Genomic DNA, 71,314 nt, shown 5'->3' on the forward strand with positions numbered 1-71,314 from the left:
AAAGATTAATTACAAAAAGGGGGGGTGGGAGAGTGGTACATTGTGGTCAATATTTTTCTCAATTTGGATGACTATTAGTAACCATTCTATATGAATGTGAGGTGCCATGATTACTCAAGAACAGCTGGAGGAATAGCCCCTTGCTACGTGACTGAATGGGAGACAAAAGTGCACCCGTGGGCGACAGGAACTCAAACCAAAATTGACACTCCGGATCAGGGGAAGGTAACTAAGAAGTGTGAGCAGTGCCACCCTGAGTGTTTTAACAGGGGCTTCACATGTGTTATCGTGTAATCCTTTTTTTTTTTTTTTTTTTTTTGAGACAGAGTCTTGCTCTGTCACCCGGGCTGGAGTGCAGTGGCCGGATCTCAGCTCACTGCAAGCTCCGCCTCCCGGGTTCACGCCATTCTCCTGCCTCAGCCTCCCGAGTAGCTGGGACTACAGGCGCCCGCCACCTCGCCCGGCTAGTTTTTTGTATTTTTAGTAGAGACGGGGTTTCACCGGGTTAGCCAGGATGGTCTTGATCTCCTGACCTCGTGATCCGCCCGTCTCGGCCTCCCAAAGTGCTGGGATTACAGGCTTGAGCCACTGCGCCCGGCCTATCGTGTAATCCTACATCGACATTTTATAGTTGAAGAAAATCAGCCTTATAATGTCAAGGTAGCTGCCTTGAGTTGGCACAGCCAAGTGTGTAGCCAGAACTCAAGTCTAAGCCTGTCTCACTCCAAGGTCCAGGTTCTTTCTGTTATTCCACATGTATCAAGTCCTGTACTTAGATTCAAAGAATCAACTGCTCATAGACAAGTTAGGAAGTCTTGGTTCAACTGCATTTTCTGTGGGGGAAAATGTTAACAGCTATCAGCGTATGCAATAGTCTTAGATGTGTGTATTGGAGTTGAATGTGAGAGGTAGACATTCTCATGGGAAGGATCCAGACTTTGGAGTCAGGCAACGCAGGCTCAAAACTCAGCTTTGCTACTTATGCTGTGTGACTTTAGGGAAGTTACTCTGCCTTCCTGAGCCTCACAGTCTTCTTATCCATAAAATAGGGATAATAATGCCTACCTCACAGGACCATTGTGAAGATTAAAGTTAATTTATATGCACGGGAACGTTTTGCAAGATAGATCATATGTGAGGCCACAAAATAAATTCCAATAAATATTAAACAATCAGGCTGACTAGGCTGGGAATGATGGTTCACGCCTGTAATTCCAGAACTTTGGGAGGCCAAGGTGGGCAGATCACTTGAGGTCTAGAGTTCAAGACCAGCCTGGCAAACATGGTGAAACTCCATCTGTACTAAAAATACAAAAATTAGCCGGGCGTGGTGGTGTACGTATGTAATCCCAGCTACTCAGGAGGCTGAGGCAGGAGAATCGCTTGAACCCAGGAGGCCACTGCACTCTAGCTTGGGCAACAGAGAAAGACTCCATCTAAAATATGTGTGTATATATATATATATATATATCAGGCTAGCTACGGTGGCTCATGTTTGTAATCCCAACACTTTGGGGGGCAATAGGATTTCTTGAGCCCAGGAGCTCAAGACCAGCCTGGACAACATAGAGTGAGACCCCAGCTCTATGAAAAATCAAAAAAGAAATCGAAACCATACCAAGTATTTTCTCAAACTACAATGAAGTGAAACTAGAAATCAATAACAAAAGGACCCCTGGAAACTATACAAATACATGGAAATTAAATAATACATACTTGAACAATCACTGGGTCAATGAAGAAATTAAAAAGGAAATTAAAAAATCTTGAAACATGAAAATGGAAACACAACAGACCAATCCCCACAGGATGCAGTAAAAGCGATACTAGGAGAGATGTTTATAGCAATAAATGCTTATATCTAAATAGTAGAAAGGTTTCAAATAAACAACCCCATGATGCTCCTCATGGAACCAGAAAAGCAAAAACAAATTGAACCCAAAATTAGTAGAAGCAAAGAAATAATAAAGATCAGGGCAGAACTAAACAAAATAGAGACTAAAAATAGTACCAAAAGATGAAAAAAATGAAAACTTGTGTTTTCTAAAGATAAACAAAACTGACAAATCATTAGCTAGACTAAGAAAAAGAGAACACCCAAATAAATAAAATCAGAAGCCAGGCACTGTGGCACATGCCTATAGTTCCACAACTTTGTAGGCTGAGACACGAAAACGCTTGAGGCCAGGAGTTCGAGGCTACATTGTGTGATGATCGTGCCTGTGAATGGTCACTGCACTCCAGCCTGGGCAACAAAACGAGCCTCCATCTCTTAAAAAAAAAAAAAAAAAATCAGAAATGAAAAGGGAGACATAATTGACACCACAGAAATACAAAGAATCATTAGAAACTATTATGAACATCTATATGCCAAAAAATTGGAAAACCTAGAGGAAATGGATAAATTCCTGAATATACATAAACTACCAAGATTGAGCCAAAAAGAAAACCTGAGGAGACCAATAATAGGTAACAAGATTGCAAGACTGCACCGATCATGCCACTGCATTCAAGCCTGGGTTACAGAGCCACACCCTGTCAAAAAAGGAGAGGGGAGAGGGGTCTTACACAAATTCTTCTCAGATTATTCCAAAATAATTAAAGAGGAAGGAATTCTTCCAAACTCATTCTATGAGGACAGCATTTGATACCTACCTAATATCAAAAACCAGACAAGGACAAAACAGAAAAAAGACAACTACAGGCCAATATCTCTGATGAACATAGATGCAAAAATCCTCAACAAAATATTAGCAAACAGAATCCAACAACACATCATAAAGGTAATAATACACCATGATCATGTGAGATTTATTCCAGGAATGCAAGAATGGTTCAACATTTGCAATTCAATAAACATGATACATCACTTCAGCAGAATAAAGGACAAAAACCATGTGATGATCTCAATAGGTGCAGAAACAGGATTTAATAAAACTCTACATATTCTCATGATAAAAACTCTCAACAAATTAGGTTTAGAAGAAACATACCTCAATACAATAAAGGCCATATATGATAAATCCACAGCTCACATCATACTGAATGAAGAAAAGCTAACACCCTTTCCTCTAACAACTAAAACAAAATAAAGATGTCTATCCTCATCACTTTTATTCAACTAGTACCGGAAGTCCTAGCCAGAGCAGTTAGGCAAGAGAAAGGAACAAAGGGTATCCAAATTGAAAAACAGGAGTCAAATTGTCCCTTTGCAGACAACAGGATTTTACATATAGAAAAATCTAAAAGACTACACACACACACACACACACACACACACGCACACACACACACACAACCTCTTGGAACTGATAGACAAATTGAGTAAAGTTGCGGATACAAAATTGACATACAAAAATCAGTAGTATTTCTATATGCCAATAATTAACTAGCTGAAAAAGAAATCAAGAAAGCAATCTCACTTATAGTAGCTACAGTAAAATAAAATACCTAGAAATAAATTTAACCAAGGAAGTGAAAGATCTCTACAACGAAAACCATAAACACTGCCAAAAGAAATTAGAGACACAAAAAAATGAAGACATCTCATGCTCGTGGATTAGAAGAATTAATATTGTAAAATGAACATACTACCCAAAGCAATCTACAAACCCAGTACAATCTGTATCAAAATACCAACGACTTCTTCACTGAAATAGAAAAACAATCCTGAAATTCATATGGAACCACAAACGACCCTGAATAGCCAAAGCAATCCTGAGCAAAAAAAAAAAAAAAAGAAAGTTGGAGGCATCACACTGACTTCAAAATATACTACAGAGCTATAGTGACCAAAACAGCATGGTATTGGTATAAAAACAGACACATAGACCAATGAAACAGAATAGAAAACCCAGAAATACATCCATGTATTTTCAGCCAACTGATTTTCAACAAAGTTGCCAAAAACATACCCTGGGAAAGGATAGTCTCTTGAATAAATGGTGCTGGGAAAATCAGATATTCATATGCAGAATAATGAAATTAGACCCTCATCTTGCACTATGTATAAAAGTCAACTCAATGGATTACAGACTCAAACATAAGATCCAAAACTACTAGAAGGAAACATAGGGGAAATGCTTCAGGACATTGATCTAGGCAATGATTTTATCCATAAGACTTCAAAAGCATAGGGAACAAAGACAAAAATAGACAAATGGGACTATATAAAATGAAAAAGCTTCTGCACAGTGAAAGAAACAATCAACAGAGTGAAGAGACAACCTGTAAAAAGGGGGAAACGTTTGCAAAGTATTCACCAACAAGGGACTAATATCCAGAATATATAAGAAACTCAAACAACTTGACAGCCAAAAAAAAAAAAAAAAAAAATTAAAAAGTGGGCAAAGGATAAAAAAAAATAGACATTTCTCAGAAGGATACATACAAATGGCCAAACAAATATAGGGAAAAATGCTCAGCATCACTAATCATCAAGGAAATGTAAATCAAAACTGCAATAGGATATAATCTCACCCCAGCTAGAATGGCTGTCATTAAAATGATTAAAAAAAAAAAAAATGCTGGTAAGAAGGCAGAAAAAAGGGAACTCTTTTTTTTTTTTCCCTTTTTTTTTTTTTTTTTGAGACGGAGTCTCGCCCTATCGCCCAGGCTGGAGTGCAGTGGCCGGATCTTAGCTCACTGCAAGCTCCGCCTCCCGGGTTCACGCCATTCTCCTGCCCCAGCCTCCCAAGTAGCTGGGACTACAGGTGCCCACCACCTCGCCCGGCTAGTTTTTTGTATTTTTCAGTAGAGACGGGGTTTCACCGTGTTAGCCAGGATGGTCTCGATCTCCTGACCTCATGATCCACCCATCTCGGCCTCCCAAAGTGCTGGGATTACAGGCTTGAGCCACCGTGCCCGGCCAAAAAGGGAACTCTTATACACTATGGGTGAGAATGCAAATTAGTAAAACCATTATAGAAAACAGTATGAAGGTTCCTTAAAAAACTAAAAATAGATCTACCTACCATACAATCCAGCAATTCCACTACTGAGTATTTATCCAAAGAAAAGAAAATCACTACATCAAAGAGCTATCTGAATCCTCATGTTTATTGAAGCTCTAGTCACAATAGCCAAGATATGGATTCAACCTAAATGGACATCAACAGATGAATGGATAAAGAAAATGTGGTTTATATACACAATGGAATACTATTCAAACATGAAAAATAATGAAATTCTGTTATTCACAGAAACATGATGAGTCTGGAAAGCATTCTATTAAGTGAAATAAGTTCAGGAACAGAAATATAAATGTAGCATGATTACATTCATATGTGGGAGCTTAAAAAATTGAGCTCATAGAAGTAGATAGCTATAGGATTGTGGTTATTAGAGATTTATAACGGTAGGGGGATGGGGAGGATAGGGTGAGGATGGTTAATAGATACAAAGTTACAGCTCGATGGGAGGAATAGGTTCTAGTGTTCTGTAGCACTGTAGGGTGAATATGGCTTACAATAATTTAGTGTGTATCTTTGAATAGTTAGAAGAGAAGATTTTGAATGTTCACAACACAAGAAAATGATAAATATTTGAGGTGATATATATGCTTATTGCCCCGATTTGATCATTACATACATTACATACATTATACCTGTATCAGAACATCACCCCCTGTCCTCAGACTGTGCAGATAAAAAAAACACTCTGTACCCCATAAGTATGTACAATTATTCTGTGTAAACTAAAGATAAAAGGAAAAAATAATGTATGTGCAGGCAAGGAAAAGGTATTTACAATACATGTAACTGACAAAGAACTCATATCCAGCATATATCAAGAACTCCTAAATAAATTTCAAAGAGATAGACAACCCGATTTTAAAAGTAGGCTGAAGACTCAAAGGGATATTTCAAAAAAGAGGATGTGCAAATTGCCAATAAGCATATGATGAGATACTGAACCATATTTGTCATGAGGGAAATGCAAATGAAAACCTTTGAGATACTAGTACCCTTACAGGGGAACGGAGCGGAAGGGAAGGGAGAGAAGGAGAGGGGAGGGAAGGACCGACAATGCCAAGTGTTGACAAGGATGAGGAACTAAAACTCTAGTAGGAGTGTACACTGGAACAACCACTTTGAAAAACTGTCTTGCTGCATCTGCTAAAACCAAACCTATCTGTGACATAGTAATTTCACTTCTAGACATAAACTGAATAGAATTGGAGCTTCTGTCCACCAGAAAATAAGCATACAAATGTTTAGAGTAGCTTTATTATAGCTGCAAACTGAAAACAGTCTGAATGTCCATCAATAGTAGATGAGAAAAATATATTGTGGTATATCCATGTAATGGAATACTACGCAGCAATGAAAAGAATGAACTACTGCTCTCACATACATAATGTGGAACAAGTACACTACTGTTTCTGGCATGGGTGCTGGAAATGTTCTCTATCTTGAGGTGGATGGTGGTCACATAGATGTGTACACATATAAAAATTCATCAAGCTATTTAAGACTTGTGCACTTTAATACATGTAAGTTTAACCTCAATCAAAACAGTAAACTAAAAAATACTATATGTCATGTGTTTGGCATGGAGTGGACACTGAATAAATAGCTGTCAGGATTTGTAGAGAAGAGGAGGCAGCAAGCTCATTGCACTGTGCACTGCTCAGACCATTGTGGAGCCCTGGGTGCAGTGCTGGGAGCCACCCTATTTGAGAGGGTCGCTGACCATGAGAGCATGGCATGACAGTACAATAAGAATAGCAAGGGAGTACTTGGTAAATGAGAGATGGCTGAAGGAAGCAGAGACGATGGTGTCAGGAATAAGACTTCAGAAGAACATAGAGTGTATTCCAATAGTGAATGGCTCTCTGTAGAATGGGAATTAGATTTCTGCTTTGTGGCTCTAAAGCAAAAGCAGTGATTCTCAAAACTGTAGCTGTATCTCAATCCCCTGGAGGGCTTGTTAAAACACAGATTACTGGCAGGCACGGTGGCTCACACCTGTAATCCCAGCACTTTGGGAGGCCAAGTCGGATGGATCACTTGAAGTCAGGAGTTTCAAGACCAGCCTCGCCAACAGGGTGAAAACCCATCTCTACTAAAAATAGAAAAGTTAGCCAGGCGTGGTGGCACACGCCTGTAATCCCAGCTACTCAGGAGGCTGAAGAAGGAGAATCGCTTGAACCCAGGAGGCGGAAGCTGCAGTGAGCCAAGATCACACCACTGCACTCCAGCCTAGGTGATAGAGCTAGACTCTGTCTCAAACAAAAACAAAAACAAAACAGGTTACTGAGCCTCACCCCTAGAGTTTCTAATTCAGCTAGTCTGGGGCAAGACCAAGAGTCTGAATTTCTAACAAGTTCCCCAGACATGCTGCTGCTGGTGGTCCAGGGACACGCTTTGCCAGCCACTGTTCTAGTGCACAAAATGAGGATGGCAGTTTGTGTTGTTGTTAATAATAATAATAACCATGAGAATGTATTGGGAACGTGGTGTACCAGCTCCTGTGTTACATACTGTCTATATTTTCTCACAGTAAGGGAGTTCTTATTCACCCCATTTAAGAAACAAGGAAACCGAGGGTCGGCTTCTCACTGATTTCACAGCCTAGGCTAGATTCTTTGATTCCAAGCCTAGGTGTGCTCGAGCTGAGGCCAGGTGGCTACCTGCAGGGATGCTGTAAGTGGAATCCCATTTCTGAGTGGGAAGTTGCACTAATTTCTTTATTTTATGTATGTATGTATGTATTTATTTATTTTGAGACAGAGTTTTACTCTTGTTGCCCAGGATGGAGTACAATGGTGTGATCTCCGCTCACTGCAACCTCTGCCTCCTGGGTTCAAGTGATTCTCCTGCCTCAGCCTCCTGAGTAGCTGGGATTACAGGCATGTCCCACCACGCCCAGCTAATTTTGTATTTTTAGTAGAGACGGGGTTTCTCCATGTTGGTCAGGCTGGTCTCGAACTCCTGACCTCAGGTGATCTGCCCTCCTCGGCCTCCCAAAGTGCTGGGATTACAGGCGTGAGCCAACACGCCAGGCTGGTTGCACTAATTTCAGGGGGTCCTTCCAACTGTCCTTTAGACTAGCTTCAACTAGCACTTTTAAGCACTAGCACCTAGTAAGCACCAACTAAATGCCAGACACTAGGCGACACCTCTCCAGGGTGTTTATGGCCACTGGTCTAACTCTAAGATGTTTCTGGGTCATCTCACCTCCTCCTGTCCCTCCCTTTCTTGGCACTTGTGTGACCACTCCCTTTACTCTCCAGGCAGGCTAGCACTAAGTAGCTCATCCGGATATTTGGTAAAGGAGGCTCTTTGTATACACACCCACCTCTGCTGTATTTGCATTCATGTGCCTTAGGATGGCTGGGCCATGCAGGTATAGTCCTTGGCACCAAACTATCTGCCATCTGCCCCATGCCAACCTCAGACAGAGCCTTCCAATCCACCCCCACACTCTGGCCAGCAGAACAACCATATAGGGAGTGACAAGACAAAATCCGGAGATGGGGGAGGGTTGGCTTCATGACCCTGAATGGCCAGAGGAACTGCAGGATGTGCTTAATGACCTTGAGCAGGAGACTTCACTCTACTGCTCCTGCCTGGCCTCTGCAGAATCTGCGAAGCAGAAACCAGAAGGCCCTAGGGACAGAGGGCAGCCCCAGGTCACTAAGGGGATCCTGCTAAGCATGAAATCAAGCCCAAGTCCCAGTGACTCCCCACCAGGCTGATGAGAATCAGGCCTCTTCTCTTTATATCTTGTTTAAATATTTAAGGTTTTCAATTCCAACAGAAACAGTAACAAAAACAAAATACACTACATGGGTTTATATACTAAGGAATTTCTGCAGCTGTAGTGCATGTAAAAGGATAGTGGTAAGGGTATCTAAATCTTATTTCATTGTTTGCTTACTTTCTCCTGTGTGTTTCCACGACATAGATTACTTATAGATGGTCCAAGATCTGCAGGTGATTTATTGCTTCTCAACTTCCAGGTATAAAGCATAGGAGTTAGCCGGGTGTGGTGGCTCACGCCTATAATCCCAGCACTTTGGGAGACTGAGATGGGCAGATCACCATGGGCCAACATGGTGAAACCTTGTCTGTACTAAAAATACAAAAATTAGCCAGGTTTGCTGGCGTGCACCTGTAATCCCAGCTACTTGGAAGGCTGAGGCAAGAGAATCACTTTAAACTGGGAGGCAGAGGTTGCAGTGAGCTGAGATTGCGTCACTGCACTCCAGCCTGGGTGACAGAGCAACACTCCATCTCAAATAATAATAATAATAATAATAAATTAAAAATAAAAGAATAAATAAAAGGTCGGGCGCGGTGGCTCATGCCTATAATCCCAGCACTTTGGGAGGCTGAGGCGGGTGGATTATGAGGTCAGGAGATCGAGACCATCCTGGCTAACACAGTGAAACTCCGTCTCTATTAAAAATACAAAAAAATTAGCCACGCATGGTGGTGGGTGCCTGTAGTCCCAGCTACTCAGGAGGCTGAGGCAGGAGAATGATGTGAACCTGGGAAGCGGAGCTTGCAGTGAGCCAAGATCATGCCACTGCACTCCAGCCTGGGCAACAGAGCAAGACTTCATCTCAAAAAAAAAAAACAAAAAAAACCCCACAAAAGCACAAGAGTTCAATGTAGTATAAACGTCTCTCACCAAGGAGTCAGAAATCCAGGTACCCAGTGATGAACCAATCCTGTGGTCCTTGCCTTGGAAGGGCGGCACTAAACAGAGAATGAGCACCAGGATAGATTGGGAGCCCCAAAGAGGGAGCCTAGGAAGGTCAGAAAAAGGCTTCTGGAGAGCCAACCCTTGAGGCAATAAATAGATTTCAGTCTCCAAGAACTTAAGAACCCTTTACTCCCACAGATCCTTTATTCCAATTAATGCAACATTTCCATATTTGGGAGTCTCAGATCACTTTTCATGGCTTGTGAGGGTGGGGGATAATTCCCTTCTAATTTATAAGGGGGGAAATCAGAGAGTAGTTAAAGAAGGATGCAAGGTGTTGCCCTTCAAATTTAAGAGTAACCACAAGGTACCCAACTAAGAACTGACATTTGAATACACAGCACAAAGGAAAGACTGGATAGCCTCTGCCCTTGGGGAACTTGTAACTTGGAGATAGGACATGTAAATGTAAAGCCAAAAGTAATTATATAATTTTTGTGCAAACAATTCACCTCACCAGCTATTTATCCAGGACTTGCTATCTGCAAGGCATTCTTTTATGTGAGGCACATGAGAAGGGGTGGAGTTAGAACACAGGTAAATATGCTACCAGCCCTTAGGAACTCATGATTTAACTGGCTCCTGGAAGGGGCTGGAGGAACAGTCCATGGAATGTAATACCTGGCCCTGTGAAGATGGGGTAGAAGTACAGGAGTAGATGAGAGTCTTGCTGGAAATGAGAATTTAATAGAACTAATTCATCTGGGAAAGATGCTTAGAGGAGGTGGACAGTGTGTGATGCTGGAAAATAGAAGAGACAGAGAAAGGGATGAAGAAAGCAATAATAAGTAAAACCTTTTCACATACAGACTTGTTTTTCAGACCCCGCTCAAAAGTCACCTCTTCCATGAAGCCTTCCCAGGCAGAATTAGAGACACTTATCTCTCCAGGCCCTCAAACCGCCCCATTACAGAACGTACCTCACTGCTGTACAGTGGCCCCCTGTCTCTGTGGGTTCTGCATCTGTAAATTCAACCAACTGCAAATCGAAAATATTTGGGAAAAAAATTCATCTGTACTGAACATGTTCAGACTTTTTTCTTGTCATTATTCCCTAAAAAATACAGTATAACAACTATTTACATAGCATTGACAGTGTATTAAATATTATAAGTAATCCAGAGATTATTTAAAGTCTACAGCAAGGTGCTGTAGTTGGGGAGCGCCATTTAGGGAAATTATGGAAGGATTTCAGGTGTTTGGGCTAGAGAAGCAAAATCACTAGAGCAAGGTCATTTTGGGTGTGAAGGACTTACATGACAGAGCAATTAGATTTGTTCTGTGTGGGGCCGTGGGGAGCAGTTACAGGGCGGAGCATTTCAATTTTGCCTGAGACCCTTTCTACAACCAGAGCTCATCCACACTGCAAGCAGAGCCCCTGGGAATATGCAAAGTCCCCAGCACTAGAGGTGTCAGTCAAGAACAGGACTGGCAAGCATTCAAAGGCAGTTATGGGGAGGGGACAGGGGACTCAGTTGGAGGCTATTCCTTTCAACTCTGAGCTTCTATGGTTCCTGGAGTTCTGTGATAGTGGCAGAGAAGACTCAGTCAAAAACTTGTGGTTATGATTTGTTTAGTGTTCCCCGCCCCCCAGAGGGTAGCTTTTTAGTTTATTATAATTACTGTGCAGGCCTCCCATCATCACTATCAAATAAGTACTTGTCATTACCCACAGAGTGATGAGCCAGAGGGACCCTGGGACTCTCCCCTCTCTGGGGCTCACTATCCAAGGAGGGATGGGGCAGATGCAGGGGTGCCACTGTGAGATGGGACCAGTACCTGCAAGATCAATCGGTTGCCCCACCTCATGCCAAGTTGTCTTGGGGACACCCGCCCACATACCTCCTCAGTCTTTTCAGCCCTGGTCCCCCTGGTGGGCCAGTGGACATGGTGTCATGGCTCCTGTCACTACTAGAACACCTGGGCAGAGGTGACACCGCAGGACCTAACTGTTCTGCCTCTAGGAACCAGATCCTGGCTCCCTTAGGAGCGGGACCACACAAAACCCACCAGGAGCCCGAGGCTACCTGATGAAGGGACAGCCTAGGTCAGCTGCAGGCTCCTGGAAGGACACCCAGTCTAGAGACTAATCAACCCCTACTCACTGCCAAGGCTTTATCCATCGAAGAAAGGATTTTCCCCAGAAGTCTTTTTAATTTTTTTTTTTTTCTAGGAGATTACTTCAGAATTCCTCCCGGGGTTCCTCCAGGACGCGGTCCTTCCCTCTCTGCCCTCCTCCAACTAGTTAAAAGGAGAGAGACAGAGAGTCAGCATAGACCAGCGTCATCCTCCTCCCTCCCGCACCTGGCCAGGGCAGGGATGGGATGAGGCTGGGAAGGGCCTCATCTCAGGCCCTTCCAGGGAGCTTAGTGTGAGGAAGATGTTGAGTTTCTAGGGTTCTCCTTCTAAAGGGCAATGTGATTAACCTCTTGGGGTTCTAATGAAAGCCATGCACGAATACTCTCCCAAAAAGAAATGTATGTACAACAAGATTTTGCCTTCTGTTCTGGGGGAAAAAGGGGTGCCGTTAGACCCTCGAAGTCCATCTGTGAAGCGCCTAGGTTTAAAGAGGTCCGGGTTTCCTCCACTGCCACAGCCCGGGTGCGGGGAGAGGGCCCCTAGCCTCTCTCTGGAGATACAGGATGTCTCGGGCTCTACATCTGCCGGGCTCTAAAATGGGCGCTCGGGCCCCTCGGTCCCTGGGGGCTGCATCCGGAGGCTGGTGGGACTGGTCGAAGGAGAGCGGGCGGGGGGCAGCGCGGCTCCCGGTTGGTCTCCGCAGCCGGGGGAGGGCGAGCATGTGCGCTCGGGTAGGAGGGGGAGGCCGGCGCCTGGCACCGCACGGGGAAGGCGCGGGAGCGGACGCGCTGCCCACCCGCCGCAGACGCGCCCCCGCCGCCGCCCGGGCCCGAGGGCGGGGCCCCTCGCTGGGGCGGCCCCTCCCCGCCCCTCCCTCCCGGCCGCGGGCCTCCCCAGCCCGGCCGGCCCTCCCGCGGGCGGCACTCGGGCACCGGGCTCGCCGGGACCAGAGCCGCGAGCCCGCCAGCCGGCGCCATGGGCTGCGACGGCCGCGTGTCGGGGCTGCTCCGCCGCAACCTGCAGCCCACGCTCACCTACTGGAGCGTCTTCTTCAGCTTCGGCCTGTGCATCGCCTTCCTGGGGCCCACGCTGCTGGACCTGCGCTGCCAGACACACAGCTCGCTGCCCCAGATCTCCTGGGTCTTCTTCTCGCAGCAGCTCTGCCTCCTGCTGGGCAGCGCCCTCGGGGGCGTCTTCAAGAGGACGTGAGTGCCGCACCCGTGCGCCCCCGCCCCGCGGCCCCCGGCACCCACCCTCGCCGGGCCGACCCTTCCCTCCTGCCCTGAGACCCGGCCTCTGCCCCAGCCCCGTGGGGCTGCCCGTCGCCCCCGCCTCCCGGCTGCGACCACCTCTCCCAGCTCCGCCTTGGCGGAAGAGCTGCCTCCCTTCCTCCCTCCCCCGCAGCTCTCCCTGGAAAACTCTCTCCAGAGACTGAAGGTGACTTCTGGCTTATTTATTTGTCATCACTTATCCCTGTGAGAGGATAAAACCAGTTCCCACCTGCTTCCCCCACCCACTGCCCCGTAGGGAGAGGAGTGATAGAGTTTGCAGAGGTGGGGAGGGTGCCCCTCTTACACAGCTCCTCTGGGGTTTATCAGTAGCCCCGGCTGCCGGGGACAGGATTGGCAGTGAGGTGGAAGGATCCTGGGAGGGCCAGCTCTGTGGCGGTGCGGGGTGCTGAAGGTGGCCTGCAGCTTGACTGATTCCCAGGGCCAGGCTCCACTGTAGGCAGCTCCACATCAGCTAACACAGGCTGTCCCTTCCCCCGGGTAGCCACGGAGTTGGTGGGTCCTGTGTAGCCCTCCTCCTGAGGCAGCCAGAACATGGTTCCTGCATTGGCCTCCGAGACACACAGAACCTCACCGTTAAGGCCAGGTTGGGAGGGGCAGGGCACTTTACCCATAGCTTGGTAAGGTGACACTCCAGCCTGGTGCCAAGGTTCCCCTCCACTCCCCACCCACCTCATGCTACTCCTGCTTGGCCTCTGCCCCAGGACAGGGCTCTGGACTCTCCCTGGCACCACCCCCAGAAATCCCCCTTTGATACCATTGCAGCGCCTTATTCTCTCGACTTAAATTGAACAGGGCCACCTCCGGGGGCCCTTGTGGAAAGACAGCAAGATTCACTCTTCCAGTGCAGCATGGAAAACAGAGACCCATAATAGAATAGGGAATAGATGACTTGCAAGCCAGAGGCTGTTGCGTGATTTCCCCAGCCTCCAGCTCCTGGCTGAGTGGTTTCCCAGATCCCATGGACTCAGTCGAGCAAGCAGCCGGCCTGGAGACAAAACCGCAGTTGGGCTATCCCAGAGAAACCCCTGGAGGGGCTGTAATGGGCTGTGCTCACGCCTAGAGGTGTTGGTGAGGGCAGGTGTTTCCATCCATCCACCTCGCTTCCAGAGCTGGTGGAGGGAGCACAGGTGTCGGTACAGATGGACCCCACTTTAAGCCTTAAAAACATGACCAATTTTGGAAGTGATTATCCCCATTTTCCCCAAATCCTCTTGTAAACCAAATTATTCTCCTCTTAAAAAGCAAGTCTCCTTGTGTACACCAGTGTTTCGTGGGTGTGGTACAGGATTGGAATATACAGAAGATTCAGAAAATCTTAAGAAAAAGCTCAAGATTTATTCTGCCTAGAGGTTTAATTAGAAACTAAGGTAAAGTATCTGTGGCTAGCAGAGGTTTTTTGGTTTTAAGTACTTTGACTTACAAAAGCTCCTTTACCTAGAACTTTTAAAGAACATATGTAGTGCAAAGAACACGAAGGGGAATGAGGATAATTTGAAATGACAGGTTGGCAGGGCAGGGTTTGTGAAGCCAGCAGAGATGCACACCCACCCAGCTGGGCCATCTCTTCCTGGGTAGCTTGGTGTCTCCCTCAGCACTGCTTACCCAACAGGGGGCTCTGAACAGGCAGCAGAGAGAACCCTGCAGCAGGAACTGGCTCAGAAGAGAAAAAAAAATCATGGTAACAATGATAACGAACTTTATTCTGCACTTACTGTGTGCCAGGCACTGTTCACAGTACTTCACATGTATCAGCCCATTTAATCTTCACAACCACCTTGCAAAGTAGTACTGTTATCTCCATTTTATGCATAAGGAAGTGGAGGCACAGAGAGGTTAAGAAACTTGGCCCACAGCACATGGTTGTTAAGAAGAGGCCTAGCCAGAATTTGAACACAGGTGTTCTCTCTAAAACAGATACTTAGGCAATGCCTCTTGTTTTGTGAGTAATCAGTGTAAACTCTGCGGATCAGGCACAGGTTTGGGATGAGTAGCCCTGAGGATGCTCATGGGCTGGGTGTTCCTGAGCTCTGACAACTTCTAGGAATGTAATGGTGACCCTCTGGGGCTTCCTGCTGAGATCTTTGGGGGGTGGGGTAGATCCTATCAGTGGTTGAGGTTTGAATTCTGAACCTCAGTCCTCCCACCCCCAAGACAAAATGCCATGAAGAACTCTTGCCTTTGGTTAAGAGAAGAGCAGATATACAGTGGAAACAGAGGGATGTCCGGGGTGGCCTTGAGTGTAGGCGACAGTCTCCCTCCACCTCGCTGACTCTGGGCAGCTCTCATCACAGTCTCCCATCCCCCCCCAACAGAAGCTCCACCAGCCCTGCAACAAAGCTTTAAAGCTGGATTCCGTGGGACCATGTCTCAGTTAAAATGCAATACCCCTGCAAGCAAGTGCTTTGCAGCTTAAGTGATTACCAGCTAGCGCTCTCGCTTGGTTTATACTTGTGAGTGGGGGATTGCTTTAACAAATCTGTGAGAGCCAGCTGTTGCGGGGGAGTGGGGGAAAGTTTAGGATGACACATGGGAGAGGAGAGTTGGGGGCAGTGTCTTTCTCGTGGGTTCCTACTCAGGTCCTGCCTACTGCTGGGCCCAGACTGAGGGCGCAGGCTGAATGGGGCTTGTGGATGCCTCCATAGGGATGTACTTTGGGAGGACTACGTGCGGAAGGTGGAGAGCCTTGGCTATTGGAGTGGGTGCGGGGGAAGACTTGAGCTCAGGGCAGCACCAACTTGCTCACTCTCTCAGAGAAAAACTAAAAGCCGCCTGTTTGGCAAGGGTGTGTAGGTATGTGCTTTGTCAGGCAGGAAAGGGGAAGGGGTATTTAGACTAAAGGTTGGGATTTGTCCTGGTTTCTTGGGGACCTGTCTAACCATCCTAGGCAGTTGGGAGACCCTTTTATCTCAGAGGCATCAGAGTAGGTAAACAACTTTCAGAGCTTCCCCAGGCTTCTCACAGCCTCACCTGGGCCTCTCCCCAGCCCATGCTCTCTTAACAGAGGGTTTGTCAGAGGATTTGTTGAGTTCTTCCTCTCTTTGTCCTGTTCTCTTTCTCTTTTTCTCCCTCAAATTCCTTCTAATCTGCAAGTCCTACCCTGCCCCAGACCTAGCTATGACTCCCTCCTGGCCATTGCATCAAACCCTGTCTTCCATACACTAGTTGTACAGGCCACCCCCGGACATGCTGGCCCCCTCCAGTCCCTGGAACACAGGACAAACCAGCTTCTCCCCCTGAGCTGGGCCCTGGTTGGTCTCCCATCCAGAAAGCCTCTGCCTCTCCCTCCAGCACCTTGTCTACCAATCAGCATGCAACAAACCTGTGCCAAAAGCCTACTGAGTGTCCAGCACCAGACATTGTCCTTGCTTTAAAAATCAGTCTCAACATGGGGCTGTCATATGGTCCCAACTCCCAAGTATGATCCCCAAATAATTGAAAATGTATGTCCACACACTAAACCTGTACGTGAATGTTCATAGCAGCATTATTCATCCCAGTCAAAAAGTAGAAACAAACCAAATGTCCATCAGCGGATGGACGGACAAACAAAAATGTGGTCTATTCAGCCAGGTGTGGTGGTGGATGCCTTGTTGTTCCAGCTACCTGAGAGGCTAAGGTGGGATGCTCGCTTGAGTCCAGGAGTTCAAAGCCAGCCTGGGCAGCATAGTGAGACTCCAGTGTCAAAAGAAAACAAAACAAAAATGTGATGTATTGGCCGGATGCGTTGGCTCACTCCTGTGATCCCAGCACTTTGGAAGGCTGAGGCAGGTAGATCACCTGAGGTCAGGAGTTTAAGACCAGCCTGGCCAACATGGTGAAACCCTGTCTCTACTAAAAAAAAAAAAAAAAAAAAACAACCACACACAAAAGTTAGCTAGGCATGGTGGTGCATGCCTGTAATCCCAGCTACTCGGGAGGTTGTGGCAGGAGAATCGCTGGAACCCAGGAGGCAGAGGTTGCAGTGAGCTGAGATTGTGCCATTACACTCCAGCTTGGGCGACAAGAGTGAAACTATGTCTCAAAAAAAGAAAAAAAAAAGTGGTATATCCATGCAATGGAATATCACTCAGCCATGAAAAGGGATGAGATACTGACACATGCTATACCACAGATGATCTGGAAAACATTGTGCTAAGTGAAAGAAGACTGACACAAGAGATCACATATTATATGATTTTATTTATGTAAAAGTTCAGAATAAGGAAATCTGCAGACACAGAAACTAAATTAGTAGTTGCCTGGGGCTAAGGGTAGGGTATAGAGATGAATGGAGAGTGACTACTAATGAATATAAGATTTCTTTTTTCTTTTTATTTTTTGAGACATAGTCTTGTTCTGTTGCCCAAGCTGAAGTGAGGTGGCGCAATCTCAGTACACTGCAAACTCCGCCTCCCGGGTTCAAGCAATTCTCATGCCTCAGGCCTCCCTAGAAGCTGAGATTACAGGCATGTGCTGCCACACTCAGCTAATTTTTGTATTTTTAGTGGAGACAGGTTTCACCATGTTGGCCAGTCTGGTCTCGAACTCCTGACCTCAAGCAGTCCACCTCCCTTGGCCTCCCAAAGTGCTGGGATTACAGGTGTGAACCACTGCGCCCAGCCTGGATATAAGATCTCTTTTTGGGGTGATAGAAATGCTCTAAAGGTAGATTGTAGTGATGGTTTTACAAGTCCAAATATTCTAAAAACCATTAAATTGTATGCTTAAATATGTGAATTTTATAGTATGTAATTTATATGTCTTTTTTTTATTTTTTATATTTATTTTTTTATTTTTTAAGATGGAGTCTTGCTCTGCCACCCAGGCTGGAGTGCAGTGGCCGGATCTCAGCTCACTGCAAGCTCCGCCTCCCGGGTTTACGCCATTCTCCTGCCTCAGCCTCCCAAGTAGCTGGGACTACAGGCGCCCGCCTCGTCGCCCGGCTAGTTTTTTGTATTTTTAAGTAGAGACAGGGTTTCACTGTATTAGCCAGGATGGTCTCGATCTCCTGACCTCGTGATCCGCCTGTCTCGGCCTCCCAAAGTGCTGGGATTACAGGCTTGAGCCACCGCGCCCGGCCCCTGTCAATTTTTTTAAGTTAAAAAAACCTCAAAGCCATGTTTGGTGGCTCACATCTGTAATTCCAGCACTTTGGGAGGCCAAGGTGGGAGGATCACTTGAGGGCAGGAGTTCAAGACCAGCCTGGGCAACAAAGTGAGACCTTGTCTCTAAAAAAATTTTTACATTAGCTGGGCATGGTGGTGCACACCTGTAGTCCCAGCTACTCAGGAGGCGGAAGTGGGAAGGTCACTTGAGCCTGGAGGTTGAGGCTGCAGTGAGCCATGAATGCACCACTGTGCTCCCATCTGAGCAACAGAGCGAGATCCTATCTCAAAAACCAAAATAAAAATCTCAAAACTTATCCCACCCATTAATTCACTCATTCAACAAATACCTCTTGAGCCGGATCCTGTTTTAAGGGTGAATACAACAGACAAAGTAAAAGTCACTGCACTCATGGAGCCCACACTCTAGAGAATTTTACATTGTGAAATGAAGGCAATCAAGCAGGGTAGCATGGAGAGTGGCACATTTTGGGGGCTACTTAGCTAGGTGCTCAAGGAAGCCCTTTCTGGGGAGGTGATATTAAAGCTGGCTCTTGCGTCACAGGAGAGAGCCAGGCATGCAAAGAAATTGAGGGAGAGGTGTTCCAAGTGAACAGACTGCAAGTTCAAGCTCAACCAACATCTAAGGAGCACGCCCTGTGTGCCCAGCACCAAGGTGGGCCCCAGGGGATGCTGTCATGCACAAGTTACAGCTCCCAGCCTCAGAGTCTAACAGGGTGGTCCTGCTGTAGCTTGGAATCTCCCCAAAGACCAGTTTGTCTGCCCCCCCTTTGGATCTCTCCAGCTTTAACATGGGGTCTTGAACAACTGGGGTATCAGTGTGAAGGCTGGGCTGACCAAGTTTGAGGGGGGCCTTTTTACCCCTGGCCTTACCCTCAGTCTCAGCTGCCCCTTCCCCATCAGCCTGGCCTGAGATAGAGTTACTAGCCTGCCCTAGCTCCCAGGGGGACTCTTGTCACCTGGTTTCTTGTCCTAGGTCCCCAAACCATCTCCTTCTGGGCTGTTGCCCCTTTGGGTGTGGATAGGGGCTAGGGACACTTCCATCTGTGACTCTTCCACAGTTCTGCTCTCTGCACCTCTCCCCTGGTCCTTTGAGGAAGGAGATTATCCAGGCTAGGAGGGGAGAGGCAGGAGGAAGATATCCTGAGCATCCCTGCTGGGCAGAGGGATCACCTGGGACAAAAATGTGAAGAGAATGTCAATGCCATCAGGCCCTACCCAGGGTGGCATGGGGGATGGGTCTCAGCAGCATTCTTCCCCACCCCTGGGGTGGCAGGCAGGAGTGGGCTACCTGGCATCTTACTTCTCAGGACCTTCCCCTGTTTCGGAGCCAACCATTCCCTCCTCTTTTCACAGAACCAGGAGGGCAAGAACAGGTGCCCAAGGCAGAGCCAGGTCAAAGTGATCATGTGTCCCCTGTGGATAAGGCAGAGCATGGGGCTGAAGGGGGGTAGCAGCAGCTCAAGGTCACCCAGCAAGAGGGGCTGGGCAGGGACTCCAGCAGAGCCACAGCTCACCTGGGGAGATCTGGCTCCCCTCCTCTTCCCTCTCCCACTTAGACCTTCTATGTGGAGCCATTAATAAGTAACTTGGTCATTTCTGAGACCTCCTGAAGTAGGTTTTCCAGACTGTCCAGGCTATTTCTTGGGTCTCTCTGGGCCTTGGGGAAAGTGAGGCTCTTTCTCTAATTGGCCTGAATTAACCTGTGAGCCCAGGACCAGGGGAGGGAAGATCAATGCCACTCTGCCACTCTGCTGGCTTTGCCTGGGTTGGGAGCCAAGACTTTGGATCCTGGCTTAGTTCTACTGCTCTCTTTTCCCCTATCTGGGCCTCAGTTTTCTGATCTGTAAAATGAGGGACAGGACTCATGTCATTGCTGCCACCTTAGCTGGGATGCTGCCCAGGGTGGGGAGTTAGTGGGACAGGGGACGAGGGGCAGGGGCAGGGGTACCTCCCTCCAACAGTTCCTGGGCCAGCCTCCCAGGGTCACCTCAAAGGGTACTGCAGCAGGAATAGAGGCAGGCCTGGGAGGGTGGAATCTGGGAGCTGCCACTGGGCTCTGTACCCTGTCAGCTCAGTGTAGTTCTCTGAGCCCAACATTGCTCTCTGAGGAAGTCAGGGCCAGCAGGGAGGCAGTGAGCACCTGGGAGGGATGGCAGGTAGCCAGGGGAAAAATCCCAGAGAGTGAGCAAAGGAGGATGAAATGTCACATCACATGGACTCCTCCTGGCAGCCTCAACCTCATGCAGAGCTTGTTATCCCCATTTTACAGCAGAGGAAAGTGAGGCTCAGAGGGGCTAAGCATAAGTGGCTTGCCCAAGCCACACGACTGGGAAGTGGCCAAGGTGGGCCTAGAACCCAGTATTCTGATTCCAGATCCCACTCCATCCTGGATGCCAAAACTGTTTTGACATGGTTATTCCCTAATTTTTAATGATCCACATTCCTAGAAGGGGCTATTGACCAAGCCATTTAAAACAGGCAATAAGTGTATTTCAGTCTGGCTCTGGGATGTGTCTGGAACTTCCTTTTCCTTGGCAACAGCATATCATTCTAAAGAAATTTGTTCAGGCTGATGTTTGGAATGCCCAGGCACAGCCCTGTGGAAGCATCTGGGGAGGGTGGGCAGCCTGGGATCTGCAGACAAGATTTCCTGTGGTACAGATGTCCCCATTTATTGGGAACAGGTCTCCATCGCCCTAACCTCTAGGCCTATCAAGCTAAAATCACAGCCCATGGAGATGCAGGGAGGGGATTTCCCAGGCGTGGTTCTCTCCAGCCTCCCTTTTCCGTCTTTTCTCTCTTTATTCCTCCCTCCTGCCTGTGGCTGAGCCTGGGACAGACCATGTCCCCAGTGGGCACCTAGTGTCCTTCTCAAGAATGACAGGTGAGATGAGACAAAGAGCAGCAAACAGGACAGAGATGAGACCTGGACAGGGCTTCCTGACCCCTTCCAGTCCTTCCTGACCCCTTCCCCTTTTCCCGATCCCCCACTGTGCACCTGGCACCTTCCTGGCAACCCATCCCTACATGATTCTTTCTCTGCCTCTATCTCTGTCACCCCTATCAGATAAACTAGCAAAACTCCCACATCGGCCTCCCAGCAGTGCCTAGTCCCTTCTACCAGGCCATCCTGTGTGGGGTGGCAAGACAAGCATTCCCCAAGCACTGTGCCAGTCACTAGCCATGTCCAGGAACCTGGGTTGAGCATCTGCAGGGCCGAACTTGGGGCCAGGCACGGCTTCCACAATGAACAGGCGGAGGCAGATGCCTGGGGAAGCTGGTGGTGGAGCCAGCAGTGATGCTCGCGAGCATGTGGAGCTCTGCTAACCCCCGCAGAGGGGTGTTAGAGGCGCATGTTCTAGAGACTGCAGCTGCTCTCCAGTGCTTCCTAGCCCTGCCATTCAACGCTCTGCAGAATCTGGCCTCCTATTCTTGGCTGGCGCTCCCCTCTCCAGCCTGGCTGGGTCTGTGGCTCCCTCCCCTCCCCTCCCTTCCTGCATTTGCACCTTCTGAGTGGAGCCATTAGTGAGTAACTCGGTCACATACCCATACACATGCACCCACATGTGCACACACACACTCCTCCCTGGAAAAGCAGCCTAGCATAGGGACTATCAAGCCAGAAGACCTTGGTTAGAGTTCAGGCTCTGTCTGCTGCTATCTTAGCCTTTCTCAGCCCAAGTTTACTCACGGGTCAAATAGGCACAACGACAAAGCCTGCCTCACAGCCTTGTCATATGCACCAAATGACAAACGTTAGCAGTTGTCAGCAGACCACAGTAGCACTCGCTGTTATCCTGCTTTCCTTTCCCATACCTCTGCGCAGCCCCTGCCCATATCAGTTCACTGATCCCAGATCCCGTTCCCCTCAGGACTTTGCTGCAGGATGCATGATTTTACCACTTCCCTGCAGGACTGAAAGGCAATAATGATAATGGGCTAGTTCTTCAAGAGAGTTTTTGCACGTGCCTTGGGGCATCCCTGCTTACGCAAAGTGATGAGTGAGGTGGTAGAAATGTCATGTCCTGGTAGCGTCAGTGGGGGGACCTCTGAGAGTGCAGACAGGTGACCCTCTTGCTAGTCCTGAAGTCAGGCCACCCAGGAGGCTGCCTAGTCTGTCTTGTCCAGGGAAAGGGAGGGGAAAGAGAGAGAACTATGATGAGCAGCCTGCTGTTTCATCAGCTGCATGGTGTGTGTTAGCATTGCCTCCCCATGACGCACTCTCCCTCCATCTCCTTCTAACAGCTGGCCTTGAGGTTGGTCCCCTTCCCCTCCCCCATGAGTTCTGAGTTGGGAACACTGGGGTCATGACTGTCATGATCGGTAATCTCCCCAGCAGATCAGCCTGGAAACAAGAAAAGAGAAAATAATGAACTGCTGCTATCAGCAGAGCCGTTCTGATAGAGGATTTAATCAAAGATGGGGCAAGATGAGATGGCTGAGGACCAAGGCCAAGAGCCAAGGGGGTCAGGGCAGAAGCTCTGGAAAGACAGCCTGAGGCCCTCCCCTTTTTTTTTTCAGTGTGAAACTCTGAGAGGCCTTTCCCCCTCCGTCTCTCAGCTCCCACCTTTCCAGGTCCAGCAGCCACAGTGGAGGCTGATGCAGGGGCTCTCTCACTTTTCATAATCTGCGAAAGTTCCTCTACAATCTCCAGAACCTTCCTGCTGCCCAATCTCTCCTCTCTGACATTAGACTTTCAGACTGGTCTCAGAAAATACAAGTCTGAATCCTTTCTCTGAGAGTCTGGTTATTGGGCAGAGTGTCCTAAAAAAGACCTTGACAGAGCCTGAGACACTCCATCCATTCATTCACTCATTCATTCATTCACTGGTAGGGTAGCAGGCCCTCCCCCTGCCTCCTGTGGGCTTTTCTATTATCTGAAGAAGGGGAAGATCAACACGGTCACCTCTCAGTGGGGATGGCCACAGTGCCTCCTTTCCCCACGTCTGCACATTTGCCAGGCACAGAGCCTGAGACCTCTGCCTGCTACAGGGGTCACAAAATCACCTGAATACCTGGGCTGTGGGTGCTGGTGCGGGTGGCTCAGGCCGGGTGCCTGTGAAGTAATGGCTGCCTCACTATTCCTGTGTGGGGAGGGCACAGGGCAGCCAGTGCCAAATCCTACACAGGAGGAAATGCCCAGCTCAGGGACTTCTGGGCTCAGGTTCCATCCGGGTTCCACCTGCGGTTGCATGCCTGTGGCACAGGTCTCTTGAGATGCTCAAAGCAGGTTCCCTGTAAAGGGTGGGAAATATTTTTGCATTAATTGCTTTTAAGTAAACCATTTAGGGTTTAAGGAAATAACATACAAGTGTTTGTCAATAGAATAATAGTGGCTAGGCTTTGTGAAGTGTCCTGCAGCCACCTTGTGAGGTAGATTGTTATCTGAGCAGACGTTGACAACTTGCCCACAGCTAATAAGTGAGCAGCTTCTTCCTCAGCTCTCTTCCTTTTCTGCCAGAGGGGGAGAAATGTCTTGGCTGCCCAGACCACCCAGTGAATGGAGGAGAAGCGGGAGGGGATGCTTCCAGCCCCCTCCCCTGACATTACCCTTCCCTCCTGCAGCCTGGCCCAGTCACTATGGGCCCTGTTCACCTCCTCTCTGGCCATCTCCCTGGTGTTTGCCGTCATCCCCTTCTGCCACGATGTGAAGGTGCTGGCCTCAGTCATGGCGCTGGCGGGCTTGGCCATGGGCTGCATCGACACCGTGGCCAACATGCAGCTGGTGAGGATGTACCAGAAGGACTCGGCCGTCTTTCTCCAGGTGAGCCCCGCCAGCAGGCACAGGACTGGGAGCTGGGGAGGGTGTGGGAGCTCTCTAGGCCCCCTCAGTCTCTCTCAGCCTCCTCCCCCAGGGAGCCACTTACCAGCAGGGTTAGTAAGTTCTGGACTCCCATCTCTAAAGCCGAGCAGTGATCCCTGCCCTCACTGCAGGGTGTCCCAGGAGCCTCAGCGCTCAGGAAAGAAAACTTTGTGAACTGGAAAGAGGGTATGACTCAGGGCTTGCCTCCCCTCTCCTTCCCCTCCTTCCCTCTCTCTCCTTTCTTCTTCCTTCTCCCCCCAGGATTCAGCCAGTCCTTCCCTTTTTGTGCCTAGGATTCAGCCAGTCTTTCCCTTTTTGTGCCCCCTTCCCTTTAGAGTGTTAGCTGGTGGATGCTACCATAGGGATCAGTCCCAGCTGGGGATTGACAGAGATGGGGAGGGAACTGGGCACTGTCACCCGAGTCATCCCAGGCCGGCAGCGTGGTTGAGAGAGGAGTGTCACTCCTCACCTCTCCTCACCTTTCCTGCTTCCTACCCCCATGGCTCCCTACTCCAGGGCTGGGCAGCAGGCCCCAGATGGGGCAGAGGGTGGGATTGGGGGAGGGGGCTCAGTGTGGGTACTCTGGGCTGGAGGCCAGGCCACTGCTTCCCTGGGCTGAAGACTGAGCCACGCCCCCACCCGCCACCTCTCCTCTGTCCCCAGGTGCTCCATTTCTTCGTGGGCTTTGGCGCTCTGCTGAGCCCCCTTATTGCTGACCCTTTCCTGTCTGAGGCCAACTGCTTGCCTGCCAATAGCACAGCCAACACCACCTCCCGAGGCCACCTGTTCCACGTCTCCAGGGTGCTGGCCCAGCACCACGTAGAGGCCAAGCCTTGGTCCAACCAGACGTTCCCGGGGCTGACTCCAAAGGATGGAGCAGGGACCCGAGTGTCCTATGCCTTCTGGATCATGGCCCTCATCAATGTGAGTGTCCCTGGGGCGGGCCGGGTAGGGAGCTAGTGGACAGTCCACACATCCCAGTCCACCCCACACCCAGTGCAGATTCTTCAGATGCTGAGAAGCGTGCTGGGGCTGAGGTGTGCATCCCAGAGGCAGGAGGATGGGAGGACTAACCCTCCCCGGGATCCCCCACGCTACTCCACCTGTGATTGCAGTTCTCAAGGAAGGTAAAACAAGGAGCGGGCTGAGCACAGTGAAAATCAGGGTCAACTGTCCAATTATCTGAGGCTCTGTGGGAAACTAGTTTTTTTCTCCGAGGCCAGATGAAGTGGGCCCTGGACAGACCCTGGCAGGAAGTGGCAGGTTTTTCTCTGGGGCCTTTCATCGATGGTGGGATTCTCTTGTACCCTGCTGTCAGGGACTCCTGTGGAGGCCAGGGGACAGACAAGATGGCCTCTGAAGGGCCCTGCCTGCCACGGCAGCCTGTGGCGGGAACAGTGAGAGACCATTTCGCTCCATGACTGCGTCAGATGCCGAGGCCCGCTTTGTACACCCCTGCCAAGTCAGCACTGACTCAGGCCTCTGGCTGGAAACCTCCTCTGGTGCTCTGCAAACCCAAGTTGGGATCTCTCACGTTAGCCCATACTGGAGCCAGAGCGTCAGGTGGGGAGACCCTCTACCCACATCCGCCTGGCTTGGGGAGGACAGTCAGGAACACCAGAGAAGCCCTGGCTCCTGGGCTGGGGGTGGGAAGCACTCCAGTGGCCACTGTCATGGCTGTGGGGTGGAGGCACCGTGCTGCTTGTCATGGTGGCTTAGAGCCTCTCTTTGCAGTGGGTGGACTTCTCAGCTCTTCTGGGGCAGGTGAGCTAGACTCAGGCACTAGAGCAGCGGCCCAGCTGCTGCTGAGCCTCAGAATATGCCACACACATAGCACTGAAGGGAGCCTTTGAGACCACCATTCCAGTGAGCAGCAGGGCAGGGGTAGGGGTGTCATGCCATCACCAACTCAAAGCCCTGACAAGGGACTGGTAGGGGGCTGAGCCCGGCTGGAAGCCCTGACCCTCAGCATAGACCATCTACCGGCTGCCCCCTCATCACCGGTCCTTTTCCTTCCTTTCCTTTGTAGATTTCCTTTCCCTGGTCGGAATCTCCTCTGGGGGCTCTCATAAACGCACCCTCTCCCTCTGCTCCTTCCCTTTCCAGCCCATGCCCATCCAGTCCTTCCAGGAGGGACCTGTGAAGGGAAGGAGCAGTGTCAGTAGAACCTCTAGGCTGGGACTCCCAGACCAGGAAGCCGGAAGGTCCGGCTTAAGCCCGAGGTTTGTTCTCTCTTGCCCCACGAGGTGCAGACTGGAGGGACTTTGTTTGCTGCAGGATTTCCGGACTTTTTCTGTTGGTTTGTGTCTGAAAATAAACAGTCCAGCACAGAGGAAGATGAGGCTGTGCATATACTCATGAGGGTGCACACGCACACACACATGCACACCCCACCTGTCCTTCTCTGACTTAAGGTGGGGCTGCCTTCCCTGAATGGAATTCTTATAACATCAGGCGTGTTCCTGCCAGCAATGCCAGCCAATCCTCTGTGAAGCCCTTCCCAGCACCCACCTCCCTGGAAAGCCCCACCTGAGTGATCACACCTCTCGTACAGCTGTTTCCCCTTGGCCTTCACTCAGGCACTCTGCCACTACAGGCCTCTGTGGGTGGGTTTCCTGTTTCCCCCCTCACACTGGAGGGAGGGCTGTGTCTCCTCCATTAGGTCTCAGCAGGGGCTGTTCTCTCCCCACTCAGGCCTGACTGCCAGGGGCCACGTCTGACCTTGACGTCTTTTTGAGTGTGCAGAAAGGCTCCCAAGGTCACCATAGGGAGGTGCCAACACAGGGGTGGTTTTTGTCTTTCACTCCTGTTAGGTGACTTTGGGAAATACTGGTGAGAGCCAGCCTGCCTCCAGGGGCAGGGAAGGGCTCCCCTAGAACAGCACCAGACAAGGGCTGGCAGTCTGCCAGTCTTCCATCTCTACCCTGCCAGCCTCTCCCATGGGCCGGGCAGACCCCAGTAGCTGGGCGCTCTCACCAGCCTCTAGGAGACATCCGCAGCTCCCTCGGCTTCCTCTCTTTCCTAAGCAAAAGGAACTGGGCTGAAGCTGCAGCAGGAAGAACAGTAGTTAGACTTGAAGTGGTACTTCCTGGCAGCCAGGGTGGTGAGACACAGGCAGGGGCCTCTGAGGGAGGTGGTGGAGGCTTCCCCAGGCAACCTCAGAAGCAGGAGCCATTTCCCACTGCTCTGAAGGAGTTCTGATTTAGCACAAATAGCAGCAGACGAACATTGGGCTTATGTGTATGGGCTGCTCGTAAACATGCATTTTTCAACCAAAAGGAGACCACGTTTTTATTTTCAAGCCCCTGAGGAGAGCCTCTGTGCCCTGCTGGGATAGACATCACCAAGGCGGCTCCTCAGGTGGAGACAGCGCTGGAAGAATCAGGATGCCAGGCTCTGTTCTGGCTTTGCCCTGAGTCCACTGTGTGACCAGGGCAGTCTCTCAGTCTCTAGTTTATCCCTCGGATCTCTTCCAGTTCTAACAGGTTATGACGAAGTGATAACATCCCCCAGCACATTTTGTGGAGATGTGATGCCAAAAGCAAAGCTGCTTTGTAAAGCATCATGTGACCCACCAGCATGAAGGAGTGTGAGGTGTGACGCTCCAGCCGGCTCACCCCCAGCACCTCTCCTGGGCCAGCAGAGAGTTTGAGTCTAAGCTTTGCATGTGACAAATACCTGTCTTTTCAGGGAAGTGAGTATGTTGATCAGGCAGGAATTACACCAAGCCTCCCCACTCCTACCTTGGTCAAGGCACCTGGCTTCTTAGGTAGGGATGGCTCAGCTCTTAGCTGGGCACCCTTGGAAAACAGCTGTCTTCTCCTAGGACTATGCACATGCAGTGTGTGCAGAGGTCAGGCGTGGGAAGGGGGACCCTCAGGGTAGGGCTCTCCTGACCCTCTGCCTGCTCCCCAGCTTCCAGTGCCCATGGCTGTGCTGATGCTGCTGTCCAAGGAGCGGCTGCTGACCTGCTGCCCCCAGAGGAGGCCCCTGCTTCTGTCTGCTGATGAGCTTGCCTTGGAGACACAGCCCCCTGAGAAGGAAGATGCCTCCTCACTGCCCCCAAAGTTTCAGTCACACCCAGGTAGGGGCTAAGATGAATTTGCATCCTCACAGCCTCATGTTGAGGCTTCCTTGGTAACCCCTCTGCCAGAGAGAGTGAATCTAGATCACAGGTGATTTTTTTTTTTTTTTTTTTTTGAGACAGAGTTTCACTCTCATCACCCAGGCTGGAGTATAGTGGTGTGATCTTGGCTCACTGCAACCTCCACTTCCCAGGTTCAAGCGATTCTCCTACCTCAGCCTCCCAAGTAGCAGGGATTACAGTCGCACGTCACCACACCTGGCTAATTTTTGTGTTTTTAAAGTAGAGATGGAGTTTCACCCCGTTGGCCAGGCTGGTCTCGAACTCCTGACCTCAGGTGATCCATCTGCCTCAGCCTCCCAAAGTGCTGGGATTACAGGTGTGAGCCACCATGCCTGGCTACAGGTGATAGTCTTTTTTTTTTTTTTTTTCTTTTTATGGTGTAACCTGGCCAAGAGAATGAGGAAGGCAAGCTTCTGGTTCCACCCTCCATTCTGCTCAGCCTTGCCTCTTGTTATGTTGGGCAAGTCACCTGACCTCTCTGAACCTTGCTTCCACCAAGACTGGGAGATGGACAGGGGTTGTCCCTAACACAAAGGTAGTAAAAGTGGAGGTAGTAAGTGGGCCCCATCCTGCAGGGCTCTTCTGACTGCCAGCCACAGCCCTGGGACGTGCAGAGGGAGGGAGCAGAAGCTGAGACTCACCCCTGTTTTTCCTGTGCCTCCTGCAGGGCATGAGGACCTGTTCAGCTGCTGCCAAAGGAAGAACCTCAGAGGAGCCCCTTATTCCTTCTTTGCCATCCACATCACAGCCGCCCTGGTCCTGTTCATGACGGATGGGTTGACGGTGAGCCTGCCTCAGAGGGCGCCCCCTACTGGGGGACCCTTCACCCCAAGACTTCAGTCTGGGAAAGGCAAGAGAAAGAGAGGAGCATGAAGGTTTCCTGGAGACCTCTTCTGGAGTACAGTTGATTCAAGAATTTAATCTAAAGTCCTAGGGAGACTGACTCCAGAATCAGTCACAGCGCGCTGGTACTATGGGCTTCTGTCTTGGCCAATTGTTTTTTATTTTTGTTTTATTTTTGTTAGTGCTATAGGTAGGGGCCTAACTGGTTTGTTGTCAAGGACAGGCTACCTGCATTTTTTAAAGGGGTGGTGCCCTATCCCCCAATTAGAGGTCATGCTATATAAACGCTAGGGCACTTTGCTTCCTGGAATACATTACAAACCTGGGTGTCTTGAGCCAGTGTTGTAAACAAGCTTCAGGTGGAATTTAGGCCCAGCTGTTCATTCCACTAGTGACCTCTGTTACGTTAGTCAGCACCTTTTTCCAGAAACTTCTTAGGATTATATTAGGGCAGTCGTAAATGGCTGACCAACTGATTGCCATATGATGGCCTCTCCAGAGAAAAAGCCCCAAGAACTTAGATGACCTGATGGAAAGTACTCGTGCCAGTACTGGTTGGCTTCTAGCACTTGGTGTGACCTTGGGCAAGTCACTTCTGTCTACTTTCTCATCTGTAAAACCAGATGCTTGCACACATCTTTTTTTTTTTTTTTAAAGTGGTGTTCTACTCTGGTTGAAGTGGGGAGCAGTGCCTGTCTGCCCAGGCCCTGCGGGCACTCCCATGGAGATCCAGAGCCACCTCTCTGGAACCCCTAGGTCTCCGCGGTGCAGTCTGTAAGCTAAGGCACCCCAGGTTCTGTCCTCAACTTTGGCAAAGTGTGCTCTGTGGCCTTGGCTTAAAGCCCAGCACTGGCTGAGCCTCTGGGAGCGGGAACAGGCAGTCCTCCCTCTGCCCTCACCACACCTGCCCAGCCTGGGCTCCCTTTGTGAGAGTCGTTGTCTGGCTGGGCTGCAGGTGTGCTCAGCGGCACCCGGTCTCTCCACAGGGTGCCTATTCTGCCTTCGTGTACAGCTATGCCGTGGAGAAGCCCCTGTCTGTGGGACACAAGGTGGCCGGCTACCTCCCCAGCCTCTTCTGGGGCTTCATCACACTGGGCCGGCTCCTCTCCATTCCCATTTCCTCAAGAATGAAGCCGGCCACCATGGTTTTCATCAACGTGGTAAGCAGTTGAATAGCCTCCTCTCACTTCCCCTCCTGGGAGAAGCCTTCCCCTCCTGGCCCTACCTGAGGCCTCCACTCTGCCAGCAGGATGGGAACTCAGGAGTAGCGGGAAGACAGGAGAGAGAGGATGATGAGGTAGGGGTGGGAGCCTAGGAGGTGGAGCCTACCTGTGTGACCATGAAAAGTCTCTTCCACTCTCGGGCCTCTGATCTTATACCATTAAAACATAAAAGGAAAGGTCTGTAGGAGGTGCTGGCTGCAGTGTGTGGAGCCCCTCCCAGCCGACAACCGGCCACGAGGATGAGGAAAGCCAGTGCTGGCCCTGGTCCTCCTAGGTTTACCTTGGTGCCCAGCTGCTCAGAGCCCACCAGTCAGTGGAAAGCTGTGGAGGCCAGGGATCCTGCAGCCTTTGGAGTCACCACCTCTGGGCTGGGGCCTGGGGATTTGCATTCTGTAGCTCTCCTAGGGGATTCTTTTTTTTTTTTTTTGAGATAGGGTCTCACTCTGTCACCCAGGCTAGAGCTCAGTGGTGTAATCTCAGCTCACTGCAACCTCTGTCTCCCAGGTTCAAGTGATTCTCCTGCCTCAGCCTCCCAAGTAGCTGGGATTACAGGAGCCTACCACCATGCCTGGCTAATTTTTGTATTTTTAGTGGTGATGGGGTTTCACCATGTTGGCCAGACTGGTCTTGAATTCCTGACCTCTCAAGTGATCCACCCGCCTTGGCCTCCTAAAGTGCTGGGATTACAGGAGTAAGCCACTCTACCCAGCCCTAGGTGATTCTTAAGTAGGCAGAAGGGCATGGAGGATGGCCTTCAAGGAACCGATCTGCCTGGGAGGCAGGAGGTCTGGGCCTGAGCAGTGGGTTAAGACTCTTGCCTTGGTGTCCATCCACATCACCATCCATGACACAGGGGTCCACATTACAGACTCCTGCCAAATAGTCTAGTCCAACCTCCCATCAGGCTTGAGCCATCTCTATAACATCCCTTCCAAGGGGTCCGCTGTCTGCTTAAACACCTCTAGTAACTGCAACTCACTACCTTTCCAAGTAGCCCAATGAGGGTACTAAGCCCAGGAAAGAAAGCATTTCCTTGGTTGAATTTCTAGCAGAGAGGGGGTTTGGACATAATGTTGCAGTTTCAGAGACAAAGATCATGATCCCTGAGAAAGGCCTTTGGATTTGACCTTGTGCCAGTTGACCCTCAAGAAAGAAATTTCAGTTCAATGTAGATGGGAGGTGGGTGGGTAAACCCAAACTCAGGAGGTTGAGGGTGAGAGGGAGATGAGCAGTGGAGGAATTTGCATTTCTCTTTGTCAATATTTTTGAGTTGAAGGGAGTTGTGTTCTGCAGGACTCGGGGTGGCATGGGCCTGTTTATAGTAGAGGATGAAGGGAGGACACCTATTAGGAAGAGGAGTCTGTGAAAATACCATTGTGGGAGAGTAACTGAATGAGAAGGGCCCTGACAGAGGGGAGGTGGGATGGAGAGTGGGAGTGGAGGAAGCGCTAAGCTCAGCAAGGAGGAAGGTCCCTGTCCATGGAGCTGGGGCAAAACGATGTCAAAGGGGAAAGGTTCCCGAAGAAGAAGGGCACAGATATGGTGGCCAGCCCTGGCTTCCTTGTCTAGGTCAGACACAAGGCCAATTGCTAAGACAGAGGAGAGTGGGTGGAAATCTGGGTTTGGGAAAAATAAAGGTCTGAAGCATCTACATGTGTTAGGCATTGCCCATAGATACTCACCTGGGGTGCTGGGTTTTAAAAAGGGAAATCAGGTTCCTGGGCCCCACCCAGACTGAGTGAATCCGAATGTCCCGGAGAAGGCATAGCAATCTATATATTAAACAAATGCCTCATGGGAATTACATCATCCAGCAAGCTTAGGAAAACACGGTCCTAGAACAAGTGACTCCCAAATACATTAGATTCACTGGAGCTGCTTTTTGAAAATAGGATCGGGCCGGGCGCGGTGGCTCAAGCCTGTAATCCCAGCACTTTGGGAGGCCGAGGCGGGCGGATCACAAGGTCAGGAGATCGAGACCATGGTGAAACCCCGTCTCTACCAAAAATACAAAAAATTAGCCGGGCGCGGTGGCGGGCGCCTGTAGTCCCAGCTACTCAGGAGGCTGAGGCAGGAGAATGGCGTGAACCCGGGAGGCGGAGCTTGCAGTGAGCCGAGATCGCGCCACTGCACTCCAGCCTGGGCGACAGAGCGAGACACTGCCTCAAAAAAAAAAAAAAAAAAAAGAAAATAGGATCATGAAAAGGCCAGGCGCAGTGGCTCACACCTGTAATCCCAGAACTTTGGGAGGTTGAGGCGGGCGGATCACAAGGTCAGGAGTTCAAGACCAGCCTGACCAACATGGTGATACCCCATCTCTACTAAAAATACAAAAATTAGCCGGGGGTGGTGGCACGTGCCTATAATCCCAGCTACTCAGGAGGCTGAGGTAGGAGAATCGCTTGAACCCAGCAGGTGGAGGTTGCAATGAGCCGAGATGGCGCCACTGCACTCCAGCCTGGTGACAGAGCGAGACTTCATCTCAAAAAAAAAAGAGAAAATAGGATCATGGACCCTGTACCCCAGAGATTCTAATTTAGGAGGTGTGGAGAGGAGCCTGGGCCTCTGGCTTGTTTTGGAAGCTTTCCAGGTGCTTTTGTGGGCACCCTGTTTGGGAACTGCAGCTGAGTGGCCCTGAGCAAGCCTCTGTGTAGATGTGAAGTGCCTGTGTCATATTCACTGTGACTATTTCTGAGTATTCCTCTCTAGGTTAAATTAATGGCCACCTGTTCTTAGCATTCTCCTGGAGCTCAACAGCTACTTCCTGACTTAGTATGTTTGTGCTGTGTGCAAAGCCTTGCTGCAAACTGCAGGCCGCCAAATTCTGGAAGACAAGGTTCTTACTTTCAGAGAACTTATGGCCGGCTAGAGGAGGGCAGTGTGCCCTGGCACAGATGGAGGGTGAGGGGGTGTAGGCAGTGGGGATGCAGGCTCAGTGCCAGACTGAGTCACTGGCTGAGGCAGGGGCCACACCGCGTGGGAAGAGAGTTGGTGGAGCTGATAGTTCGCCCTGGTTGTATTTAGTCTTCTATCACCAAGGCTAAAATCAGACTTGGGTGTCTTTAAAATTTCCCCAAATCTGGGGATTTTCAAGGTGACAGTCCTTGAGGCTTGGCTGGAAATGCATGTAGTTTGTACATGGGATAGCCAGGTGGAGGAAGAGGAGCAGGAGTGGCGGCTTCCAAACCCCAGCATCTGTCTCAGGCTCCTAAGTTGAACACTGAATATCAGGAAGGTGCCAGCCCCTGAAGGCAGGAGGTGAGCAGGCCTGGCTGAGGTTCAAAGGCCCATGTTCAAAGGCCTGGGTTAGGGGTAGGAGGCTAACTTCGGGGGAGCATGGTAGGCAGGGTGGGGCATGGGGAGCAGAAAGAGATGAGGATGGGGAAGTAGACAGGGGCTACATCCTCAGAGTTTTGTAAGCCGGGCTTTGAATTTCATTCTAAGTGGGCAGGAAGCCAATAGAAGGTTTTAAAAAGGTCTGTATTGCATTTTCTTTTTATTTTTTTGCATCTCACAGATACATTTATTCATGCTATGAAGTAAACGGCATTTATACAAGCATCCCATGATATTTCACATTTCCATCTAACATAGCTTGCGTTGCATTTTTAAAATTTATTTATTTATTTTTTATAGAGACAGGGTCTCACTATGTGGCCCAGGCCGGTCTCGAACGCCTGGGCTCAAGCGATCCTTCCTGCCTCAGCCGGCCAAAGTAGTAGAAGTAGACAGGAACCACCATCTCCAGCCTCTTGCACTGCATTTTAAAAGTGTGCTCTATGTGGAAGAACAGACTGTAGCTGGCAAGAGTCAAGCATGCACTGTCTGTTATTGTAGTCCAGGCACAAGAGGGAGGCGGTTGGGTTGGGGATAGTCTGGACAGATCCGGAGCGGTGCAAAGATTGAACATGTTTTTTGAGGTGGTATGGACAGGACTTGCTGCTGACCCAGGTGTGGGAGGAATCAAGGACCTTAGACACAGGACTTGAGCAACTGCATGACTGGGATGCTCTCACAGGATTGGCAGAGGAAATTAAAAGTCCAGTTTGGGCCACATGGCTAGTCATCCAGGGACTGACTATATCTAAGAGGCAGCTTTAGGTGCAAGTCCGGAGTCCTGCACACAGCTCATGGCTAGAGGGATAGATGTAAGCACGCCTGCTATAGAGGCAGGTGAAACGTGGAGCAGAGCACTGCGGATATGGAAGAGCCAGAACAGAATCCTGGGCCACCTCAACATTAAGAGAGTGAGCAGAGTGGGTAGCAAGAACAAATGGATCTCAAGGACCATGTTCCATGCCAAAGAAAGACATGACCTTTGGAACCACAGATAGGCTATTTACTTTCATATTTTTACTGCATGAAAGAAGTCTTTTGTCTTTCCATTTCCATTGTGAAGGGAAGGTGTTTCTCTCTTTCAGCCACTGTTCTGTGGTTGATCCCTCCCCAGGGCAGGAAGTCTGTCTGGGTAAGGCCTCTGAGCCTCAAGAACACCTTCCACCTAACAGATCCTGTGGCAGAGACCGAAGGGCTGCTAGAGGAGCGTAAAGGCCTCAAGGATTAGGAGCACCGCCTTTGATTTTCCAATTGGAGTAACTCTCCCAGGATCGGCTCCCAACTCTCCGAAAGTCTTTTCCTTTCTGCATGCCCAGAACTGGAGGGGTTGGGAGCTGGATGAGATTTCTTGCCTAGCTCTATAGTCCGTACTTACTTTTTAAAGAAACAGATGTCCTCATCCAGGAGATTTTTACCTCAAAGCCATAGGCTGCTACAGATCCTTATTTCCTGAGATGTCTAAGAAAAGTCCACAGAGAAACACTAGGACTCATATTTGTCTGATGCACCACAGTTTACAGAGCCCCTTCATTTATATTATTTCACCACCACTCTTTAGTGTGGCTTTTGTAACTATTCCTATTTTGCAGATTAGGAAGTTAAGAATCAGAGCAATCAACTACTTCCGGGTTCCACAGCTGGTAAAAAACACCATCGGGACTTCCACCTGGGTCTTCTGACCCCAAATATTGTGCTGCCTGGGTTTATTCCCGGATACATCTTGCATAGAAGTGACTCAATGCAGACATAAAAACGTGTTTAAAGAACTTAGAAATATGGTTATATTAACAAAAATATGCCTGAGTGACAGAGACCTTGACTGAACTAGAAAGATTTGGCCAGGCATGGGGGCTCATGCCTGTAATCCCAACACTTTGGGAAGCTGAAGCAAATGGATTGCTTGAGCCCAGGAGTTCAAGACCAGCCTGGGCAACATGGCAAAATCCTTTCTCTACTAAAAATACGGAAAATTAGCAGGCGTAGTGGCACGTGCCTGTAGTCTCAGCTACTCAGGCAGGAGGCTGAGGTGGGAGGAACGCTTGAGCCCTGTAGGTCGAGGCTGCAGTGAGCTGAGATGGCACCACTGCACCCCAACCTGGGCAACAGAGTGAGACCCTCTCTCTCTAAAAAAAAAAAAAAGTAAGAAAAGAAAAAAGATTTCTGGGTCTCCAACCATAGGTTAGCATCTGCCCATGGGAATCTGAGTCAAATCTGAGGGTGCCAAGCTGAGCCACTGACCCTCTCCCTGGGAGGCTGGCTAGGATTCCCAGGGATCCTGCTGCCACCATCCCTCTTTCCCTGCTATCTGATGGCTTCCTGTCTGTGCACTCTTGGCTTTCAGAAGAGAAGCAGCTTCTCACAAAGAAACAGAGGACTCTCCTACCCCCAGGGCTGGCAGGGCAGAGAGAGCTGATGAAACTGGCTTGGGTAGAGTTCCAGTGGTTACAAATGAGACCTTGGGGACAGGTAGTCCTCAGTCGCCAAACGCTTACACAGGGTGTGCCGTAGCTATTAGGGGAGATGTCTAGGTGGGGAGATGTCTAGGTGGGGAGATGTCTAGGTGGGGAGGTGTCTAGGTGGGGAGGTGTCTAGGTGGGGAGGTGTCTAGGTGGGGAGGTGTCTAGGTGGGGAGATGTCTAGGTGGGGAGATGTCTAGGTGGGGAGATGTCTAAGCGGAGTCTCCTTTCCACGCTTCCTTCCGGATATCAGAACGGTCCCGGGAACACTGCGGTTCCCGCCTGGTCCACGGGGTGGCGCGCGGGTGACACAGCTGGGCTCCTGGGGCCAGAGAGGAAACGCCCAGTCAGGAGACGCTGACTCCTGGCGGTTCCTCAGCACGGATGCTCAGCTTTTCGCAATTCCTAACCGCCTCCACCTCTGCCGCGACAGGTCGGCGTGGTGGTGACGTTCCTGGTGCTGCTTATTTTCTCCTACAACGTCGTCTTCCTGTTCGTGGGGACGGCAAGTCTGGGCCTGTTTCTCAGCAGCACCTTCCCCAGCATGCTGGCCTACACCGAGGACTCGCTGCAGTACAAAGGTGAGGGCCGGGCCCGAGCCAAGAGGCGCGCTCTAGCTGGGCGCTGCCACCTCGCTCTGCGCCCTCTGTGTGCTCTTCTAGGCCAGCACCATCTCCCAGCGAGAACGCTGCCCTAGCTCCCTGGAGAAATGAATGCCCCGCTCCTGACTGGCGGGAGCAGGCTCACAACGGGGGTCATTCTGACCGGCTGGGCTCCCTCCATTCAAAATGATCCCCGTAATGGTGGGATTGCAAGTCACAGAGAGCAGTTAAGCTTATTTTTTCTATCTGCTTTGTGCCCATTGTAACGTCTGCTGACCTGCAGCTGACATTTTGTGCTATATGCATGTGCTGGAAATGCCAAGTTCAAAGAGAAGCAAAGATGCACAGGAGAAGTTACGGCATAGGAAAGGCATTTTGTAACCTAATTTTCAGTAACAGTACGTGCCTGCCTCGTGGCTGTGGTGGATGTTGTTAAAAACGTAGAGGATTAGAACACTGACTCCACATCTGGTTTCAGGAGTGACACAGCCTCTTTGATGTCAGAAATCTCGAATTCTCTCTACTAATCTCCCTCCCCTTTCCCTAGCCTCCCAAGTGCCTATAGCAAAGATCTCTTTTTTAATGAGTTAATTAAAAATAATTATGTTTTGAACATCACCAGAGACGCACCAGAGGCTGGAAAACCAGCATTAAGATGAGCAATTTCTGGCCGGGCGCGGTGACTCACGCCTGTAATTCCAGCACTTTGGGAGGCCGAGACGGGCGGATCACCAGGTCAGGAGATCGAGACCATCTTGGCTAACACGGTGAAACCCCGTCTCTACTAAAAATACAAAAAAATTAGCCGGGCGTGGTGGTGGGTGCCTGCAGTTCCAACTACTTCGGAGGCTGAGGCAGGAGAATGGTGTGAACCCGGGAGGCGGAGGTTGCAGTGAGCTGAGACTGCCACTGCAGTCCAGCCTGGGCGACAGAGTGAGACTCTGTCTCAAAAAAAAAAAAAAAAAAAAGAGCGATTTCTTTAGAGAGGAGTGGGGGAAGTTGGTGTACAGGGAGAGTCAGGGCAGTTAGAGCTGCACCCAGCTGTCATCCACAGCCTGGATCCTTGAAATCGAAGGATAAGCCCCAGATAATTTTAGCACATAACCTCACCATCAGTCGTTAGGAATAAAATCTTTTCTATGATAAAGCTGCACACTTTTTGTTTTGTTTTCAAAATGGAATTTTTTTCTTATTATATAAGTCGTATGTGCTCACTGCAAAAACCTCAAACAATAGAAGCATAGTTTAAAGCAGTAAGTGAAAGTAACTGAAAATAACCCTCTTAGCAGTTCATTTCCTCCCAGATCCCTTCTGAGCTTGTGAGACCATTCTCTGCGCTGTTTAATTTGTAGTTTAGAAGACAATTCCTGTGAGAGAGTGAATTAGAGATTCAAGTGCATCTGAGTTTCTTTGGCTTCTGGCTCCTCTGAGTGGGGGTACTATACATCATCTGAGAAACACCCCCAAATCAGGGCACACCTGGTATAAATTCCATTGCATCGTGACTCTGAAGAGATCCTGGCCATGGTGAAAACTGAGGGCAGAAAATGCATGAGCCAGTCATCATCCAGGCAGCCCATCACTCACCCATCTTTCTGCTGCTCAGGACATCATGCTGGGCCCTACGGGACATGGCCAAGGAAACACAGCCTCTCCCTGCCGCTTGTCCTAACAACAGGACAGCCACGCACCCAGCTCCCATGGGCGAGGGCCCAGGAGCCCTCAGACTCCTCCCTCGCCCATCAGTCTCCAAGCCTCAAGGGAATAAAGGAAGTAATGAAATAAGGTAGCTATCACATGTCACACAGCATAACTCAAGAGTTTTAGGTGATCAACAAATGTTAGAGCTTAATAATGATAAATGAGGCTGGGTGCGGTGGCTCACACCTGTAATCCCAGCACTTTGGGAGGCTGAGGCATGTGGATCACTTGAAGTCAGGAATTTGGGACCAGCCTGGCCAACATGGTGAAACCCCGTCTCTACTAAAAATACAAATATTAGTTAGGTGTGGTGGCGGGCACCTGTAATCCCAGCTACTTGGGAGGCTGAGGCAGGAGAATCGCTTGAACCCAGGAAGCGGAGGTTGCAGTGAGCTGAGATTGCACTCCAGCCTGGATGACAGAGCAAGACTCCATCTCAAAAAAAAAAAAGTGATATTGATTGATTCTGCCTGCAAATAATCACTCAAATCCATTCTCTTCATTTCTTACTGTCCCTGCCTAATTTAAGGTCTTTATCTTCATTGACCTGCTTGGACTAGTTAATGGTACCCAGCTTTTTCCAAGTTCTAATCACCTCCATCCCTTCTTTGATGGGTCTTGACTTGTCTCCTTGTCTTCATTCTTGCCTCCATCTAACCCAGCTGGCTGAACGTTAAAATCACCTGGAGCTCTGGTACCAAAACCCAGTGACTGGGCCTTACCTCTGAGTCTGATGCAACTGGCCCGGAGCTGCTGGGTGATTCTAATGTGCAGCCAGAGGTGAGGACCATGTACTAAGCCACCCTCCACACGGTAAAACAGGGCTGCGCTTACTTCAGCAGCACATGTACTAGACTTGGACCAACACAGAGATGATTAGCATGGTCCCTGTTCAAGGATGATATGCAAATATGTGACGTGTACCCCAAAAAACCCAGAAAACAGCTGATCACAACCTCCAGATCTACCTATGGAGCGTCTTTCTCTCCAACCTTCTCTCTCCCTGCTTCCCCTCAAAGCCTGCATCCTAGCCACGAATTACACGCTATTCCCTGACAGCACAAAAACTGTTGGTACCTGCCTGCTTTGGCACGTGGTGAACCCTCTGCCTGGAACGTCCTCCCCGCTCCATCTCGCCCCTTCATCTGCCTGCTCTTCCTTCCAGATCCAACTCCAGGAAGCATCCCCTCCAGGAAGCTCCTCTGATCCCCACTGGAAAGGTGTGCCTCCCCTTTGTGCCCTTTGACGTTGCCCCTGTCTCTCATGTTTGACCCATCTCAAGACTTTGGTACCTGTGTTATCTGCTTCTTCTCCTAGACAACATGACCCCAGCAAGGGGCAAGGGTAAGAGCATGGGCTGTGCAGGCAACAGCACACCTGGCAGTCCTGCCTCCAGAGTTACTAGCTTTACGACCTTGTGCAGTTTCACTTCCTTCCCCTCTCTGAGCCTCAGTTTTCTCATCTGTAAAATAAGGATGCAAATACCTGCCTTTTATGATTGTTTTGTGAATCAGAAAAAATGTAAAGCTTTTGACTTAGCATCAAAGCTGGCTCACAGGCACTCAGTGTCTTGTTAACTCTTAGTAGTCACCTGAGCATCCTCAGTGGTTAGCACAGAACCCAGTGGTCCTCAGTTTCTTAAACAAATGAGTGGAACAGACAGTTGGGTGCTACTGGAATTCAGGGAAGGGAGTGAGGGGGCAGTGTTGATTTAAATAAAAGTAGCTTCATAAAGGGGATGGGATGTGAGCTGGCCCAGAATCTAGAAAAGCAGAGAGGAAAATGGAAAGGCATTCCTGGGCAGGGTGGGGCAGTGAACAGAATGAGAGCAAAGGCACAGAGACAAGTCTGAACATAAGTGAGACTGAACGAGCTAGAAGGAACATGAAGTCCAGAGTAGACAATGATGACAACCATTTCATTAAAAAAAAAAAGTAGCGACTACTATGTGTTAGCTGCTGTGCCACTAACAAGCACTGGTTTATGCCAGTGATCTATATGACAAGGCATGGCCATCCTCTCCTGGACTTCCAGCCTTGTGGGGAGGGCTGGCTGGTCAACACAGTGTGGTGAGAGCAGGTGCAGGGTGATAGCACAGCACAGAGAAGCAACCCATGCAGGCTTGGGGACCAGGGAGGAACATTACTGATGGAAGTCAAAACGAGGACCTAAAAGATGAATGGGAACCACCTGGCCAACATGATGGAACCCCATCTCTACTAAAAATACAAAACTTAGCCAGGTGTGGGGGTGCATGCCTATAATCCCAGCTTCTTGGGAGGCTAAGGCACTATACTCCAGCCTGGGTGACAGAGCAAGACTCTATCTCAAAAAAAAAAAAAAAAAAGGTGAATGATAATTTACCAGAAAGGAGGAGGAGGAGGAATATTCAGTGGGGAGTAAAGGTGTGTGTTGGCCTGGAGGTGAGAGTATGGGGGTTGCAGGGGCAGAGAGAAGCCTGAGCCATCAGCAGGGGCAGAGTCTAAAGGGCCCTGCAACCACATGAAAGCCCTTGGCCTTCATCCTGAAGGCAGTGCTGAAGGGCTTGGGCAGAGAGTTGGGCTGGTTTTGAGTTGACTGTATGCCAGTCCTATGCCGGGCTCTTGGCATGTCTTACATCAGAGTTACCCACACAGTAACTCTGTGAAGGATGTGTGAAGCCCATCTTACCGAGAAGGAAACCAAGGCCTAGAGAAGTTAGGGAACGTGTTTAAGGTCACATGGATAGTAGGTGATAACCTGGGCTTGGAACCCAAGTCTGACTCTGAAGCTTGGGCTCTGAAGGTCTGCGCCATGCTGCCAGACTCATCAAAGCGTATGGCTGGTCAGTGCAATGCCAGGACAGCGAAGACACTAGTCTGCCTGCACCAGAGGGCTAGTCTCAGGATATCAAGAAATTTTTCTAGAAAGGTAGGTAGCAGTCAGAATGGGAATGGTGCTGAATGCCAGGGCTAAGCAAGATGGGATTTACCCTGAGATGGTGATGAGCAATGGAAGGTTTCAGAGCAAGGAGGGGACAAAATGACAGTAAGACCTCGGCATTCCCAAAGCAAAGTTACAGGCTCATGTCTGAGAAATCCAAAGTAGTCCTTTCCACCATGCCATCTTCCAGAGGTTTCCCAGAAGCAACCTAAGTTTGCTTTTTCTTCCCCCCCTTTTTTGACAGGGTCTCACTGTCACCCAGGCTGGAGTGCAGTGGTGCGATCATGGCTCACTGCAGCCTCCAACTCATGGGCTCAAGAGATCCTCCCACCATAGCCTCCCAAGTAGCTGGGACTACAGGTGCACACCACCATTCCTGGCTAATTTTTTAAAATTTTACTTTTTGTAGAGACCAAGTCTTGTGATGTTGCTCAGACTGGCCTTGAACTCCTGGCCTCAAAAAATCCTCTCACTTCTGACTCCTAAAGTGCTGGGATGTGCCTCCCAAAATGCATACGCCACTGCGCCTGGCCAACAACCTGGATTGTAACACTGACTTCTGTCTCCTTAACTTGCCTTTACCAAACCAAACCTTCTCTTTTTGTTAGGCTGTGCAACCACAGTGCTGGTGACAGGGGCAGGAGTTGGCGAGATGGTGCTGCAGATGCTGGTTGGTTCGGTATGTGGGGACCTTTAAGGGCGAGGGGAGCATTTGGGGAGCACTCCTCTGACAGTGAGAAGATGCAAATAGCCGCCTTCTGAACTCAAACTGTCCCTTTCCTGAGTCTCCTGCAAAGCCAGCAGGGCCCCCTGTGCCGGTGTTACCTGTTTCCGTTTCCAAGCCAGCCCTGAGAGCTGAGTCTCCATATGTGGGATCTGGAGATGTGAACGGATGCATGGAAAAGTCCAAAGCAAACACAAGCCATGTCTGGGAGCGGGTCCAGAGGGGGCCCGTGGGAATGCTATTTAGCTCTCAGAGCCTGAGATGGGTTGGAACTGCAGTCAGAGTTCTTTTTCCGTCCCTTTGGAACCCACCACTCCCTACCCCACCTCTCACAGCCCCTGGCTGCACTGCAGAGGGCCCAGCTTCCTGCCCAACTCTGGCCCTGACCGAGAGGGCCAACTCTTCCAGTTCTCTTCAGATCTACCCATGTTTCATTTATTCACCAGGATAAAAAAAAATAAAACCTAACATCTACTTTTTATTGAATACTATAATGTAGATATTATTCCCCTTTTTACAACAGAGGATACGGAAACTCAGATGAATTTAGCAACTTGCCCGAGGTGAATCACACTTCTAGTAACTGACAGAGACGACCTCACATCTAGATCTTTCAGCCTCCAAAATCTCCCTCATCGTGACTCAATTCTCCTTTCCTCCTCTTTTGCTCTGCTGGAGGGAGAGAAAGAGCGACATCTCACCATACCCACCTCATTGAAATCACATGATGTCTGGGACTTGCTTTAGTGTAACCTAGTGCAGAAAAGAAGCACAAGGCCACAGATGAAACTGGTGCTGACTGCTCAAGTTGAGTGATGGGTTCGTTGGAGCTCCATATACTACTTTAACATGTTTTAAATTCTCATATTAAAAGATTAAAACAATATATATCCTTTGCAAAGTTCTGGTTAGGGCTTATGGGTATAGAAGTACCTAGTATGACTGGAATTTCAGTGATGATAGAGATTGTCAGAAGGTTCCAGACCACAGAGCTGCAAGGGACTGCAGGGGGTCACCAGGTCCAGCCCCTGCCTTAGAGCAAGACTTCTGCCTTCTCCAGACACATCAACTTGAAACAAGGCCAAGGTCTCCCTCCTCCCTGTGATTCCATCTCTTAGTGTGACGGGCCTCAACTTGACTGAAAAACCAGCCAAGGATGGAGAAGGCTGCTTCCTCCAATACACCTCCCACATGAAGTTTTAATGGTCTGTCTCTCTGTGTTTTCCCCTTTGGCAGATATTCCAGGCTCAGGGCAGCTATAGTTTCCTGGTCTGTGGCGTGATCTTTGGTTGCCTGGCTTTTACCTTCTATATCTTGCTCCTGTTTTTCCACAGGATGCACCCTGGACTCCCATCAGGTAAGGAAAGAATCTGTTTCTACACAAGAGGAGGAAAACAGAGCGGGGGTGGGGGGTGGAGGGAAACGGGGGACATGCTATGGATCTTAACGTGCCAGAAACGCTGCTCTGTTCCAAGTAAAATGCAAGGAAATGTTTATTTTTCTACAGCTTCCTTTTCCCCCCTTCCTGCTTTCCATACGATTGTCTGCGCTGGACTCTTAAGATAGGCGAGAGCTGGGTCAGCTGACTCATGGTTTCTCCATTAGCAGAGGGGCATGGATTGTGAACTTGGCTTCCTGCATCCCACCATACCACGGAACCATGAGCCAAGAATCTCTTTCCAGCCTGTTCAGGGCACTGAAAGGCAGAGCCTGACTCCTTGGCTGGAACTCAGCCCAACGGCCTAATTGGCCATCTCTTTGCAGTTCAGGATTTTGATTCTGGTCCAAATCTTTTTTTCAAAAAGAAGTCCTTCAGGCCAAGTAGCAAAGAAAGCCTCCTTCAGGGCAGAGACACCTCCTAAGAATAGTCTCCCTTCTAGAGACCCCAGGCAGGGGGAGTCCCAAAGCTATTTTCATAACCCTGAGCCCTTACCTGCCCTTTTGCCCACTGCTTTCAAAGTGCCCAGGGACTGCATCGGCTGTGTGCAAAGCCAGTTCTTAAGAGAAGGTGCCCAGGCAGAGACTTTGTCCTCTCTATAAAAAGCAAAATAATCACGAAAAGACTAAAGGAACAGGCATCCACCATCTGCTCTCAGTGGGTTAACATATCCATCCTCTAAACACTCAGTACCAAGGCCCAGAAGGAAAGGTGGCCCCCAAAACAGCACTAACTAGAGCCTCACTTTTGAGACAGCAGTACTGGTTCCCACAGTGCAGAGTTTCATTGAAGACCTACATTCAATTAATATTTACTGAATATTAAATGAATAACACTTAATGGGTTCCTTATTCATGGGAGACAGACACATTCCCCAAGCCCTAGACAGTAGTCTCAGGAAACTGCCTCCACCAACTGTTCGCCAGAACTAGGGGGTCTGACTTTTCACTTTGCTCCCTCTAGAGCCACAGAATGGCAGAGAAACAAACAGACTGGGTAAGCTCTCAGAATGAATCATCGCTGCATCTCATCAGAGCTGCTGAAACAGGCTACCTGTTTGTTTTGTTTTTCTTTTGTAGTTCCTACCCAAGACAGATCAATTGCAATGGAAAACTCTGAGTGCTACCAGAGGTAAAACTGGGTGAAGGAGGCAAGAGAAGACTTTCAGCCTCTTGATCACCAGCACGACCATACTGTTTCAGAAAGCTGGGTGGTGGTGGAGGCGCTCTCAATGACCGTTAGTCTTCTCCACTAAAGCTTGGTTGGGTAAAGGAAATTAAATTGGGTCCTGGTACCTGGTCAAAATCATTAGAAATTTACCTGGCTTCTTTCTCAAGTTACCTTCTTCCCTGGTTCAGACTGTTGGTAAGAGCTGTCCAGATACCCAGATGGGAAGGAAGGAGACAGCTGCGTGCTTCACTCCATTTGTCACTTCATGCATGGACCATACTCTGGGTTTGAGATCATTCTTCATTGAAGTTTATAAAAATAGGTTGAAATTGTAAAGCTCCACGATCATTGCTATATGTAGATATATTTCAATTTAAGCAAAACAAGCTGCAAGTTATTCCCCGGCATGCTCAAAGGATTTTTGTGCTTTTCACTTAATAGTCCAAAGTCCCTTAAATTCCTGCTGCAGACATCAATAGCTTATCTATATTCTCAGACACCAAAAGGAGAGTTGAATCTTGCTCTCTTTGGTATACTAATGTAGTGGTATGCTAAGCTAGTTCATACCAGCTTAGAAAAGCTGATTGTAAAATTTTCATGTTGACAGCTGGTTATTAAATGCAGCCATTATTAAAAATCAAATCATACAAACATAATTAAATCAATTACATTTAAAACAAAGGTAATAAATATTCAAAGCATTATCACTTCCTAATTTTATCTTGCTGCTCTTGAGGTAATTTCTGTCCATGGTACCTGTGTGGTGGAATTACTATGTATGATGGTGTGCTACTGTGCACCTTGTCCAACCCCACTCTTGGTGACAGCATGTTGGTAGCTTGCAATCAGCCAGGTGGGAGTATTAGCATGGACACTGGCAAAAGCTACAGATCCCGGAGAGCCAGTGTTTAAACATTTGCCAGCATACCACTGCTAGTAATCAAGGCTAACTGGTCCAGAAATTGCCCAGGAGAAGGAGATGGATGTTCCATTTTCCTCTATTGATACTGACTAGCAGATAAAAGATATAGAAACAGCACTAAGAATTTCTAAAAATACCTAATGAACATGTTACATCTTTTTTTTGTTTTTTTTTTTGAGACGGAGTCTCACTCTGTCGCCCAGGCTGGAATGCAGTGGCGTGATCTCGGCTCACTGCAACCTCCGCCTCCCAGTTTTAAGCGATTCTCCTGCCTCAGTCTCCTGAGTAGCTGGGACTACAGGCGCATGCCACCACGCACAGCTAATTTTTTGTATTTTTAGTAGAGACGGGGTTTTGGCGTGTTAGCCAGTATGGTCTCTATCTCCTGACCTCATGATCTGCCCGCCTCAGCCTCCCAAAGTGCTGGGATTACAGGCGTGAGCCACTGCACCCGGTCAAAAATACTACATCTTTTATAGGGGGAAAAAAACTCTTTATACCGTGGCAAGGCCTTTTCTTTCACAAAAAGCTGGGCGTACTGAACAATTCAAGCTGTGCAGTAGTAGACTGAAAACCGAATTTGTTCAGGAGTTACAGCTTCTGTCCAGAGCAAATCCTGTAGTGATACAAGGAGAATGTAAACTTGCCAGCTTTAGACAGAGATCAGTCCTGAGACTGTTGGCAGTAGCAAATGGCTGTTAGAGTAACTGTAAAATGGTTTTGCCTGCACTTTCTCTATGTATATACAAATGTACATGTATAAATATAAAAATTAAGTGATCATGGTTCTTGGTAACCTGTCCCAAGTGCTGTGATTCACATGCCTGACACTAAAAGGTTCTTCCTGGTTCAGTCAGCCAGCTGTGACCAACAGCAGCATAGCTGGGTGCTGAGAATCTGGCTGGAAAGAGAAACGTGGCTCAAGCACTAGCTCACTTTCTAGCTGTGTGGCCCTGGGCAGGTTACTGAGGCTCTTCCAACCTCACTTTTCACATGTAAAATGGCATTTCTAAAAGTACCTACCCTACCTCAATGGAATTCTGAAAAAATTAAGCGAATTTGTATAAAGCACTCACAATATGCCTGACACAGAAACTGCTTAATAAATGTTAGTAATTTTTAAAACCTCTTCAAAAGCAGCTTAGAAATTATTCATGTTTGGTACATATTTATTGCAAGTCAAGCAGATCCAACTTTTTTGAAAGCTGGTGGTCTAGGAGTATAGTTTTAATTATGTTTGTAAATACTCAAAAGTATTAGATGCCAGTCTAATTTAAATGCAGTCTGACTGTAGCGAGTGACTGACCTGGGCAATGAAAAAGCAGTTGTATTTTTCTTGCGGTTTTTCAAGAAAATATCCTTTTTATACAGACTTAGAAAGAAGAATCAATGGCTATATCGAAGTTGATTGTGACTAATTTGTTAATACAGAAAAGAACATTGATTGTGACTAATTTGTTAATACAGAAAAGAACATTAACACAAATCTAAGAGTACCTTTCCTAAAATAAAACATTTCAACTTATTAAGTGTGTTATCCATTACGAAGAACAATTGATCCTCTTGTATAAACTCAGAAACAAATGGACTGATGTTCCCAGAGACAGGTCTCTCTCATACTATAAGTTAATATGCCTAGTATTTTAGAAGAAAGAAAACTGTCTCACAAGGGAAACTGATTAAAAAAAAAAAATTAAATAAAAGAAGAACCTCTCATAGCAAGGCTGAGTGCCACTATTCCCTATTACATAAAATCAGAATAAGGAAAAGGCAGATTGATTCTTACACCACACACTTCTCGATCAGTTACACAAGTAGGACATTCTTTCTCAACTTCCTTTAAGGAATTTGGACATTTCAGAATCCTGTGGAATCACCCTGTTCCCAGATTTCCCTCTGCTACTTGTGTATGGAAATCTAACCCATCAGGCACATCTGATTCACTAAAAGAAGACACAGTGACATAGAGTTCTTTTAGAGTGAATTTCATTTATTCAGTCAAAAAGGATTTGTTAAGCACCTGCTATGTTCAACGCACTAATCTACGTACAGACATACAGTGGTGACTGAGACAGAAGTCCCTGCCTCACAGGGACTATACCACAGGTGAAGACATACAGACAGCAAACAGATACTATATGTAACATGCCACAAGGTGAGGGCTAATGTAGCACCACAAAGAAACATACAGCAGGGAAGGGGGGCAGGAATAGGGAATGTCAAGAGATGCTCTGGGGCCAGGCTCAGTGGCTCACACCTGTAATCCCAACACTTTGGGAGGCTGAGGCGGGCGGATCACCTGAGATCAGGAGTTCAAGACCAGCCTGGCAAACATGGCAAAACCCTGTATCTACTAAAAATGCAAAATTTAGCTGGGCGTGGTGGCACACACCTGTAGTCTGTAATCCCAGCTACTGGGGAGGCTGAAGTGGGAGAATTACTTGAACCCGGGAGGTGGAGGTTACAGTGAGCTGAGATGGTGCCACTGCACTCCAGCCTGGGCGACAGGGTGAGGCTCTGTCTCAAAAAAAAAAAAAAAAAGAGAGATGCTCTGGAAGGCGTTTCTAAGGAGGTCCTATTTGTGTAGAAAACTAAATGATACGTAAGACCAAGCTATCCAAGTATGTGAAAACATCCTATCAGGCAGGGCACACAGCAAGTACAAGAGCCTTAGGCTGGAATATGCTTATGGTACTGGAGGAACAGCAAGTAGGCTGGTATGGCTCAACTGCAGTGAGGAAGACTCACACAGAATGAGTGGGAGTGGTTGCTACAGGCCAGATCATATAAGCCATGGTATGTGTAGAGGTTTTTTTGTGATATAAGACGACTGGGAGAGTTGTGAGCAGGCAAATGACACGATCTGATTTACATATGTGAAGTATCACTGGTTGCTATGAAAAAGAGACTGTGGGGCAAGCATGGAACTGGGAAGACCACCTGAGTACCACTGCCATAGACTGAAGAAATAATGGTGGCTTGGAAATGTAGATAGCAACGGAAGTGGTGAAAGTGACTGGATTCAAGCAATATTCTGAAGATGAAACTGACAGAATTTGCTGATGGATTGGGTGTAGGGTGAGAAAGATAAGAATCAAGGATGAGCCAGGCACAGTGGCTCATGCCTGTAATCCCAGCACTTTGGGAGGCCGGATCAGATGGATCACCTAAGGTCAGGAGTTCGAGACCAGCCTGGCTAACATGGCAAAACCCTGTCTCTACTAAAAACACAAAAATTAGCCGAGTGTGGTGGCAGGCGCCTGTAATCCCAACTACTTGGGAGGCTGAGGCGGGAGAATCGGTTTAACCTGGGAGGCAGAGGCTGCAGTGAGGCGAGATCACGCCATTGCACACCAGCATGGGTGACAAGAGTGAAACTCTGTCTCAAACAAAAAAAGAATCAAGGATGACCTGAAGGAATCTGACCTAAGTAACTGGATACATGATGAAGCCATTTAACTCTGGAAGGCCATGGGGAGACATTCAGAGTTCTATTTTGGACATGATCATCTTATGATACAATCTTGGATGTCAAGAAGGCTGTTAGATATAGAAGTCTAGAGTTTAAAAGAGAAGTCAAGGCTGAAGATATAAATTTTGTGGTCACATTGCCCAGGTTGCAATGGCGCGATCTTGGCTCACTGCAACTTCCGCCTCCTGGGTTCAAGCGATTCTCCTGTCTTAGCCTCCCAAGTAGCTGGGATTACAGGCATGCACCACCATGCCCAGCTAATTTTGTATTTTTAGTAGAGACAGGGTTTCACCTGTTGGTCAGGCTAGTCTCCAACTCCTGACCTCCAGTGACCTGCCCGCCTCAGCCTCCCAAAGTGCTGGGATTACAGGCATGAGCCACTGCGTCCGGCCCACTCCTGTTTCATTTAATAAAATGAAGTCATTTTCATTGACTCCCTGCAGTTACAGGATGTCCTCCAGTTAAGTACAGTGTTTTGTAGCAACAATGTAAAATCATATAACTGTTACTTATTATCTCCTACCTGATAATGCCAACCCTGGGAAATTACCCAATATTAGGGTATTAGTTTGTCATTAACTGCACCTATGAAACACAGAAAGTGCTTGCAAAACAGGTAGGCTTCTCAAAAGAAGTGTCAACAGTCAGAAAGGTTAGAAAACGGTGGTGACTTAAACAGGCTTTTTTTTGGAGACGGAGTCTCGCTCTGTCACCCAGGCTGGGGTGCAGTGGCACAATCTCGGCTCACTGCAAGCTTCACCAACACAGTGAAACCCCATCTCTACTAAAAATACAAAATTAGCTGGGTGTGGTGGCACATGCCTGTAATCCCAGCTACTCAGGAGGCTGAGGCAGGAGAATCGCTTGAACCCAGGAGGCGGAGGTTGCGGCAAGCCGAGATCGCACCACTGCACTCCAGCCTGGGCAACAAGAGCAAAACTCCGTCTCAAAACAAAACAACCCACTTTCCCTTATGTATATTATTTTGACCCAATTCTGAAAAAGCCTAATTTCATTGCTAAGTGAAGTCTAAATTGCTTTTTACAAGGGCTAGATAAAAGCCTCTAATTTTTTTTTTTGAGATAGGGTCTTGCTCTGTCACCCGTGCTGAAGTGCAGTGGTGTGATCTCAACTCACTGTAACCTCTGCCTCCCAGATTCAAGTGATTCTTCTGCTTCAGCTTCTCAAATAGCTGGGGCTACAAGCACACCCCACCATGTCCTGCTAATTTTGGGAGGTAAATTTTTAGTAGAAACGGGGTTTCACCATGTTGGCCAGGCTGGTCTCAAACTCCTGACCTCAGGTGATCCACCCGCCTTGGCCTCCCAAAGTGCTGGGATTACAGGTGTGAGCCACTGCACCCAGCTGATTAAATTTTTAAAAACTCTTTTTGAATGTAAACAAATTTTTCAAGTAAAATAAGAGATTTCACATAGTGAATATTTTTTCTAGCCACTCAGTTCTCTCTTAATTTCTTTTATGTCAACAATCATTTTACAATCTCCCCTGTTCACCACCTATCTGAATCCAGACTTTAAATATTTTAATGCAGATACATATCAAATTGTTGAAGGCCAGATTTTAATGATAACCATTGGGAAAACAACTCTTTCCTGACCTACAGTTAGCATGGAGGAAAATGTAATACAGAGACTGTAAAGAGACCACTTCAATGAATGTGAGAGAAGGGAAATAAATAATCAATTCAGAAAATCATTTTGTTAAAAATATTTATTTAAAAAAATACAATTGCTGTCCATATCTAGTTGCACATATATCTATTAACATATCTGTATACTTTTAGACTTGTAGTAAATTTGCTACAGTGCTTTTGTAAAGCCAGCTTGCATTATACAAAGCAAATTCCTCTGTCAGTTCTTACATAAAATAGATTTTTAAAAATGTATATCTTTCCTAAAAGATGCATAATATCACCATTATAGAATTTAACAAAATTTTTGCATAAAACCTGGGAAGTGATAGAAAAAATGATCACCTGATTGGTCAGAGCAACCCCTTACTATGTCTGGAGATGCACTGAGTATCAACTACACATTTATTTTTCAAGCAGCATATTATTATAAAGCCCTCAAAGTGCTTTCGCATCCTTTCGCTTACCTCTCTACACTCTCTATAAAGTTTCTCTGCCGCATACAGATAGAATTCAAGACTCTAGCTACAATCATCCTAATCAATCTTAGAGCAGTATCTCTTTGTTTTCCAACAGGTAAGTCAGACTGCTTAGCTAGGTGATATGGCAGCTTCCCTACAGCTGTTTCATCAACTAATATGAATTTTAATAAATGTTAGCAGTGACCATTTTAATTGCTTTTTTAGGAAAAAGAAAAACAAAGGTGCTTCTAATACTCTGAAGGTGCTTTTTAGGTCTCCCTAATGTAAATTATGCTGAAATTAACTAAGATAAGCTATTAATAACACTTTAACAGTTATCCATTCCTTTGGGTAGGTATGCACTTACATTATATGTAAGTATCTCTACAAAGTGTTAGATACTGGATATGATACAGATTTCAATAAAACAAGGGAAAAAATAAACAATGAAGTAATTGTCTTCTCAGTTGAGCTGACAGGTTTGAAGAAAGCACTCTTGACATGTTCTTACTACCACATATCCCAAACTAAGACATACACATAAAATAACACATCTGTCCTGTGTTAACACTGATGGAGACACACTGCAATAGTCCCGTGGCAGACATATGCTTTTCTTCTGAATTACAGACTGGCGGAATGAAAATTAAGAGTTTATTATTAAATATCTTTTAATTTTTAAGTGATGTCCATACTTGATGGTTCACAAACTGCCACTGCCACCGTGGTTAAATCACTGGGTGTATGAAATTTAAAATAATCTAACCTAGAGTTATTTCCCATTAATCAAACTCATCCCTAATTGTCTCTTAGGAAGGTCTTCTTAAAAGAAGATCGAGTAGGGCTCATGAAAAATTACTGGTTTATTCTTCAAAATGAAAAGTTACATACCCTTATATTTTAGCCAATTTGATTATTTGATAAAGCAAGGGCATAATTCTAAGAAACTAATTTTAATCAAAAATTTTTACTTGCCTCAAACTAAAGCTAACCGGTAGCAAAATGACTGGACTGAATTCATATTTAATCTTCCCTGCCCACAAAGATAAATGAAAATGCTCAAAGGCAAAAGTAAAGAAATATAATTGTGATTAGAAAAGATCCAGGGCCAAAACAAATAAATAGGACTCAACGAATAAAAAATCAATTGTATTCATTTCTTTTCTATCTTTACATATATGCATCTGTTAATTTCACTAATACTGAACAGGGAAGTTCATAAAAATGCTACTCTACCACATAAACAATAAATGTAAGCAATGAATGTACATACAAAGGCCACTGGTTAATACTGCCCCAAGAAACAAAACAATGAAATATCTTAGGGTTGTGTCCCCTACACAATAGACAATAAGCAACAATGATCAAATGGAAAAGAAACTTAAAATTGGATACTTTAAAAATTTAAGTGTAATCTATCAATTGCAAATTATTTTTAAAAATCGTTAATTTCTACAAAGCACAATATTAAAAGCTTGCACATTATTTTAAAATATCCTAGCCAAAAGGGCATACCTTAGAGAGCCCAGAGGAACAGCTCATTAGGTAACCCATTTATCCCTTCTAAAAACACCCTATAAATTCCAGAAAACATAAACAAGAAATAAACCTTACTTCCCTGACCCTCAATATCCTTAAGTTGAAATTAAACAAAAATAATTAAGTGCTTCCAGTTATTAAAAATCAAACAGTGCTAATATTGGTGCCCAAGAAAGTGCCAAGTGATTAACACCAATATATGGCATTCCCACCCCTGAACTTTAGGCATTATTGAATGATTCCATTGGCTAGAACTCTGGGCTAGCCACAGGAAACCCCCACCTCCTCCCTGATCCCATCCAGAAGACACCAGGCCTGTGTGAGCATGACTCACAATCCTTGGAAGGGAAAACAACCAGAAGGAGCCTTTATGAGATGGGAAACAAGGCAAAGTTGAGAAGATCATTCAGCCCAAGACACTCTACTCGGAGGTTTTGGCTAATACTAATGACATACAGTTTAAAAGGATAAATTAGGCTACAATGCCAGCATTCCTCCACTACTGTATTCAATCCATGGTTGAATCTCTGTACTTTAGAAATACTGCTTCCAGTATAAACCTCCTCTTTGAGAAACTTATAACACAAACTAATAAAGATTTTACACAAAAGCAAACATAAATGTAGAAATTTTAAGAAAGAACATCCTTATTTGCTCAATAATACATGAACCTAAGAGAACAGTTTACGATGACTTTGTTTAGAGTATGTCACATGTAAGCAATGTATTTCTAAAATGTTGGCAAGCAATTCGTCTTTAAGGCCTACTGAAATGTGCAAAGCATTAATCTTTTAAAAAGTGGCAACTGCAAAGTGCAGCAAAATTTTTTTTAAGTTTTAGTATAAAATAGACTAGGAGCCATCAATGTATGTTCCCTCTGAAAACAGATTTACACACACACACATTCAGTCAACACATCAGTATATACGCATACACACACATTTACTAGGACAATAAATCAGAATGACTTGGAAAGAAACGGTCTAGTCTCCCAATTAAATATTTCAAAGTAAAGTTTTCAACCTCATAAAACTTCCTGATATGGACTATACTCAAATGGTTAGCACTCAAGAGATTAACTATGTTGACTGTATCCCTCATGAATATTCTTGTTAAAAGTTTCCTTTAAAATTATGTCAACAACAGCATGAATTTCCTGTTTTCTGTAGAAAGCTTGGGGCCAGTATTTCCCCTCTCACACAAACCACTCTGGATTTTCATATTTCACAATGAGTAAGTGTGGATGGCAGCACCTTAGAAATTGCTATTTTCTGCCAGGCTATCCATCTATCACAACTTTTTTCAGAGAAGTGACTTGAAGAAACTGACAGCTTCAAATGAAACAATAATACTACCATTAACGATTCACCTTTCAGATTTGCTCGGCTTACAGGTCAAAACATGACTCCTATAGTAACAGGTTCCACCAAGTACAAGAAATAAAATCAAACCACCTTCTTTTCTTAATATACCACCAGCCACAAGAATTCTAGATTCTAAGATTAAAACTTCAACTTCAGTAAGCAGAGTTCTGATGACATAAGAGGAATAACAGGGCACTTTATTTCAGGCAATGCCAGCAAAATTAAAACAGTAACACAACATTTGTTGATCCCAAACTAAGAATATAATTCTATTTTCCATAGAACCCGGTCTCTCGTCAAAGTATCTGCTGAAGAAAGACAATTATGCTGACCTCCACACTTCACTTACACTACAATGGACTGAACAATTAACTTCTCAATACTATTTTAGAAATAATATATTCTATCATAGCTTCAGATGACACACTACATCATGAGTAGTCTTTTTAACTTTCCTACTGGTTTGGTAATTCATTTAGACCCCCAGGTTTCTGCACAGAGACCTGCATTGGTCTCCAAACTTGTTTTCACACCTAAGAATGGCACCTAAGCACGATTCTAGATTCCTGGCACGGGTAAATAAAACATATACAGTCAATAAGGTTAAAAACAGAACAGACCTATGAAGAAAAGTATTCCTTCAGTTGCTGGAATATCAGATTTTAAAAATAAAAAACGTATTAATGCAGCAAGAAAATGTAACTTGTTATATATTTTAACATAAAACAATTTGAACTAATTCTAAATTTGTTGGTAAAATACAACATAAGGCCCAAACAAGTTTGTGAGCAGACTAGTAAAATAAAAAGAGAGTCATATCTAACATGAAGATAAGAGACAACAGACTGACGAAAGTAATATGAATGAAGCTGTGGAAAACATATGGTAATGGATGATTATTTGGGAATTTATCAAAAAGAATTAATGTGAAATTTCAAAAGCGGACAATAAGCTCTCCTGAAAAACTCCAAATCTCTAAAATTTCTCCATATATCATAAGAGGAACATCATATATGTTTGGAGATTGGACTGGGAATGTGCTGAGTCAGCAGTCTTCAGGTAAAGCGTATGCTTCTGGAGGGTGCACAAGACAACCAACTGGGGTGTGGGAAGAAAGTATTATAACTGTTCCTCAAGATTTACTCTTTATGCCATCCTTCATTTCAATTTTTGTGTATTTTTTATAACAGACATATTACTTTGGTATAGCGGTATATAGTTTAACATATACCCATATGAATTCTTAATAGGGAAAGTTTTTATGTTTGGTAACTTTTACTGACCAATTTGTGTGTTCAAAAAGGCTGGACACTCCTTTTCTGGACCACTGCTTCAGAGGTATTGAGAAGTGGTACTGAGTGGCTCTAACTGTGTTCACATTCACCAAAAACATAAAGCGACACCTGTAAGAACTTGAGAATCATGGTAGAAAGTCTGAGATCAGGATGAAACAATGCTGTCAGACTGGACATCACACAATGCAGGGGTGAATGGACCTGAAGTGATACTATCAACAGCCTGGAGTTACAGCTCCAGAATTCCAAACCTCTGATTTACTTCAGTCAGTCTTGACTTTTAAAGTCTGTAATATAGTATGTAAATCTTCAAGGAATTTTCCAGTTAAAAAAAATCCAGTACCCTAATAGAAGCTCAGAGGCTTACTGTCCCTATCAAAATTTCAACTGTCAAAATGTGGGAAAAAATTAAACTCATATTTTAACTCTAAAAAGCTTACGGTTGACCTTTTAAGGGCCTCTTAATTCTTTTTTTTTCTTACCCTAGTCCTCAAAATCTAGATTCTTTGTGCATAAATTAAAAAAAAAAAAAAAAGTCAATGAAAATTTCCACCTTTGTTCAAACACATAAAGTATGCCATGAGCAATACAACATCACAAACATACTGTGACAAACCATTAATAAAGAAGGATTACTAAGCCAGGTGTGGCAGTGCATGCCTGTAGCCCAGCTATGCAGGAGGCTGAGGCAGGAGGATCACCTGAGCCCGGGAGTTTGAGTCCACCCTGGGTAACACACCAAGACTCCATCTCTAAAAAATTAAATTAAAGGATTACTGAAATATCTCATTTCTAAAAAAAGAAAAAGAAAAAGATCACTGAAGTCAGACATGAGATTTTAATTTTGTATTTTTAAAAGTCAGTATATAAACAAGAAAAATTATTTTAGAAATTATGTGAAAATCCACTCTTGGGTGGAGTAAACGCAATGGTTTGCCAGCACTGGCTCTGACCCAACTGTGTACGTCCCTTCTCAACTCTAAGGTGGTAGGCTTGAAATCAGCCACAGGGGGAGTAATTAATTTATATCAAAGAAATCAGCAAATGCTACAGATTCAGGGCTTCCCCCACCACCACCCCAGAGATCCCGGTTGTTAAATATTTTCTAGCACACTACTGAGTGGATAGTGGCCGGAGCAGAAGGGAAGCTAAGATATCAGAGATGTCTCAAAACCCCATTCAATCTGTTCCCCTTCTGTAACTTAGGCTACTGCTGCCCAACAGCATTCATCCTGGCAAAGTGACTAGGGATGGATACGAGCTACAGCTACCAAATACAAGTCTCTCCAGTGAAAACTGATCTGAAGTGGTACATCACCTTTCACACTAAGAATTCTGCGGATATTCAACAGAATATGAAGCTGAGACTTTTCCAGGAAGGAGGTAGTCTATAAACTGAACTGTCTGCCTCATACACCTGCAGTAAGGTTGTAAACTTTGACTTAAAAAAGGATACGCACACATACACTTCTCCAAATTAGTTGATCTCAAAGAGATAGCAGATCACCAATCTGTGACAGCCTTACACCTCTCAGAGGCTATAGGTTTATGCAAAAAGGACTCACTAAAATGGTTTGCTAGGAAGCTGCTTCAACTGAGTTTCAATGGTGCCCTTGGTTCCAAGGTACCTCTGTGCTGAGACAGTTAATTATTAAAAATACCATCTGTGAAAATAAATCAATGGCTTTTCTCCTTTAATTCAAAAAGATAAAATACCTTTGTGCTTTCAAAATTTAACACATCTACTTAAATCAACCATCTATATCTACTTATTTAACGTAGAAAATGTTAACCTAATAAAACTATTCCAAAGTGCTGCTGAGAGGTCCAATTTCAAACAGGCATGCAAACTAAATAATTCAATATGGAAAAAAAGTCAATATGTCTGTTCCCCATCACTATTAAACACTACCTTTCAACACTACTATTGCACATCTCAGGAACAGAACCTTCAGCTGATAACCACAAATGAACCAGTAACAAGTCTCCGACACTACAGATACAAAGGCAGCTCACTGAATATGTTCCCACTACTACTACTAAGTTAGCTAGCATAGATGTCTTCTTATACAAGAGCTTCTCTACACGTATATAAGCACATTTAAAGTAAATACCATGCATCTGAAGATGCTAGTTTGTAACAGTGTCAGTTTGAGCCTTCAAGTCCTTACTCCTTCATTCCATTTAGTTCATGTGATTCTACAGGGTTAGAAGACGAGTTGAACCAGTGGGAGAGGTTGGTGGGGGAGGGTAGTAGTAGTGGTAAATGGTGACAACATATAATTTAATCCTGGACTTTAATGCCAAATTTTTCAAAAGACTCCACTGTGATACTGAAATCAATTCAGTTTGGGGAACCAACAAATTTGTACCTGGCATTGATTAACATATGGTAATATTTTAAAAATTTGGTAACGTAGAGAAGAAGGACTACATTTTTTACTATTAATATGAACAATCCAATCCCTATGTATAAGCATTCCTAAATGAACTCTGCTCTTCCCCATTTAAAAAACAAAAAAGTTGAAAGAAATAAGCACATCTTTACTTCGCTACTGACTGGGGAGGCTTCGCTTTGAATTCTACCTTCCTAATTGCATCTTTAAAACTATCATAACCTCTAACAACCTTAAACATAAAAGAAAGGTGATAAATATTTAACAGAAAATGAGGTAAAATGAACAGGAAAAACACAGGGTCCTTCACTTGGTTATCTTCCAATTGAGAAAACCCCTACATGTTGTTTCAAGTTATTTGATCAAATCTTTTACTCAGAGATGTTTCAAATATTCAAAATCCAAGTTCATCCTCCTAAAAGTGATCCTTGCCCATGCTGTATTCCATGGGCATATAATCATACCACCCAGAGGGCAAACAGCATTTCTGTGCTAGATGTGAAGTCCCACATTCTCACTAGGTGTTCCAAAAACTGTCTTAAACCCCAGGTCTAAAAATCTTTCTACAGTGAAATAGACTAGCTCCATGCTCTGTTGACAGGTTCAGACAGGATCATACATATGGCTATGAGATCCACCCTGAATAAACGTAAACAAGATGCCTTTTCATGGAGTTGCTTACACATGTTATAGTTCACACAAAACAATCTCCCCAGTATGACTGCTCCAATCTTACTTTGTATGAACAGGAATGATCCGTCTTCTTCCCCTGCTTAGGAACAGCTCATTTTAAGCCATTCTACAGAGCACACTTAGTCTTAAAGACACCAATTCATTTCACAAATATTTCTTTAAATAACAGATTCTAAGCATAATTTTTCCTGGCCAAAGGGTCCCAATACACAGAAGGAGTAACTTTGTTCTTCATTGCTCTTGCAAAGCACAACCACTGAACCCCACCAAAACTTTCTTCAGCACAAAGCTCAAAACATTTTGAAAGAAGGAGAAAAGAAAAGAAAGGAAAAGAACGAAAGAAAAAGAAAAGAAAAAGACAGAGGGAGGTGGAGTTTGGACTCCAATTAAGGCATTTTTATACATATAGTCCAACTTGAGTCCTATTCAAAGACAATCCTAAAAAGATGCTTTCAATGGGGAATGGCAAAAATCACAACAGTCTATTATTAACATTGTAGAACTATCAATTGCTCACTTCAAATGCAATCATGTTGAATGTCTCTCTGTTCTTTGTTCCTCAGTTCACTCATTCCACAAGTGCATAGGTTATGTCTTCTGCAGGTCTGGGGAAAATGGGCCAGGGGTGGAAGGTCCATCCAGCCCAGACAGAGTGAATGGCCCATGACTGTTCAGTACAGAAGGAAACTGAGAAATAAAACAAAACACATTATCATCCTGTTACTCAACCCCAGCTTTTACTTTCTGTCCTACTCTATTACCCGAGGCAAAACACAACAGCCTTCTGCAATGGCTTACAGGACAAAGGCAGTGGCTGTTTATCATGAAAGAATATGATGTCATAACAAAAACTAAAAACAAAAATCGTTTGTCCTAACATATTAAATATTAATATTCTCCAACTTACCTCGATGGAGTAGAAACAAAGAACAACCTGTACCTTCCTTCATATCCTAAGGTACACAGGTTTACAATTAACCTCAAATGAAGGTTTTAGAAAGTTCGAGAAAATGACAATATGCACTATAGAGTGTAATTCAATTATGAAGCAAATCATAAACCCTCAAAAAGAGATTCAGAAAAGTACAGATAGTTAGAGGGTGCTCATAATAGAAAAGGGTTCCCCATCAAGTATTCTGAGGCCAGCTCTATAGGGAGATTCCAGGCTGAAGCTATAGCACTATAACTTTGCTTAAGGTATCGCCTGACTCTATAACTCAATCTGCTCATGAGCGGCAATGAAAAAACATATGAAAAATTCTCAACTTTTTTTCCTATTCAATAATTTTAAATGTTTGCAAAAAAAAAAAAAAAGCAGAAGTAGATTCTTAATTTTCTTCTTTTTCCCTACCATTCCATTTCTAAAAGAATGAGAAGTTAAATTACAAAATATAAGAAAATCAGAGATAGTCAACCCTGAATAAGTAAATGAATTGACTCCAAGAAAGTCTTTAAGTTATAATGTCTAGGTGTTTTGGGCAAAATAATGGCTAAACCCATTAAGAATGGCAAGAACTTTCCTAACACCTTGGTGAAGAGATAATATTCACTTTTTAAAAAATGTATATATAAAATGTTGATTATCAATTCTGAGTGAGGGAGAAACGGGAGTGTTTGATGTACCATTTTCAAGACCTTTCTCTATTTAAAAAAAAAAAAAATTATTGGGCTGGGTACAATGGCTCATGCCTGTAACCCCAGCACTTTGGGAGGCAGGCCGAGGCGGGCGGATCACCTGAGGTCAGGAGTGATCAACACGGAGAAACCTCGTCTCTACTAAAAATACAAAATTAGCCTAGTGTGGTGGGCATGCCTATAATCCCGGCTACTCAGGGGGCTGAGGCAGGAGAATCGCTTGAACCCGGGAGGCAGAGGTTGCGGTGAGCTGAGATAGCGCCACTGCATCGCAGCCTGGGCAACAAGAGTGAAACTCCATCTCAAAAAAAATTTTTTAAAAATCCTTAATTAAAGAAGGAACCTATGTGCAGAGATTCCCCGTATGTGTATGTGTGAATGTGTGTGTGTGTGTGTGTGAGACAGAGGGAGAGACAGTGAGTGAGTGAGAGAGAGAGAGAGAGAGAGAGAGAGAGAGGAGAGAGAGAGAGAGAGAGAGAGAGAGAGAGAGTTTTGTTTTTTTTTGACAAGGTCTCATTGTGTCACCCAGGCTGGAGTGCAGTGGTGCCATTATAGCTCATTGCAGCCTTGATCTATTGGGCTTAAGCGGTCCTCCCACCTTAGCCTCCCAAGTAGCTGGGACCACAGGCACGTGCTACCATGCCTAATTTAATTTTTTTTTTATTTTTAGTACAGACAAGGTCTCCTCAGGTTGTCTAGGCTGGTCTCAAACTCCTGAGGTCAAGCGATCTTCCTGCCTCGGCCTCCCAAAATGCTGGGATTACAGGCATAAGCCACACAGTCCCTGGCCCATTTTTTTTTTTTTTTTTTTTTAAATAGAGAATTTCTAGTGACAAAAAGTTGGGGTGGGCTCTAAATCTCCTACAATATTGAACAATTCTTGGTTTAACTCAAATGTAATAGTAAATAATGAAAATGAAACTTTGCTGTATTTATCCAAGCTGTTTGCCAGCTAGAAAAGTAACATTTGGAAATTCAAAAATAAATCTAAAGAATATTTATTGGGCAGGCCAGGGCACAATGGCTCACGCCTGTAATCCCAACACTTTGGGAGGCCAAGGTGGGCGGATCACCTGAGGTCAGGAGTTGGAGACCAGTCTGGCCAACATGGTGAAACTCGGTCTCTACTAAAAACACAAACATTAGCCAGGTGTGGTGGTGCATACCTGTAATCTTAGCTACTCCGGAGGCTGAGGCAGGAGAATCGCTTAAACCTGGGAAGTGCAGGTTGCAGTGAGCTGAGATATGCCACTGCACTCCAGCCTGGGCGACATGGTAAGGACTCCATCACAAAAAAATAAAAAAGGAATATTTATTAAATAGAAGTTTTATAATGATTAAACTGAATAGTGGGACCCTGCCTTTTTGCCTCTTTCTTCATTTAACATGCTCCAACTACAGAAGACAGACTTTTATAAAATTACCTGGAAAAGTGTGTTAGCACCTTGCAGTCTGGCTGGACTTAGGGGAGCAACGGGACTGAGAGTACTCCAAAAGTGGATACTGGAGAGCAAGGGGCTTGGAGTCAGTATGATAGGTGTCTGCAATACAAAAAGCAAAAATATTCACTGAATGACTTACCAGGATGTTTTATCCTTGAAATAGCATACAAATAACCCAAACCTAAATATTGCCCTATCCTCCACTCCAATTATCTCCAAGTCTGAAATTTTATCATAACTCATAAATGATTTTTACAAGCTAAGAAAGATAAAGGTGATAATAACTACTTAAAAATGTTTAAATTTTTTTTGGCCGGGCGCGGTGGCTCAAGCCTGTAATCCCAGCACTTTGGGAGGCCGAGACGGGCGGATCACAAGGTCAGGAGATCGAGACCATCCTGGCTAACACCGTGAAACCCCGTCTCTACTAAAGAATACAAAAAACTAGCCGGGCGACAAGGCGAGCGCCTGTAGTCCCAGCTACTTGGGAGGCGGAGGCAGGAGAATGGCGTAAACCTGGGAGGCGGAGCTTGCAGTGAGCTGAGATCCGGCCACCGCACTCAAGCCTGGGTGACAGAGCCAGACTCCGTCTCAAAAAAAAAAAAAAGTTTAAATTTTTATTTCAATAGTTTTTGGGGGTACAAGTGGTTTTTGGTTACATGGATGAGTTATTTGGTGGTAAATTCTGAGATTCTGGTACTTAAGCTCTTTTTAAGTCAACATTTATAAAGTCTTTTCCAAATAGAAAAACCAACCTGAATTCAGGTACAGAGGAATAATGGGTAACCAAGACACCAACATGTTTGTTTTTTTTTAATAATGAGGCCTGGGAAAAATCTATTAAAATGTTCTATGAGATGAGCAGGTTAATAAATAGCTAAAGTAACTGTACCAACTTGTTACTCAACATCACACTGGTCATTTTTCTTACGGTTCTCAGGGACTACTGTTTTCTAACTTGAGATTATCACTGTTTTATAAGATACCAACGAGTTTTATAAGACCGAGAGAGAGCGAGAGAGCGTGTATACTTTCTTTAGGAGGAAACAGAAAAATCAAAATATTTATTTAATTGTAGAACAATGAATTTTTTAAGAAAATACTCCAAACTTTCTATTTTAGCAATCCTAATTAAGATGAGAAATGGGGTAACTTTCACATGATAGTCACACACAACCTTTCTAAGACAAACCTAAGTAAAAGAAAGCAAACTTAATTCTGGATTTGCTTAAAAGGGCAAATAAATGAAAGCAATGGTGATACCATAAAGAGCGAGTTACCTGTGAAAAAAATGCTGGTGTAAGAGAAGCTGTAGGGAGAGATGGGCTCAGTATTCCCAGTGGGCTTGGATCACTGCTTGTGATCACAAGGGTGGGTGCCAGTTCTAACCCTTTGGGTTTCTTGGATCTTGATGAATTATTTGCTTTGTCCTTTTCTGGCAAGACTGAATCCTGGTCTTTAGGCTCCAGTGACAAGTTCTCTGCAAGTTCCATTGGCTGAGAAGCCACTGAATCAATGTCTGTGTCGATGTCTGGGTGAGAACTCAGTGGTGGTGAAGGTGTTCTGGGAGGTTCCTGCAAAGGGGGTATAGACGAAACGGGTGGTGTGGTGGCAAAAACAGTCGTTACATTAGATGCAGAAGTTGGGGCTTCCAGGAAGGAAGTTTTGGGGAAACCAATGTCTCCAATGCTTGGATAGTTTCTTCTGAAGAGGCAGAAATACTTGGGCTGGTTGAAATAGTAGCAACAACAGGTTCAACTGGTGGCTTTTTGGAAGGTGTTGTGACAAATTTGATGACAGATGGTGTGGGCTCCTGAGGAGATTTTTTCTCTGCCAGTTTCTCGGCTGGATTCTCAGTCTTTATCAATTTGAAAAGCTTTACATTGGAGGAGTTCAAAGAGTTGAGAGTAAATGAAGAATATAAGCCAGAGTGTATGTAGTCATTGCGGCTAGAGGTCTTGGCACCAGGCTGAGGTGGTTTCTCTTTCCCTCCATTCTCCACATCTTTGGAATTGCTGCTGACTTCACTGAAGTTTAAACTTTCACAGTCACCTTCAATCCTGCCCACTGTCATAGGATCCATGTTCAGAATCTCTGGATAAGAGACAAACTTGTACACAAACTTCTGACCATTCACTTTTTTGATGATATTCTGTAGGTTTAAAAAAAAAAACCCAGCATTCTTATGCTTTCTTATAAACTTATATCCCATAGTTCATGAAAAAGCTGGCGTCGGCCAGGTGCAGTGGCTCACGCCTGTAATCCCAGCACTTTGGGAGGCCAAGGCAGGCGGATCACGAGGTCAGGAGATCGAGACCAGCCTGGCCGACATAGTGAAACCCCGTCTCTACTAAAACAGAAAAAATTTGCAGGGTGTGGTGGCGTGCGAGTGTAGTCCCAGCTACTCAAGAGGCTGAGGCAGGGGAATCATTTGAACCCAGGAGGCAGAGGTTGCAGTGAGCCAAGATCACGCCACTGCACTCCAGCCTGGGGACAGAGCAAAACTTGGTCTAAAAAAAAGAAAAAAAAGAAAAAGCTGGCGTAATAAGGTTCTCCATTTTAGAAGTAGACATCACTTACTTAAAACTTTCAAAATCACCTAAATTCATCTAGCCATACCAAATACAGTCCCTACTATTATGGAGAAGTTAAGGCAAGAACACTTAAATGTCTTATTAACAAAACCGAATATGTTACATAAAAGCTGAAGGATTTTAATTGCTTACCATTCTCAACCAAGTATGTGTACAGGTTAGAAATCCCTGAACTGCAATCTCAAACAATTCCAAAGGTATAACCCATACACATCCTGAGTAAGCAAAAAGGAATTTATTTACTTATTTATTTTTTTGAGATGAAGTCTCGCTCTGTCACCCACGCTGGAGTGTAGTGGTGCGATCTCAGCTCACTGCAACCTCTGGTTCCCCGGTTCGAGCAATTCTCCTGCCTCAGCCTCTCAAGTAGGTGGGATTATAGGCACACATCACCACGCCCGGCTAATTTTGTATTTTTAGTAGAGATGGAGTTTTGCATTGTTGGCCAGGCTGGTCTTGAACTCCTGACCTCAACTGATCCACCCACCTCGGCCTTCCAAAGTGTTGGGATTACAGGCGTGAGCCACTGCGCCCAGCTGCAAAAAAGGAATTTAGAACATAGTATCTGTTAAGGTTCTTACTTCCTTCAGAAATTCCAGTTTATCTCCAGACAGGAAAGCTGGTAAGATCAACCACTTAACTGTGAAAGAGCCCGGCATGGTGGGTCACGTCTATAATTCCAGCACTCTGGGAGACCAAGGCGGGTGGACTGCCTGAGATCAGGAGTTCAAGACCAGCCTCCTGTAAAGATTGTGAAACCCCATCTCTACTAAAAATACAAAAAGTAGCCAGCCGTGGTGGTGCATGCCTGTAATCCCAGCTACTTGAGAGGCTGAGGCAGGAGAATCACTTGAACCTGGGAAACAGAAGTTGAAGTGAGCTGAGATCACGCCACTGCGCTCCAGCCCAGGTGACAAAGAGAGAGACTCTGTCTCAAAAAAAGAAAAAAAAAAAGTGAAAGAAACTAAGATCTCAGATATTTTAACTAAAAAACCAACTCTGTGTATAAACTACTACTTAAGGTATAAGGTGTTAATTTGTATTCCCTGGGTTAAACTAAAACTAAAAATTAAGATATAAAACAAGTATATATATGTAGATATATATGTGTGTGTATATACACATATATGACGCGGCCCCTCCCCTAAGACAGGGTTACTTGTCACTCAGGCTGGAGTGCAGTGGTGTGTGATCATGGCTCACTGCAGCCTCGACCACTTGAGCTTAAGCGATCCTCCTGCCTCAGCCTCCTGAGCACTGGGACTACAGGTGTACACCACCACCACACCAGGCTGCTTTATTTTTTGTAGAGACGGGGTCTCTCTGTGTTGCCCAGGCTGGTCTCGAATTCCTGGGCTCCAGTGATCCTCCTACTGCAGCCTCCCAAAGTGCTGGCATTACAGGCATGAGCTACTACTCCAGGCTTCACAATTTTTAAAGTAAATTATGACACACACGAGAATATTTATTTATCCTCAAGAATCTCAAACTGCCTTTGTCATATTCCAATTCTGTACATACTTTTCCTTTCAAAGATAACTGTAATTAGGAATAAAATATGTGTAATGGGAGTAAGTTAATAAATAAGATCTGGGGTGGCTGGGTGTGGTGGCTCACACATGCAGTCCCAGCACTTTGGGAGGCCAAGGCAGGTGGATCACCTGAAGTCAGGAGTTCGAGACGAGCTTGGCCAACATGGTGAAACCGAACCTCTACCAAGGAAATAAATAAATAAATAAACAAATAATAAAAAATTAGCCGGGCATGGTGGTGGCCACCTGTTATCCCAGCTACTTGGGAGGCTGAGACAGGAGAATAGCTTGCACCCTGGAGGCAGAGGTTGCAGTGAGCTAAGATCGCACCACTGCACTCCAGCCTGGGCGATTCTGTCTCAAAAAAAGAAAAAAAAAAAAAGAAAAGAAAAAAAAGATTTGGTAGAAATACAGCCAGAACATTTATACCTTGTATCCTAATTCCAAACTGCTGAAGCTGTAAAATACACTGGATTAAAATAAACTAGGACATTGGTATCTATAACCTCAACAGAAAAGAAAGAATCATTCTTTTTTTTTTTTTTTTTTTTTTGAGATGGAGTCTCACTCTGTTGCCCAGGTTGGAGTGCAATGGCGTGATCTCAGCTCACTGCAACCTCCGCCTCCAGGGTTCAAATGATTCTCCTGCCTCAGCCTCCTGAGTAGCTGGGATTACAGGCGCCCCCCACCACGGCCAGATAACTTATTTTGGTATTTTTAGTAGAGACGGGGTTTCACCATGTTGGTCAGGCTAGTCTTGAACTCCTGACCTCAGGTGATCCACCCTCCTTGGCCTCCCAAAGTGCTGGGATTACAGGCCTGAGCCACCGCGCCCAACCAAGAAGGAATCATTTTTGTCTTGAGGTTCTCTGTATAGTGTAAGATCAGGATGTGTACTACCTTTACATAATAGTATCTGAGGGCTCGGCTGAGTTTGTCATAATTCATGTTAGGTTTGTTCTTGCGAATCCCCCAGAGACGAGCCACTTCTTCTGCCTGCAAAAGCTTAAACTGCCCATCATTAGAGGTCCAACAGATCATGTGCTTGTTCTGAGGCTTCTGCAGGAGCTGAAGAAGGAACTGCCACAGGGTGATAGCACTGTCCATAGCAATGAGCTGAAACAATATAGATAAGATATGTGATAATATTAACAGCCTATTTAACACTATGTCACGCACTGGTTTAAGTGCTCTAAATGTATGAATTCATCCCCACATTTCTATAAGGTAGATACTACTGCATCCTCATTTTACATAAGAAAAAACTGACTCATAAGCGGGTTAAGTGACTTGTCCAACATCACACAAGGAAATGGTGAAGCTAAGATCTAAGCCCAGGCAATCTGGACCCAGAATCCAAACTCTTAAGGATGCCACGCTGCTTAAGAAATGCCTTAAGCAACAAGCAACTTGCAAGGAGGAGAAGCTAGTTCCCTAAATTATAGCAAAAGACAATGATTGTCAATCACTAGTGACTGTCAATCACTGTTGTTAAATTTGAATCCCAAAATCTCATTGCTGTATTCTCTCAGGAGACCACCATTCCAGCATCTGTCTAAATCAACCCGATTTGGTTATTTGCCTGCGAGTGTGTTTGTGTCTATCTCAGAATGGCGCAGGGGCTGAGGTGTAGGGAATAACCTACTTTTGCTCCAACTGGTTTCCATCACCATAAATGTCATTTACATACAAATTGACAGCATTTTGAATTCAACAAAGTGTTCTCTTAATTTTTCTGTCACTGTTCTGTCCACAGGGATTCCATCTGCAAAGATTCTCCTTTGATTAGCAACCTTTATGTGATTATCAAGACATGGATTGAAGAAAAATCTTTTAGTATCTTAAGTTTCAGGATCTCCCTGTTTAGGCCACAGTTTCTCGATTTTGGCATTATTGGTTTTGGGGGCCAGATAATTCTTTGTTGCGGGAAGTTGTCCTGTACACTGCAGTTTGTCTAACAGCATACCTGGCCTCTACCCACTAGATGCCAGTAGCACCCCCTGCCCCACTGAGACCATCAAAAATATCTCCAGACATTGCCAAATATTCCCCCACGGGTCAAAATCATCCTGGTAGATAACCATTGGTTTAGGCAAAGGAGCAGCAAGGAATGCTCTCTCATAAAGGTATTTTCCTCATAGAATTTCAAAACACCTTTTTATTAGGAAGAATTCTTTAGGGCAGAAATTCTGGCCAAATCCGTATAAGTGTGTCCTAAGAATCCTATGATTGAATACTTCACAACACAACAAAAACAAAAACAAAAACAAAAAACCTTCCTTTCTCTAGTAATGAGATCTCAATGGGTTAGAATAGAGTTTGAAAACAAATTAAATCAATACCATTAAAACACTACAAGAACAGATCAAAACTGGACTACATCAAAATTTAAAACCATTGTGCTACAAATAATGCCATCAAGTGAGAAGACAATCCCCCAAATGGGAGAATATTTTCAAACCATGTATCACAAAAGGAGCCTGTATCCAAAATATATAAAAAACAAAGCAAAGAATTTGAAAAGACATCATAGCAAAGAAGATACACAAATAGCCAATAAACACACACAAAAAATGCTCTACATTGGCTGAATCTGCCCACATGTCACCACTATCACCCATCCTGGCTCCCCCAGGTTCCCTCAGCCCAGGCTAGTTCAGCCTGGTTCCCGGGAGGATGAAGTGTGTGTACAAAGAAGAGCATCCGTTCAAGAAACGCGCTGCTCCCAGAGCGAGAAGATTGGAACGAAATACCCAGACCGGGTGCCGGTGACAGTAGAAAAAGCCCCCAAGGCTTGGATAGGAGACCTGGACAAAAAGAAATACCTGGTGCCTTCTGATCTCACAGTTGGTCAGTTCTACTTCTTTTTTTTGAGATGGAGCCCCATTCTGTCACCCAGGCTGGAGTGCAGTGGCGCAATCTTGACTCACTGCAACCTCCGCCTCCTGGGTTCAAGCGATTCTCCTGTCTCAGCCTCCTGAGTAGCTGGATTACAGGCACCCACCACCACACCCAGTTAATTTTTGTATTTTTAGTAGAGGCGGGGTTTCACCATGTTGGTCAGGCTGGTCTCAAACTACTGCCCTCATGATCTGCCTGCTTCAGCCTCTGGAAGTGCTGGGATTATAGGTGTGAGCCACCGCACCTGGCCCAGTTCTACTTTTTGATCCGGAAGCGAATTCATCTCCGAGCTGAGGATGCCTTGTTTTTCTTTGTCAACAATGTCATTCCGCCCACCAGTGCCACAATGGGTCAGCTCTACCAGAAACACCATGAAGACTTCTTTCTCTACATTGCCTACAGTGATGAAAGTGTCTATGGTCTGTGATGCGGCTGCCCTTGAGCTGAAGGGGGGGGGGCATCTCATTCTTCAAAGAGAGGTGGCCTCCCTTTCTTGACCTCCTCCTCCAAGCTCAAACACCACCTCCCTCATTCAGGACCAGCACTTCTTAATGTTTGAGGCTTTCTCTCCGACCTCTCTTAGGATGGGTAATGGTGGAGTTGGCATCTCGTACCTCTCCATTCTCCTTTCTTCCCCTTTCTCTGCCTGCCTTTCCCACTCTGCTTTAGATTTCTTGATTGTCAGTCTCTGTAACATCCAGTGGTTGTTTTGGTTTCCGTTCCTTTTCTGACTGCCCAAGGGGCTCAGAACCCCAGCAATCCCTTCCTTTTACTACCTTCTTTTTGGGGGGTAGTTGGAAGGGACTGAAATTGTGAGGGGAAGGTAGGAGGCACATCAATAAAGAGGAAACCACCAAAAAAAAAATGCTCCATACAATTAGTTATTAGGGAACTAAAAATCAAAACTACCTAAGAAACCACTTCATGCCTACTTGGAAGGCTATAATCAAGAAGATAGACAATAACAAATACTGGCAACGATGCAGAGAGATCGAAGCCCTTGTACATTGCTGGTGGGAATGTAAAATGGTGTAGCCTCTTTGGACACATTTACCACATGACCCAACAATTCTACTCCTAGGTATATACCCAAAAGAAATGAAAAATACGTCCATACAAAAACTTACACAGTTTAATGTTCATAGCAGAATTATTCATAACATCTATAAAGTAGAAACAAACTAAAAGTCCGTCAACTGATGAATGGATAAAATGTGGCACATTCATAATGGGGTACCATCCAGCCACAGAAAGGTATGAGGTACAGACAGACACACACACACACACACACACACACACACAAGGACGAACCTTGAAAACATTATGCAAGTGACTAATAGAAGCCAGTCCACAGAAGACTACATATTGTATGGTTCCACTTATATGAAATGTCCAGAATAGGGAAATCCATAGACACAGAAAATAGATTAGTAACTCTTTAGGACTGGGGACCAAAAAGCGGGGGAAGAGAAGTGGGGAATGACATATAATGGGTACAAGGTTTCTTTTGGGGGTGATGAAAATATTCTAAACTTAGATTGTGTGGATGCTTGCACAAAACCCACAGCATATTACACCTAAGGAGATGAATTTTATGGTATGTGAATTATATTTCAATAAAGATGTTTAAAACAACACAACAAACATTACAAAAGTTAGGTCTGGGAAGACTAATTCTAACAACAACTCACAGAAGATGGGATCCTTAAGGGTCAACTATGCCTACTTCCAAAAAGGGCAGAGATAAGAAACTGTAGTGGAAAATAGTTGGGTTTCCATAACTTTTCTGAAACACTGAGAATGTTCTCCAATAATCCTCATGATTATCACTTTGAAGCTGGTTGTACAGAGACAGTCATCTAAAAGCAACGATGCAAAAATAATAAAGGATAGAAAGGGAGAGATGCTGCCCACAGTCAGAATTCATGGAAAAGCTGAGGCCATGAGTCCCAAGTCTCTTTCATCACAGTCACATACTCTATCCATTAGGGAAACCACTTTCCCAATGGATAAAAGCACTCACATCATTGATTGATTGTAAAAAAAAAAAAAGCATTACATATTAGATAACGATAATAATCCACAAATATGAAGTGCTACCTTAATGCCAAATAACCGTGCCCGCTGTAAATCATAGTTTCCCATAGCCTCACTTAAGCGGGGCTAAAATAGTGGTTTTACACTATATCCGTTAAGCATGGTGGAGGCAGGTAGGGGTTCCCTGTTATGTCTCTGAGTTTACCTGATAGGCCTTTCTTCTGATGATGCCTAATGATGGCAAGTTACTGTTCTACAACACAGTTTTCCCACTTAAATAATTATTTCTAATCTAATCCTGTTAAAACTACTTTCTAGTAAATGTTATCTTAAGCCAAGAACTCAATTTCCACATTTCCAGACATCACCTTCATGTAAGACTGCTTTTAGGGGTGGAGTATGAATCCATTTGTGAGATGATGAAGGAAAGATAGAGAATGGGAGTCTCTAGCCTACACAAATGGGGTGCCTATTACTCCAATTCCAACACCCGAATCCTAGAGTCTTAATACCTATTAGGTAGATAACATTTGAGCCCTGTAAGTTTAAAGCCTCAGCTATACATCTAAAAAGACAAAAACAACAAATTAATGTGTCCATAATGAGCACTCAAGGAGATTCCCCAAAATACAGGTGTTCTCCAGATGGTAGTTAACTTGCACCTTCCCTGTTGGTTATCAGTGGAGCAGCATGTATTCAGTCAAACGCTGGTGAGCTGTTGGCTGCTTTAGGGTAGAACCGAGCTGTTGTGGAAAATGCTGATGCTTCTTTAGCATCTAGTGTGTCTACGATAGAAGGTTGTGGACAGCAAAAGAAAAATGG

General features: G+C 45.9%; 2 protein-coding genes, 1 non-coding gene and 1 pseudogene across 4 annotated transcripts in view; 3 read left to right on the plus strand and 1 right to left on the minus strand.

The window, feature by feature from the left end:
* Positions 1-12,668: 12,668 nt before the first annotated feature.
* On the plus strand, positions 12,669-47,003 carry MFSD4A (major facilitator superfamily domain containing 4A). The gene is made up of 10 exons (XM_033198743.1): positions 12,669-12,998; positions 23,759-23,957; positions 24,660-24,920; positions 27,912-28,080; positions 28,811-28,926; positions 29,973-30,146; positions 36,435-36,582; positions 41,835-41,905; positions 43,187-43,307; positions 44,468-47,003. Exons 1-10 carry the CDS (start codon positions 12,769-12,771, stop codon positions 44,521-44,523), a joined length of 1,545 nt encoding a protein of 514 aa, XP_033054634.1. The 5' UTR covers positions 12,669-12,768; the 3' UTR covers positions 44,524-47,003.
* LOC117076992 lies at positions 39,131-39,237 on the plus strand. The gene has a single exon (XR_004434596.1). It is a non-coding gene; the product is annotated as a U6 spliceosomal RNA (small nuclear RNA).
* Positions 47,004-50,665: 3,662 nt separating the features above from the next.
* Positions 50,666-71,314, minus strand: part of ELK4 (ETS transcription factor ELK4) — a 23,778-nt gene continuing 3,129 nt past the window's right edge. The window contains 5 exon segments of the mRNA XM_033198744.1: positions 50,666-59,038; positions 61,411-61,527; positions 62,709-63,085; positions 63,088-63,580; positions 66,455-66,670. Of these exon segments, the coding sequence (XP_033054635.1) occupies positions 58,940-59,038; positions 61,411-61,527; positions 62,709-63,085; positions 63,088-63,580; positions 66,455-66,661 (1,293 nt within the window). The 5' untranslated portion in view covers positions 66,662-66,670 and the 3' untranslated portion in view covers positions 50,666-58,939.
* On the plus strand, positions 68,216-69,320 carry LOC117075923 (annotated as a pseudogene). The gene is made up of 2 exons (XR_004434177.1): positions 68,216-68,408; positions 68,684-69,320. The product of XR_004434177.1 is annotated as a gamma-aminobutyric acid receptor-associated protein-like (transcript).

This window comes from Trachypithecus francoisi, unplaced genomic scaffold, assembly GCF_009764315.1.
Source record: "Trachypithecus francoisi isolate TF-2019V2 unplaced genomic scaffold, Tfra_2.0 Lachesis_group5, whole genome shotgun sequence".
Taxonomy (NCBI): Eukaryota; Metazoa; Chordata; class Mammalia; order Primates; family Cercopithecidae; genus Trachypithecus; species Trachypithecus francoisi.

What these genes read in the sequence shown, in the direction of transcription:
- MFSD4A (XM_033198743.1), top strand. Translation starts at nt 12,769, where the DNA reads ATGGGCTGCGACGGCCGCGTGTCGGGGCTGCTCCGCCGCAACCTGCAG. An exon ending in ACTCGGCCGTCTTTCTCCAG is followed by an intron (nt 23,958 to 24,659) that starts GTGAGCCCCGCC and finishes CTCTGTCCCCAG; the next exon opens with GTGCTCCATTTCTTCGTGGG. An exon ending in GCACCCTGGACTCCCATCAG is followed by an intron (nt 43,308 to 44,467) that starts GTAAGGAAAGAA and finishes TTTCTTTTGTAG; the next exon opens with TTCCTACCCAAGACAGATCA.